At 69.5% G+C, this 66,821-nt stretch overlaps 1 protein-coding gene across 4 annotated transcripts; it reads left to right on the top strand.

Annotated features, from left to right (window-relative positions):
• The first annotated feature begins 20,163 nt into the window (after positions 1–20,163).
• Positions 20,164–59,371, top strand: PTPRS (protein tyrosine phosphatase receptor type S). 4 transcript variants are annotated; one of them, XM_062185277.1, is made up of 33 exons: positions 20,164–20,317; positions 24,782–24,927; positions 25,423–25,564; positions 27,553–27,741; positions 30,817–30,927; positions 40,600–40,869; positions 41,054–41,635; positions 42,212–42,345; positions 42,455–42,599; positions 47,301–47,606; positions 48,180–48,373; positions 49,729–49,846; positions 50,089–50,694; positions 51,042–51,139; positions 51,651–51,904; positions 52,134–52,227; positions 52,310–52,525; positions 52,611–52,768; positions 52,965–52,976; positions 53,071–53,183; positions 54,065–54,112; positions 54,579–54,676; positions 54,880–55,003; positions 55,135–55,310; positions 55,466–55,585; positions 55,756–55,910; positions 56,054–56,339; positions 56,638–56,816; positions 57,036–57,162; positions 57,242–57,367; positions 57,989–58,143; positions 58,237–58,372; positions 58,605–59,371. In XM_062185277.1, exons 1-33 carry the CDS (start codon positions 20,227–20,229, stop codon positions 58,671–58,673), a joined length of 5,778 nt encoding a protein of 1,925 aa, XP_062041261.1. In that variant the 5' UTR covers positions 20,164–20,226; the 3' UTR covers positions 58,674–59,371. The 4 variants fall into 4 exon arrangements, with proteins under 4 accessions (XP_062041261.1, XP_062041264.1, XP_062041263.1 ...); XM_062185280.1 differs by lacking the exon at positions 54,065–54,112 and having other exon boundaries at positions 20,165–20,317; positions 47,301–47,359; positions 47,492–47,606; XM_062185279.1 differs by lacking the exon at positions 54,065–54,112 and having other exon boundaries at positions 20,165–20,317.
• The last annotated feature ends 7,450 nt before the right edge of the window (positions 59,372–66,821 follow it).

The raw sequence follows: 66,821 nt of genomic DNA, 5'->3' as shown, positions 1-66,821 counted from the left end.
CCCCCTCCCCCAATCTGGAGTCGCCTCCTTCGGGGACCCCCTCCCCCAACCTCAGCTGCCCCTCCTCCTCCTGCTGCCCCCTGAGGACCGAACCCACCCCCTGGGTCTCTTGGGGCGCTGCCCCCTCCCCGGCTCAGCTGGGATTCCCCGCCCCCCCACCCCCTGTCTAGGGAAGTCCCGGGTCCGAGTCAGCCCCCTCGGCCGCTAGCGTGGACGCTGCTCTTGGCCACAGGCGGGGGTCCGGGTCCGTCCCGGCTGGGTTGCTGGGGACACCGAGCAGCCAGCAGCCGGGACAAAGCCCCAGGTCCCCACGGGTCCTGAGACTGGGTGCTTGTCGCCGGCGGTGTGCACCCGGACAGCAGCGCGGGCATCCTGGCCTCCTCTCGGGGCTCCCCCGTGGCCGCGTCCCTGGGGCCCGGTGGGGGGGGGGTGGAGACCCCTCTTTGTTCCGGGCCTTCCTTGGCGGCTCCGTGCCGCCTTCTGCCAGCTTGCGCCTCCGCCGTCCCTGCCAGCTGCCGCCGCCGGGGCTCTTATTAATGGCCAAGGGACTGTGGCTGCTGTCATTTGCATAGCTCCCCTCCCCCCCCTGGGTCCCCTGCCTTTGTAGCCCCCTCCCCCTGCCAAGCTCGCCTGCCTCTGCCCCCCCCCCCCAGTCTTTCTCCTTTCTCTGCCAGCTGATACTTTGGCTGCGGGAGGTGGGCAGCTGGGGGCTGGAGGGGGGACTGCTCCTGCCCCGGAATCCCACAGCCCCTGTGGCTCTGGCCGGAGTCTCCCGCCGGCCTGGTGGGGTTGGGGTGTCTCTCCACCTCCTGCCTGGCCAAGCCTCCCCTGTTCCTCTCCAGAAAGCGTTGCTGTGGGGCCCCGGCGGCGGGGGCCTGGGGGGCTGGTTCGCCATGACGGTGCACTTCTGCCCGGCCCCCGGCCCCCTCGGGGCCGCCACCTGCCGCCTGCGGCCCCCTGAGAGTCACTGTAATTGGGCTCGGGCAAACAGAACGTCGCGGGAGACCCGGCCTGCGTGCTGAGCTCATGCAGCTCTGTTCCCGCCAGCCTGGCCGGTGACATCGGCCCTCCAGGGGTGACCGGGCCCCCGCTGGAGTGCGGCCGGGGATGGGGGCTGGCCCCAGGGGAGGGGCTCCTCCTGCCCCCGCGGCTCAGCCCTCTGACCTCTGTGTGTGTGGGGGGCGTGGGAACCCAGCTGCCGGCCCGACGTCGCGGCTAGAGGAGGCTGTTTCTCCTTGGGCGCCCGCCGTGCGATCCTGTCGCCGCTTCCCAGGGTACCTGGGTGTCTTCCGGTGTCCGTGGGCCGCAGCTGCCAATACAAGACCTTCTTTCCAGCCCTGGGGCACGGGGGAGCGACATGGACATGGCAGTATCTGGGAGGGACTGGGCCACTCTGTGCCTTCTACTGCTCTGGCTGGCTCTGTGGCCAGGCCTGGGGGTCCCCACCCAGAGGCCAACACGCCCCCCCCCCTTCCCCAGCGAGGGGCGGGACTTGGTTTCCAGCCCGGGTGGCAGAGCTGTGGCTTCATGGCCATGGCTAATGAGGGCCCCGGCCTCACCTGCGCCCCCTGTACTTCACCACGTGTGAGGTTCGGGCCAGGGGGAGCGCGAGGAGACCCCTAAAAATAAAGATGGAAATTTCTGCGCGGGCGGGTGGTGGCGGCTGAGCCGGGAGCCTGTCCCACCTGGCCCGTCAGACTCGGGCCGGCCAGGGCCGCTCCGCGTCCAGGTTCACGGCTGCCCTTGCCCTGCCCTTCCTGCCCTGCAGCTACCAGGCTGGGGCGGGGACAGAGAGGCGGCTGTGCGCCCCACCTCGGCAGGGCCCCGCCGGGGGACGCGGGCTGGGGGGCCGTGGGCGCTGCCCCTGGCTCTCTCCCGGGTCCCACCTTTTCCTGGCTCTGGGTGTCGCAGGGACCGAGGCTCGGGCGCACCTGTTCCTGCCACCGGCAGGTGGCCCTGGGAGCCACGGCTCCCGGCTCCCGGACGCGCGCCAGGGGTCCAGCCCGGGCTGCTGGGGGTGCTGCCCACCCTCTCCGCTTCTCCCGCGGCGGCCTGTGCCGGTGCCGGGGGCTCATGTGTGCAAAACCTGGGGAAAAAAACACATTCATCAGTCGGCTTACACTTCTGCGGGCGGCGGCAGTGACTCACGCCGGCCCGACCACCACACCACCCCCTCCCAGCCCGGGCTGGGCCTGGCGGCCAGCGGGTTCCAAACCCAAGAAGGAGCCCCGTGTCTGTCCGGTGTCCCCGTCCCCTGCCCGGATCTGGGGCATGGGGACCCCCGGAGCCCCCGGGCCTGAACCACCCGAGTCCTCTCCCCAAAGTGCCCGACTGTCGCTGTCTCTGTCGCCCTGGTGGCCTCTCTGGTTTTGAACGCCGCTGCTTTATTTTGTCCGGAGACCTGGGAACTGAGAATCCCGTTCTCTTCCCTCCCCGCCTCCCGCGGTGACCTCGCCCCTGACCTTTGACCCTTTGACCTTGGTCCGAGCACACGCAGTCCGGTGCACAGCGGCCCCCGAAGGGGCAGGGAGGCGCCTGCGCGTGCGTAATTGAGCGTTGGTGGAAATTCGGGGGTTCCGGGGGCGTGCGGCCGGCGCCTGTGCGTGATTTAATGCCTCCTAATTAACCCCGTGATTAGCAAATGAGGGGGTGTCGGGGTGATAATAGCTACTCTGGCTTATCCGCCGTTGGCGCCCGCGCCGGGCCCCCTGCTCCTGCACCCCCCTCGGCGGCGTCTTTGCCTGTCGATCCCTCCTCCTCTTAGCGGCGTTGCGGTGCCCGGAGAGGGAAACTGAGGCATGGCCGCGTGAGGTCGGGCATGGTCGCTCGGGAGGAGTCCGAACCCCAGTCCCGTTCTCATCCCGTTATTTGAAAGGGGGAGAGTGAGTGACGTGGAGAGGCAAGGCCTCCGGCCGCCCGCTCACTCCCCAGATGCCCGCAGCCGCCGGGGCTGGGCCAGCCTGAAGCCGAGAGCCAGGGACTCCATCCGGGGCTCCACGTGGGCACCAGCAGGAAGCTGGACCGAGGCCCTGCCGTGTGGGGCGTGGGTGTCTGGAGTGGCACTGGTGCCTGCTCTCCACGCCGAGGGGGTCTGGCGGCCGCTGGCCTGCGGGGGGCCCAGGCTGCTCCGGCTGTGTGACCCTGGGTGGAGTGAGCACCCTCTCTGTGCTCTCATTTTTCTCTCCGTGTCGTTCCCGCCTGGGGGCACCGGGGTGGAGGGCTGAGCACGGGCAGGGCACGCCCTCGGGACGCAGCGTGGACGCCACGGGAGATGGGAGCCTCCCTGCAGCCCCCCGCCTCTCACCAGGGTCCTGCCCCCGAGAGAGGCCGGTGTGACTCAGCTCTGCAAACTGGGGCGTTCCCCGCCACTGGCTGGCTAATTGGGGGCGCCCCAGTTCTGCGACACGGACCGGCGAGAGCTGAGCTGTCAGGGGCCAGGAGGGAGGGGGCGGCTGCTGGGAGGCTCGGGGTGCGCCGGGAACCCCAGGGCCACCTGGGGGGCCAGGTGGGCACGCGGCAGGGGTGGGGGAGCCTAAGCCTGCAGGCCGGGCACAAACCTTCATTCGTTCTTCTGTGGTGCCGGCTGAAGCGCGTGGCCCGGGTAGGTCAGGGCCCAGCTCCGTGCCTTGTGTGCTGCTCTGTGCAATGGGCACCAGGCTCTGGTGGAGACGGGGCGAGGCGCATGGGGACTGACACGAGGGCTGGGGGGTGTGTGTTGTGGAAAAGCCGCGCGTGGCTTCCAGTCCTCGTGGGCGTGAGCCTTTCCAGTTGGAGTCGGAATTGAGTTATTAAAATACGCAGGCTGTGGGGGGGCGGCAGGTGCAGCGGTTAAGATGTCGGCATCCCCTGTGGCCCGGCCCGGGCGCACGGCCCTGGGTCCCCGCCGCCCATGCTCTGGGGAGCCAGCCGGTCTCTGGGTCTCCCTGCGCCGTCGGGAGGCTGTGGGAGGAGGAGGTGCCACGCCCCCCCCCCCCCCCCCCCCGTTGTTTTAGAAAACGAGAAATCTGGTCTTTGTCTTCCATCAAGCAGCGGCCCAGCGTCCCCGCCGCTGCCTCGGGCAGCCCCGCGCCCCACAGCCCGCGGGCCCGCAGCCTCCCTCCCGGTTCTAGACGCCCGTGGGGACGTGGAATTCGGAGACGTTTCTTTTGGCGCAAAAACACGAGGCAACCCACGCGCCGTGTTCGCAGCTCCCTGGGATCCGAATCCGTCCCCTCGCTCGCACCTGCTTGGAAAGGCCTTTGCACCAAGAGGAACATCTTTTAGGGGTTCCCCTGAACCTCCCTCCCTCCCTTTCTCTCTGAAAGGCGGAGAGCTCCCCAAATGCCCCCAGCAGCCAGGGCGTCCCAGCCAGGGTCCGCACCCCTGCACACGGCGCGCACCCCACAGCAGGGGGCTGGGAGCCCCTGGTGCCCGGTGACCCCTGCCTTCCTCCTGACACCTGCTGTCACGGCCGAGGTCGTGCTGCTCCGTCGTTGAGCCGCGTGGCTGTGTGCGCCGCTCCCGCCCTGGGGGCATCGGACGCTGGCCCTCCAAGCTGTGCGGGAGCCCCACTGTCCCCCAGCCCCCCCCATCCATGAAGAGCCAGATGCAGGGGAGGGGCTGTAGGACGGTGGCTCTGGAAGGAAGTGACTCACGCAGGTGCCGCCCCACCCCGCCCCCACCGCGGCTGGGCCCAGGCACCCTGGGCGGCAGAGCAAGAGCCCCGTGGGACCACGCACGCACGAGTGCGCGGGGCCGTGCGCAAGTCCTGAGCAGTGGCCGTGTATCGGAGCCGGGAGAGACGGTTCTATCCGCTGGGTCGCTCCCCAGAGGCCTGCGACAGCCAGGGCTGGGCTGGAGGCGGGCGCTCCAGCCGGGGCAGCCCCGTGGGCGGCGGGCACCCGGGCACTTGAGTGATGACCGCTGCTGCCTCCCGGGGTGCACATGTGCAGGGAACTGCCCCCCTCCAGCCGGAGCCGGGGCTCGAACCCGGGCCCGGCGTGTGGGCTGCGGGCGGCCGAGAGCTGGGGCGCTGCTGGCCCCATGTCGGTTCTGGATCTGCGCCTGCTGGGACCCTGCCGTGCGCCCCCTCTCTGCACCCACCCCCGGGCCCCTCGCCTCTGGCGCCGGCTCCCATCACCTCTGCGTGCCGCCCCAGCCCCAGCTGCTGTCCAGCGGGGACGGGGGGGGGGGCTTTGCAGGGCGCCCGCGGGGACGGAGGGGGGGGTGCCGTGTCCGGCCGCCCGCGCTGAGCCGCCGTGGCCAAGGTGTCCGGCAAGAGTGGCTCTGATCCACTGTCTGAGGACGGGTGTCGGGGGGCCAGGGACCCTCAAAGCAGTCTGTGCGCGCTGCTGTGTCTTGGGGTGTTGGTGAGGGGTCCAGAGGGGTTGGAGACCCCTCCCCCCAAAAACAGCGCAGAGCGGCAGAGCCGGGAAGTTCCAGAGTTTTTTTCGCGGTTCCTTCTGAGAGGCAGAGAGAAATCCCCCAGCCGGGGGCTCCATCCGGACTTCGCGTGTGGGCAGCCAGGGCTGAGGGCCTGAGCCCCTGCCCTGCTGCCGCCCAGGGTGCGCATGCGCGGGGGCGGGGCGGGCTGCGGGGGTCTCACTTGCCGCCTGGGGTCGGGCTCAGTGCCCCGGGCTGTGAAATGGGAGAGGGGCGGTCTCTGGGGTGCGGCTCTGGGGGCTGCCCAGCGGGTCTGGGGCAGGGTCCCGCCTCTCTCACAGGACACAGAGCCGCCAGCCACACTCGACGGGGGAGGGGTGGGGAAACTGAGTCACGGCGGCGCGCCAGGGCCCCCAGCTCCCTGCTGGGGTCGCTCTGCAGGCTGCGCCCGGGGCCTGGACTCCCTGTCCAGTGCTCCCCCCCCATCGTCTCTCAGGACCAGAAGCAGGATGAGTCCTGGGCTCGGAACAGGCGTGACGTGACATCCGTCCCGCGGCCACCGTGGGGGCTCCGGACTTCCCAGGGCGGGGCGGGGCGGGGGGCGGGCGCTGGCCGGGCCCCTGTGAGTGGGACGCGGGCACAGCGGCCTGGGGTCCCCCCGCTGCGCCCCGAGCTCCCGGGCCTGTGACGTCACCTCTCCCGATTCCAAGTCGGGTCTGGGGAGCGCAGGCCTCCAGTGGGGCCCTGGCCACCCCCTCCCCCGGCCTCCGGGGCCCACACCGGAGTGGCAGCCGCTGCTTCTGACCTTGTATCCCCGGGAAGGTAGAACCCGGACGAGCAGACGGAGGTCTCCCGCAGCCATGGCTGTGCTGGGGCCTCCCCATGTCCCTTCCACTAACAGTTAAGCTCTGGTCCTCACCTGGGAACCTGGTGCCCCCTGCAGCTGTCTGTGCCATTGTGACCCATGGGACCCGTGAGCAGGGTTTCTCCTGGAAATGCCTTTCCGGGGAGGTGGCCCATGCTCCCTTCCTTTCCTCCACCTGGAGAGGGGAGGTGATGGACGGTGCTCAGGCAGCCACGTTGGGCCATGACGCAGGGGGCATGGAGAAGACTAAGATCAGAGATGGAAAGACCCAGGGCCCTGATGACTCGGGGGTGGGCGCAGTGGTCCTGGGAGGTGAACCTGGGGGCTTCCCTTCTGTGAAGAGCAAATGTGCTCCCCCGGTCCACCTCCCCCGGCTCCGCTCCAGCCGCACCTGCCTCTGCCGGTCCGAGTCCTGCCCCGTCTCAGCGTGAGCGTGGGGGTGCCCCTTGGCCTCGGTTTCCCTGTGTGTGAGATGGAGGCATCTCTGGGGAATGTGAGATGCGGGTGCACGGGGCCGGTCGTGGAGGCTGTGGCGATTCTGGTGAGAGGGAGACCCCGCCCGTGCCTTAGACCCCGCGGGCTCATTCCCCAGAGAAACCATTTTTTTCTGCTTTGCGTTTTCCTGGGGGGGGGGTGGGCTCCGGGGTCTCCCACGCGCTGGTTGGCGCAGCCGCGACCCCTCTCTGCCCCCAGGAGCTGGGCAGCCCCCGCCTGGGGAGCTCGCTGGGCTGAGGGCTCCCCGTCCGGGTCGGCCAGCAGGGGGCGCCCGTGAGGCTTCCCCAGGCGGTTGGGAGCCGTGAGGATCTGGCCAGAGGAGGGCCAGGACCCAGCTCGGATGCCCGCAGCTGCCAGGGCTGGGCCAGCCAGGAGCTCTGTCCGGTGCCCCGTGGGTGCAGGGCCTCGCGCTCGTCCGCCCCGTCAGAGCAGGGAGCAGGGACTCGACCCCCACGCCTGGTCCGGGCTGTGCCAGGAGCTCTGGGTGGGCTGGGCCAGGCCCAGGGTGGGGGGCTTCCGGAAGCTCAGGCGTGCCCAGGGCAGCCACGAGCTTCAACGCCCAGGCCCCCACGGTGGTGCCCAGTGGGCCCATGTCGGTCCATCCCTCCGTGTGTCTCGCCTGACTTATCTCTTTACGACCTCGCGTGTTAAACCCCGTGAGAAACGGGGCTCAGCGGAATCGGGTCGCGGCCCCGGGAGGGAGGCTCCGAGAGGGAGCAGGGAGGTGGAACCCAGGCAGGCTTCCTGGAGGAGGCTCGCTGCTCGGAGCCCCGAGGGTTCCCTGGGCAGCGGGGCTGGCGTGGCTAGGGCTGACTGCCCAGCGCGTAGTCGGTGCTCACGGGATGGACCGGGCTGGGTGTGTGGCCGAGATTCGGATGGTGCCGTGTGGCCTCGTGCTGACCCCGGCTCCGGTGGGCAGCAGGGTCCTCGGGCCCCCGGTTCTGATCCAGGGCCTCGGACCCGGTGCTGGGGAGGGGGCGGGCGCGCAGGGACCCCGGCCGAGCTGCTCTGGGCCCGGGGCCATGGCTCAGCAAGGTGGTCGAGGCCCGAGGGGGCGTGTCCCCATTTCATTGGTGGGTAAACCGAGGTGCATGGAGCGGAGGGGGCGCTGTGGTCGGTGCCACTGCGGCCCAGGTCCGTCCCGCTCAGACCCCTCCCTCTCCTGACCTTGACCTTCCCAGGGACAGGCCGGAGGCCCGGGCCGCTGCCCCACTGAGCCCTCGGCACCTGCAGGGCGCACGCGCAGCGCCGCCCCCTCCCCATCCCCGTGGGCGGGGCACCTGCTCTCCACCCGCTCCCGCGCTCTCTGTGAGATGCACACAGCGCAGGGGGCTCGAGGGCCCCGGCCACCAGGAGGGGCAGCTGTCGGCCATCACCCTGTCCCTGGGTTTTAAAGGTTTATTTATTTGAAGGAGAAACAGGGAATCTTCCAGCTGCTCGTTCACTCCCCCGATGGCTGAACGGTCAGGGCTGGGCCGGGGGCTCCGTCCGGGTCCCCCATGGGCGCCAGGCCCAGCACTCAGCCCTCACCGCTGCCTCCCAGGGGGCCAGGCCGGAAGTGAGCGACCGGGACTCGAACCCGTGCCCACAGGCGATGCCGGCTGCAGGTGAGGCCTCACCCGCCACGCACAGCGCCGGCCCCGCTACTGCTGTCCTTTAACACGCTGTTCTAGGGGTTGAAAGCCACTCCTGCAGCGCTGGCCTCCCCTGTGGCCGCGGGTTCGAGTCCCGGCCACTCCACTTGCGGTCCAGCCCCTGGCAGCTGGAGGTGGCCCAGGTACTGGGGCCCTGGCGCCCATGTGGGAGACCCGGACGGAGCCTCTGGCTTGGGGCTGGCCGAGCTCTGGGCGTTGTGGCCACTTGGGGGGTGACATGGGGGGCTGCAAGGTCTCCCTCTCTCTGACTATGCCTTCCAAATAAATAAAATGCATCTTTGAAAGTGTTTCACTCCTAAGTGCCTGCAGCAACCAGGGCTGGGCCGGGCCGGAGCCAGGGACGCGGAAGTCATGGGGTCTCCGAGTGGGTGGCAGGGGCCCAGGCACTGGTGCCCACCCCACCCCCCGCTGCTTCCCAGGGTGCACATGTGCAGGGACCTGGCGCCAGGCCTGCCCACCCTGCTGTCACTCATCTTTTCCGGATGAAGGGTGGGCGCTGTCCCCCTGTCCCGTGCCCGCTGTGCCCACCAAGTGCGCCTGCGGCTCCTTTTTCAGGGCTGTGTCCTGCTCCGTGCACGCCCACCTCCGTCTTGCTGGGAGCCGCAGCGCTGGTTCCCGCGGGTCCCCGTGCCAGCTCGTGTCTATATTGGGGGGCTGAGTGCACCCTGGACAAGCACGTGCTGGCTGCCCGAGCCCCCCGCCCCTGGTCTGCTGTGAGACCCAGGCCCTGGAGAGCAGGTTTATGCTGGGAATGCAACCCCAGCACCTGGGCGGGTGGTGGCGAGGAAGGCAGGTGGGGGCTCAGGCACACAGGCGCCCCCCAGCTGCAGGGGGAGGCAGGCGGGGGCGGCTCAGGCTCACAGGTGCCCCCGGCTGCAGCGGGCGCCAGGACAGGGGCTTGCTCAGGCTCACTGGCGCCCCCCGGCTGCAGTGGGATGTAGGTGGGGCCTGGCTCAGGCTCACTGGCGCCCCCCGGCTGCAGTGGGCTGTAGGTGGGGCCTGGCTCAGGCTCACTGGCGCCCCCCGGCAGCAGTGGGATGTAGGTGGGGCCTGGCTCAGGCTCACGGGCTCCCCCTGGCTGCAGCAGGAGTTGGGACGGGGCGGACGGCTGTGCCCCTGGGGTTCAAGCACGTGGTTCTTGGGGGGCGGGGCCGCTGGTGTAGCTGCACCTTGTCCTGGGGGCTGGCAGCGTGTAGCTCGGGCTGTGTCCAGGGTCCCCTCGGAGCACCCGCCGCCGCCTCTCGGGGTTCTGGTCCAGCCCCCCTCCCCCCCGCACCATGCTCCCCACGCACAGAGAGGAGGAACTGGAGGAGGGAGCGACATGCTGTACACAGGAGCGTCTGGAAATCAGCGCAGGACCCGGGCCCAGCGCCTCGCTCTCGGCCGGGCGTTGTGGGTGATTCCTGGCTCATTACCATGCAGGCCGGAGCGGCTGGCAGGGCCGCGGGCCTTATGTTTGGGAATCTGAAGAATTCATCATCTCTCCGGCCCTGCCTCCCCCCCCCCCCCAACAGTGCTGGCGTGGCTGGGTCTCCCGGGGTCTGCTCCGGAAGCCGGTGGGCGTAGTTAGGCACCAATAAAGCTTTATTGATAAGAACGCACGCAGGGCCTGATTGTGCGCGTGGACACAGCCGCCACTCCAAGGAGGAACCGGGCCGGACCCTGAGCGCCCGCAGGCGGCCGAGGCCGAGGCCTTTGTCTCGGCGTCTTTTCAAGGCCGTTCTGCACCTCCGTGCTTTATTTATTTTTTGTCTTCATTTAAAAATACAGCGGCTTAAACAGCAACTCTGTAATTCTGCGGCCGGCTCCCCGTGCCTTTTCAAAGCGGCGCCGCTAATCTCCAACACGACTGCGAGGCGCGGGCGCCCAGCCGGCGGGGCCTGAGCCGCTCCCCGGGGGAGCGTGGGCCGGGCCTCCGGGGGCCTGAGCCGCTCCGCGTGGGGCTCCGGGGGCCGGGGTCTCCGTGGGCCTGAGCCGCTCCCCGGGGGCGCGGTGGGCCGGGGTTTCCGTGGGCTTGAGCCGCTCCGCGTGGGGCTCCGTGGGCCGGGGTCTTCGTGGGCCAGGGCCTCCATGGGCCAGGGGCTCCGTGGGCCGGGGGCTCAGTGGGCGGGGGCTCCGTGGGCCGGGGCCTCCGGGGCTGCCCAGGGGTCCCGCAGGCTGCATTTTGAGTTATCTGTCTGGGAGCGAGCGAGCGCCCCCTGCTGGTCTGGTCCCTGTGCTCGCGGGGCTCGCACGCGGGCCCCCGCTGCCGCCCCCCAGCGGCCGTACCAGCTGGGTCCGGAGCCTGAGCCGGGACTCGAACCCGGAGACTCAACTGGGATGTGGGGGTCTCAGCCGCCCGCTGGGATTCCCAGCTTGCCCGTGTGTCACGGTGTGGGAAGGGGCTTGCCCGTGCGGGATTGAATCTGAGCAGACCCTGGGCGTCTGCTTGTGGCACCGGCCGCTCCCTGCGGATGGCCTGGGACAGCAGCGGTGACGGCCCAGTGCCCGGGGCCCTGCACCCACGGGGAGACCGGGATGGAGCTCCTGGCTTCCCTGGGCGGCAGCTGCTTGGGGGCTGAACCGGAGGTTGGAAGACCCCACCCCCTCCCCCGTCACTCTAAGAAATGCGTTTCTAGAAGACACTCCCCCCCCACAGGGAGCTGCGGGGCTCCCGGGACAGGTGTGGGGCTGCGCCCCCGCTCCCACCTGCTCCTTGCTTCCTCCCGTGCACCTGCTGGGGCTTGGACGGCACCTGCCGGCCCCTTTGTAAGAGAATGCTGTCACCGGCGATGGCGACAGGGGTGGGGGACACGGGCTCACGCGGCCCCATGGTCACCCTGCTGGCCGTGACCTTCAAGGCTCCCCCGAGCCGACTAGGTCTCTGCTGGGGGGCCGTCCAAGATGAGAGGGGGGAGGGTAGTAGGTGGGTGGGTGACGGTGAGGCCAGGGATAGTGGAGAGTGGGGGCTGGGCACGGGTCCGAGTCCCCACACAGGCAGCAGCCACCACGGAGGGTCCAGAGCCTAGGGGGAGGAGGGGCCTGGCCCTGTGGAATCGGGCAGCCCCCCCGTGTGGCCGCTGAGCTGGGCCTGAGGGCACCCCCCTCTGCCAGGCCCGGCTGTCTTACCTGGGACAGGCGGGTGAGGACCGAGACACAGGGGTCTCCCGTCGCTGGGCCACCCCCAGGTGCCCTGGACAGCTGGGGCTGGCTGCGCCCCAGCCGGGAGCCCAGAGCTGCAGCCGGGGCACCCACGGGTTCTGGGGGCTCCCCGGCTGCCTCAGCGGGCCGTTGTAATTCAAAGCCGAGGCGAGGCTGGCACCCCGGCCACCCCCACCCAGCCGCCACTTCTCCACTCCTGCACGGAGGTAGCACTGATTATGCACCTGCTGTGTACCAGCCCTGGGACCTGCCCTCCGCCAAACTGGCCAGTGATGAAGTGCGCCATGTGGCTGCTGCAGCGCCGTGGGTTAAGCCGCCTGCAGCGTGGGTGTCACCTGCGGGCACCGGTTCGAGTCCCAGCTGCTCCTCTATCCATCCAGCTCCCTGCTCATGGCCTGGAGGGCAGTGGACGGTGGTCCCACGTGGGAGCCCCGGCTGTCGCGGCCACCTGAGGAGTGAACCAGCGATGGGAGACCTCTCCCTCTCTCTGTGTCTCTCTCCTCTCTGCAACTCTGGCTTCAAACAGGAACGTGCCGGGTCTGTGGCCGTGTGCCGCGCATGCTCCGTGCAGAGCGAGCCAGGCAGGTGGGAGGGACCTGGCGGGGAGGGGTGGAGCCTGACGCAGGTGCCGCCCCTGGTGGTAGGGGGCGGGAGTAGGGCGGGAGGGTCCCTGGGGAGCAGATGGCCAGGTTCACCGGGCACTGCGGAGGGAAGTGCGGGTGTTCCCAGACCCGCAGCGTGGGGTGAGCGGAGGATGGAGCCACGGCTCGCGGGAACCTTGGCGCCTCCTTGCTGGATGCAGCCGCGCCTGAAGGCCTCGGGCGAGTGTGGGAGAGGAAGTCGCCGTGTCGGGGCGCGTGGAGGCCGGAGGCTGCCGGGGGTGCGCGCTAACGAGGGCTGGGTGTGCCAGGCGTGGGCGAGGCGGCCGGGGTTGGCACACGCCGCTGCCGCGGGGCAGGGCCGCTCAGCTGGTTCCTCTCTCGTCCCGGGAGCCAGGGCCGGGCGAGTTGGCGGCGCTGGGCTTGGAATGAAACCTCGAGAGATTTTCTTCCAAATGTGAGGCGGCCGGGCTGGCGCTCCGTGCTCAGGCGTGTGCCGAGTACCGGGCAGGTCGGGACGGGCTTCAGAGGCTGGAGGACTGCCCAGGGCCGCAGGGCTGCTGGAGGCGCCAGGGGGCGAGCAGGGGTCCCGGCCGCTCGGCGGGCCTTGTGGCCGCTGTCCCGTTCACCCGCAGAGGGTTGGGAGGGAGCCGGGGTGCAGGGCCTTTGCACCTGCTATGCGGCCGGTGGCTGCCGCCCGCTGGCTCCCTCGGTCAGGTCCAGACCCCGGGGGCTCCTCTTCCGTGAGGCCCCACGCTCGCCGGCCCTGCGAGGTGACCACAGCTCCGGGCCCACTCAGCCCTGGGAAGAAGAGAGGCTTTGACTTTGACTCTTGCTCTGCCCGCTTGAGGTCAAAGGTCATAGTTGGGGATGAGCTGCTGGCTGGCAGGGTCACGCGGGGGGTGGAGGGCGTGGCCGGGGAGAGAGAGGGAGAGCGCGTGTGTGCGTGTATATGTGTGTGCATGTGCGTGCGTGTTCCGGCCTCGAAGCCACCAGGAGGGGCAGGCGTCACAGCCCTGCGGTTAAACCGCTGCTTCCGGCCCCGCCCCATCTCAGCCCCTGAGTTCAAAACCCAGCTGCCCGGCGGCGCCTGCGCATGCGCACAGCGCGGTGCCCCGAGGCGCTCCTGGCTGGGCCGCGAACCCCGGGGCGGAAGAGGTCTCTCTCTCTCTCGCTCGCTCTGCCTTTCAGACCCAACCCAGCCATCAACCCGAGTGCACAGCCCCTGGGGCGCCGGCCGCCAGGTCCTCCCTGGCCAGCGCGCGCACGGCCCCTGCAGGCGGCCGGTGGATGATGGGTAATTTTTATTTTCTCCTTTTTGCTGATTTCCCCTCATTTTCTGCGGCACGCGCCTATTTTATAATTAGAAGAGAAGTTATTTTGAAAAAAAAAAAAAATTACCCCCGAACGTCCCAGCTGCGGGAACTGACGTGAGCTGGCCGAGTCGCATCCCCCAAGGGCAGCGGCCGCCGGGGGTGCGGCAGCCAAAGCTTCCTTGGGCAAGGTAACCAGGCAGGCTTCGTGGAGGCGGCGGCTCTGACCTTCCAGGTGCTCAGGTCCAAAGCCCTGGTCATCCTTACCTCCCACACCAGCCCTTGTCAGTGTGAAACACACCAGTGCCTTCCCTGTGCCCCCCTGGGACCGGCCCCAGCCACCCCACCCCCAACACCTGAGTCAGGCCCCGCCCCTCCCCTGCCCACAGCCCCCCATGGCTCCCCCCTCCTTCGGGGCCAAGTTCAAGTCCTCCCCACAGCCACAAGACCTTGCCCTGTGCCTCCCTCCTCCCACTCGCTCTGCTCCAGCCACACTTGTTCCTCCAGCACCCCAGGACCTTGGCACGCGCTGTGCCCGCTTTTTGTTTTAAAAGAAGATGTATTTATTTTATTTGGAAGGCAGAGTTACAGAGAGCGGGAGAGACAGAGACCTCCCATTTGCTGGCTCGTTCCCCAGATGCCCACAGTGTCCGAGACTGGGCCAAGCTGAAGCCAGGAGCTTCATCCGGGTCTCCCACATGGGTGCAGGGCTCCAGACACTTGGGCCATCACCTGCTGCTTTCCCAGGCACAGTAGCAGGGAGCTGGGTTGGAAGCGGAGCAACCAGGACTCAAACCGGTGCCCATGTGGGATGCTGGGGCCACAGCGCCGGCCCCTTCGCCACCGTCTGCCTCGGTTGCTCTTCCCCGGACACTGGCGCCTCCTCGCGCGTCCCTGACCTTCCCGGGGTCTGCGCTCCGACCTGGCGTGGGGTGCAGCTCTTCCCTGCCTGCCAGCTCCCCGCAGTCGCTTGGAGCCTGGAGCCAGGCCTTGGCAGGTGCTCGGGCCATGGCTGAGGTCACTGTTTGCCGAGAGGCCCCTGGGGGCCCAGGACCTGGCGGGAACAGAGGCGGCCCCGGTACCGGCTGCTGAAGCCGCCGTCAGGAGGGAGAGGTCGGCCCGGGCCTGGACTCCACAGACGGGGCCGCGAGACCCGGCCCAGGCCCCGGGGCTCTCCCCCGCCTGCACGGTGGCCCGGTTCCCAGCATCCAGGGGGCGGGAGGTCGTCTCCATGGCGACGTGGGAGGGGCTGCCTGGGGGAGGGGGCGGGCCTGGCTGCTGTCGCCTGGGGGGTCCCGAGCAGCTCCCAGCCAGGCACTGGTCCTAGCCCTGTGCATTTATTGAGCTCCTGCTGTGTGCGGCGCTTTTTTTTTTTTTTTTTTGAAAGGCAGAGTTAGAGAGAGGGAGAGAGAGGTCTTCCATCCCCTGGTCCATTTTCTAAATGGCCGCGATGGCCGGGGCTGGGTGAAGCCAGGAGCCAGGAGCTCCATCTGGGTCTCCCACGCAGGTGCAGGGGCCCAGGGACTTGGGCCGTCCTCTGCTGCTCTCCCAGGCCACAGCAGGGAGCTGGGTCGGAAGTGGAGCAGCCGGGACTGGAACCAGCCGGTGGCCGCTCAACCCCAAGTCTTTGATTACAGGCGCGACAACTGAGGTCAGGGACCCCGGGTCAGAGGGGGCAGTGCCCGGGCTCCGGGGGGCCCTGTCTGCTGGCAGGTGCAGGCTCCCCCACCCCCGTCCCTGGGCCCCTTCCTGCCCCCCCTAACCTCCGCCCGGTCCCTTCTCTCTCCTCCACTTTGCTTTGGCCGAAGGAGCTGATGGTCGCGCCTGCCCCCTAGGGCCGCCTGAGCGGGCGCACAGCTGGTATACACGCGGCGCTTAATTAATGTCGGCTAGGGGCGCCTCGCGTCCTGAGGCCCTCCCGCCGGGAGTGGGAGCCGAGCGGGGAACCGGCCTCGCCGAGGCGGCCCGTGGGTCTCCATCGGGGTCCGCGCGCCCGTCGCCTGCATCGCGGCCTCCCCGTGGACCCCAGGACCCGCCCTGTCTCCGCATTCCGTGCCTTTGCGTGGAGTTTTCAAACCCGCATCCGCACCCCCGGGCGGCAGAGCGCGCCGGGATTGGCCGCCGGGCCGCGCCGCCCCTCCCCTCCCCTCCCCCGGCCCCCTCCGGTCCGCTCGGATCGGGTGTCACGGGCCTGGCACCGCCGCCCATCTGTTTCCAATCCGGCCCTGCGCTCTCCGCCCCCTCCCGGGGCTCGTGGCGAAGGCGGGGGGCCTCTGCCGCCGCGGCCCCCTCCCCTTCATTCCCGGGGACCCCCAGCCGCCCCTTCTCCCACCTCCTGAGTCTGGGCCGCCCCCCGCCGAGGCCCTCCTCCGCCCGGGGCAAGGGGGCACCGGGCAGGGGCTCCCTCCCTGCCCTGCGCCCCACCGAGGGGCCCCCGCCCCGCTTCCGCCCGGGGCCCCGCCCCCGCCCCGCCCCGCCCCGCCCCCGCCCCCAGGCCGAGCTCGCTCGCACGCGCCGCGGCCTCTCCCGAGCGCTCCCCGCTCCGGGCGCCCAGGGACGCGCTGAGGCTGGGACGGCGCGGCCCCATCGCCGAGCGGCGGGTGAGTGCGCCCGGGACCCCCTTCTGGCCCGAGGCCCGCAGTCCGTGTCGGGCTCGCTCCCCTGCGGCTGGGCGCGGGGGACCCCCGCGTCCTCGCCCCCGGCCCGGCACCCCGGCCGGGTCCGGGCCCGCTGCCCGCCCTCCCGCTGCCTGGCGCCGCCACCCCCACCGCAGCCCGGCGGCTCGCACTTGGGAGAAGTCGGGACCGTTAGGCTCCGCGGCTCCGTTCCCTGCCTGGCCCGGGGCCCGCCTCCCCCCACCTCGCGGGGGCGGAGCCAGGCGGGGGCGGAGGGGCTCGGGGCGCCCTTCCCGGCGACCCCGGCGGCGGCGGAGGCCGCAGGACCTGGAGGGTCAGGTCCGGAGGTGGGCTGGGGGGGGGGGGGGCTTGCTGTGCTGCCGCTGCCCCTCCCCCCCCATCACGGGAAAGTTTCCCTCCCCGCGCGCCCTGGACCTGTGGGTCCGACTCGGCCGCCGAACCTTGAAGAACAGGGTGGTGCAGGGCGGGGGGCGGCTTAAGCAGACCCCCATCTTCCCGGTCTCCAGGCCCGGCCCTGCACCGCGGTCCACACCGCCTCGGCCTCCCGCTGGCTTTGCGGCCTGGGCCCGTGGACTTCCCAGTCCTCCCAGGGGTCCGGCTGGCCCCGCCTCCAACCCCTCCCCCGGGATGATGGGCGGAAATTGCTGGAGATCACCCAGTATCTCCCGACCACCCCCGCCAAGCAGAGGGGGCCCAGGAGTGATGCAGAGAAAGTGCTGGGCATACAGCAGGCACCGGTTATGTGCAGCGGGGTGGGGACAGAGGTGTGCAGGGAGTGCTTCCTGGAGGAGGGGACCCTCAGCTGAGCCCCGGCAGGAGGGCTGAGGTGAGACAGGGAGCCGGGGGTGGGGGCGAGGGGCCACACGGGCAGCTCTGGGAGCAGGGGACGGGCAGGGCTGGGGCAGCACTCCAAGGGAGAGTTGATGGCAGCCAGCTGGGGGGCCCTGCCCCCGGCGAGGCCCGGTCACCCAAGGCGGCTGTCCAGGGTCCCTGGCTGAGGGGCCCAGGAGCTGGGAGCCCCGGTGGGGGGTGTGAGCCACACAGGGCACCCAGGCCGCGGCCTCCTCAGCTGGTGGCCGGAGCCGGGAACGCGGACGCCACAGACACAGCCCAGCCCTGGTCCACGCGTGGCTCTCGGTGCTGTGTTGGCAGCTGTCAAGCAGGAGGGAGCTCGGGCCTGGCCCCGCTGCCGCCTGTCCACTGCTGGCCGCGGGGACCGCTGGGGATGGGGCCCTGACCCTTGGCGGCGTCGTGGTGCACGTGGGCGGTCCGTTAGAGCCAGATCTCAATTCCCGAGGGGTGCCCCGCCAGGAGCCCGCATCCTGCAGTGGGGGGGGGGGAGGACAGCAGGCGCCCCCAAGGGGAGGGGCTTGGCTGGGGCCACCTGACCACCCTGCCCCTCTCCCCCTGCGGCACACCCTGAGTGACAGGGGTCATGGGTAGGGGGCTGGGGCACTCGGACAAGATTCTGGACAGCTGGAGCCCCGAGGGAGGTGCCTTGGGGGTGGGGGTGGGGGCAGCAGGGTCATGGGGGTCCCCGTCTGTTCCTCAAGGGTGGGAGTTGGGCAGCTGAGCCCCCCCAGACTCCCTGGGGCTGGGGCTGGGCGCAGGTCCCGAGCTCAGGCCCCAGGAGACCCCGCCTCGCGCGGGCGACACCAGCCCTGGGGTATAATCGCCCCTTTATGCTCGCTGGGCCGCGTGGGCACACAAAGCCGGCCCCGGGATCGCGTGACCTGGGCTGGGACGGCTGCCCGTCACCTGTCGGCTGGTGCCGCGTGGGGGCCCTGGGCTGGGTCTCGGTGGGCCTGTTTCCGTGCACAGGGCCCTGCGCTCCGGGAGCTCGGAGCCAGCGGGACCCGGTGGGGACCCGGGTTCCAGGTCCAGCCGCCGCTCCCTTTCTCCACTCTACAGTGTGTTTCTCTGGGAGCCCCGGTGGGGGTGTGAGCCACACAGGGCACCCAGGCCACTTGATAGTGCCGTGGGCACGTCTCACCGGCCAGGCTGGTGGCCCGGCTGCCTTTGCCGCAGGAGCGGCGACGTGGCCATGTTGGCCCAGCACCAACCCAGCCACGTCCCTCCCTGCCCGGGGCTGCCCTGTGGGTCCCGCCCACACCCACTCTCTCCCTTCCTCTCTCCTAGGACCTCTGGGTCCCCTCTCTTGTCTGTCCTCAACGCTGCTCCTTGTGCAGAAGTGTCCTCAACCTCTGTCCGCTCGGTGCTCAGCCAGTGCACACAGTGTGTGCAAAGGCCCTGAGGCAGCCCAGGGGCTGGGACAGAGTGACCGATGGCCAGAGAGGGATGAGGGGACAGGGCACAGGAAGGAGGGGGCTCTGACCCCGAGGGGCTGGGAGCCGGTAGGGACCCCACTCGGGGGTTCCCAGGTGTCCTTGCTACAGGGAGCACAGGCGAGGGTGGGGGCCGAGGTGACAGAGCGGGTCCCGGTGGGCGGTGATGGCGCTGGACCAGGTGGAGGCCAAAAATAGGGCTGGCGAGTGGGCAGCTTCTGGGTGGACTGTGAAACCCAGGAGGCTTGTGATGTCCCCCCATGCCGGGGCTTCCGGCGGGGGCGGACGCCGGCTCTGCGGGGTCCCACCCGGGCCCCCTGCTGCACCTGGGGCAGGGGTGCCCCGCAGCGGGTACGGCCAACCTGGGGCGTCGCCAGGGGCTGCCTGGCTCCCCCAGGCCCTCTGTCTCTGTGCCCCAGGCAGACTCTCAGAGCTGCGGGACTGGGGGCGCTGCCTCAGTCTCCCCGGAGGCCGACCCTTGCCCAGCCTCTGCCCCCAGATGACCACGGGCTTCCTGGTGGCCACTTTGCCTCTTAGGGGCCCAGGAACGCACCCAGCCCTGGCTGCTGCACCCTCGTGGGTCTCTGCGCATGGGGCCAGGCTGTGTGGGCGGGGGTGGCCCCTGTGCACCTGCCCGGACACCTGTGGCTGCACGTGTGGCCCCACTGTGCGCCCGGGGTCTTGTCTGTTTCCCTGTGGTCTGACTGTGGTCTGCCCGTGTAGGTGTCACTTGTCTGATGCACTCCGTGGTCTGACTGCGTGTCCGCGTGCACCCGTGGGCTGACTGTGCGCCAGTTCTGCCTGCGTGGCCTCACTGCGCGTGCTGAGCCGCTCCGCCTGCGCTGGCCGCCCCTGGAGAGTGACCCGGCCACGGCCCAGCCTTGCCCTGAGGCCGCCCGGGCTGGGCGAGGCGACCGCAGACCACAGCCAGCTAATTTGGGACCCAGATCACAGAGGCAGTCCCGCGCTATGGCCATGGCCAGGACCCACCCAGGGCACGGCCGGGGTGGGTGCTGGGTGGCTCAGGTTCCGCCCCGCTCTGGCTGTGGCCCCGGCAGGTGTCCGGGCAGTGGGGAGAGGCCGGTGCCCCAGGGGAGCGGTGCTGGGTGCTCGGCCTTGGGGGCTGCCGAGTGGGGTCCGTGTCAGCTCTGCTCTGGCCATGGACTGGGAAGGGGGCCTCCTTGGGGGTGACGGCCCCTGGGAGCTGTGGGAGCCGGCGGGAGGGGCCGTGGGGTGGGGAGAGAGTCCCCCCAAAGGGCTCGGGTCTGGGGCTGGGGTCCGGGGACTGCCTTGGTCCTGGGGGCTGCTCCCGCCACATTCCACAGGGACGCCCATCGCTGGAGAACGGGGGGGCGTGAGGCCCTGTGGGTCAGTGGGGGAGGGGAGCTCCAGACCTCTTTATTTTTTTAAGTTTACGTGAAAGGCGGAGAAAGAGAGCTGTCCCGTGCGCTGGCCTCCTCCCCAGATGCCCGCGCTGGCTGGGGCTGGGCCAGGCACTAGCCAGGAGCTCCATCCGGGTCTCCCCGAGGGTGGCAGGGCCCCCGAGGTCTGCATCAGCAGGGGGCTGGGACTTGAACCCAGGCTCAGAACTGCGGGGCGGGGGTGTCCGGGGCCCACCCTGGGGCCTCCCTGCTAAGGGCGCTGACCCCAGGCACGAGGAGGCCTCCGTCCCCAGGAGGTGGCACCCGCCCCTCCCCCAGCCCTCGCCTGTGCCTCTGGGGCCCCCAGCTGCCGCCTCCCTGCAGCACCCCCGCCGTGCCCCCCGCCGTCTCACAGCCCCTCGCTGTCTCCACAGACGCCGCCCCGTCCGACGCCCGGCGCGAGGCCTGTCTGTGAGGGCCCCGGGGGGCCGCCCCCTCCAGGTCGGAGGTCCAGCATGGCGGCCGCGGGGGGCCCTGGCGTGGCGGCCGTGCTGGGTCCCCTGGGCCTGCTCTTGTTCCTGCTGCTCGGAGGCTGTGCTGCGGAAGGTAAGACGGCTGGGGCCGCCCACGGCTGGGTTGCGTGTCACTCGCGGGTCAGTCGCATGTCCCTGGGGCGTGTGGGACCGGGCACCCGCCTCCTGGGGTTTAGAGGAGAGAGCTACGATGACGGCGACAGTGCGGGGAAGCCGAGGGGCCCACATCCATGGGGTCACTCCTGAGCGAGCCCGGGGGTCCTCCACCTGCCCTGCGGGTGGGCAGAAGCGCCAGAGGGAAGCTTCTCGGGCAAGAAGGGCGCTGTGGCTGGGGTTTTGTTGGTGTGTAGGAGTTTGGCAGCAAGGAGGTGAGGGCATTGGTGTCATTTGGAGGTGGGCAAGGCTGCTCCTGGATGCAGCTTAACGAGAGTGTGGGTCCTCGCCTGGGGCCAGGGAGGCAGCGCAGGGGTGGGAGTCCGGCTGTGGCCGTGTCAGGCGAGGTTCTGGGTCCCAGGAGTGCAGGCGGCAGGCAGAGCCGTGCAGTGGCCCTGGGGCAGGCCTGAGCCTGTGTGGCGCCTGCAGCTGGGGCAGAGCGAGGGGGGGGGCTGGGCGGGCCATGGGCTCTGGGCCCAGGAGCGGCTGGGACCTGGCTCAGGGCTCACTGGCGCCCTCTGGTGGCTGCTAGGGGAGCGCCGGCCCCCCCGGAGTCCCCCATGAGGGTCACCATCCTGTCACTGTCCAATCCCGTGTTTCAAGGCCCCTGGGACCCGCAGGTCCACTGTGTGGGAGTCCCTGGCAGGGTTTGGGGTTGGGGAGGGAGTCCCTCAGGGGCAGGGCTGGGGCTCCCAGTCCAGGGCGGCCAGCTGTGTCCTCCTCTGGCCATGACCTCTGCTCCAGAGACGCCCAGTCCAGTGGGACCTTCCCAGGATGCCGTGGGCCGGGCTGTCGCTGCGGGAGGAGGAGTGAGGCAGGGCCGTGGGGCTCCAGTGTGCGCTGGGGGTGCGGCCCTGTGCCTGCAGGGGGCGGCTCTCCCTCCCCTGGTGGGGCTCGTGTGGGCTCCCCGTGCTGAGCTCACCATGGGGTCCCGGCCGCGACATGTGCTTCCTGCCTCCCTGAGCGACACAGACCCCACTCATCCCCATGGGGGTCTCGGGGGGGGGTGCAGTGGGCAGGGACGGCTCCCCTGGGACCTGGGGCTGGTGGGGTCGCGTCTGGTGGGCACAGGGGCCCCTGGAACCGCTCTGAGCCCAGCCAGCAGCCAGCACCGAGGTCTGGGGACAGAAAGCCAGTGTGGCGTGCCCCGGAACCGGGCTGCCCGCTGCACACACCCAGGGGCATCCGCGGGGACCCAGCCTGTGGATCCAGGAACACTGCCCGGAGGAGGTGCCGGCTGCCCCAGGGAGGGAGGAGGGGCTTTGCGGGTGGGGGCGGGGAGTGTGTTCTGCCCACGCTGGCCTCTGCCTTCCCTCTTGGCAGCCGGCGAGGCGAGCGGCAGGGCTTGGCCTGGCTGCTCTCTTTCTCCGGGGCGGCTCTGCCCAGGTCCCTGTTCCCCAGGCAGCCTGGGTGTGGGACCCAGCTTCCCGAACCGGGCTGGCGTCCGGGCTCCTGGGTGTCCTGCCAGGGAGTGTGCGGGGGCGGGACCCCACACCGCTCCAGGCGCGGCTGAGGCCTGGGTGGGAGAAACCGAGGTCCATGGGGACCCAGGCTTGGAACCTGACGCCTTCCAGGAGTTTCCGGTAGCGTCCGCGCCCTGTGCCGTGCCAGTCTGTAGCTGAGAGCTGGCAAGGGCCGAGTTCCCTTGGTCGGGCTCTGCCTCCCCGCAGGCCCCAGGCTTCTGTTGAAAGAGGAGTGGGCATTGCTGCTGCCTCGACCCCAGCCCCGGCCCCTACCCTGACCCCCAGCTCCTACCCTGACCCTGGACCCCCAACCCCAACCCGGACCCTCAACCCCAGCCCCGGCCCCGGCCCCTACCCTGACCCCCAGCTCCTACCCTGACCCTGGACCCCCAACCCCAACCCGGACCCTCAACCCCGGCCCCTACCCTGACCCCAACCCTGACCCCGACCCCAGACCCCCAACCCCAACCCGGACCCTCAACCCCGGCCCCTACCCTGACCCCAACCCTGGCCCCTACCCTGACCCCGACCCCAGACCCCCAACCCCAACCTGGACCCTCAACCCCCGCCCCGACCCCCAGCCCCGGCCCCTACCCTGACCCTGACCCCAGACCCCCAACCCCAACCCGGACCCTCAACCCCAGCCCCGACCCCCAGCCCCCAACCCTGGCTCCCGGCCCCTACCCTGACCCCGACCCCAGACCCCCAACCCAGACCCTCAACCCTGGCCCCGACCCCAGCCCCCAACCCTGGCTCCCGGCCCCTACCCCGAACCCGGCCCCCTGCTGACGCCCACCCCCGGGTCCCCTGTGGAGGAGCTGGGTGGAGTCCCTGTGCCTGGCTTCCGCCTGGCCTCCTGGGGTTTGGGGAGTGAACCAGCAGGTGGGAGAGTCCCCTCTCCCCTCCCCTCTCCTTCTCTCTCTCTCTGCCTCTCAAATAAGGAAATCGTTTTTTAAAACTTGCTTAAAAAAAAAAAAACACAATTTTCTGTTTAAAAAAGGAAAAACACGGATGGTTTTTAAACGCCCCAGCTGTGCACCTGCTCTCGGCACAGCTCCGCAGAGGCAGCCGCGGCCCCACGCACACCCATCCACGCTGCACACGTGCACGCACGACACACCTGCCAGACATGCACACGTGTGCACACGCATGCCACACCCCACACACCTGCCAGACGTGCACACACACGCACGCACCCCACACACCTGCCAGACGTGCACACACACACGCACAACACGCATGCCAGACGTGCAGACACACGCAAGCCACACACACACACCTGCCAGACGTGCACACACACGCATACACACCACACACCTGCCAGACGTGCACACACACACGCACGACACGCATGCCAGACGTGCAGACTTGCACACACATGCCGGGCATGCACACGTGTGCACACATGCATGCCGCACACGCACACACCACACACATGCACACATGACACGCCTGCCAGACGTGCACACACACACGTCCACACAGCGGCAGTGTTGGGTGCTTCTGCCCCCTTGTTCCCTGCCTTGCGCTGATCCAGCTCCATCGCTGGATGCCATGGCGCAGTGTTTAGGCCCTGGCCTTTGGTGCTGGCGTCCCACATGGGCGCAGGTTCGAGTCCCAGCTGCCCCACTTCCGATCCAGCTCCCTGCTGTGGCTGGGGAGGCAGTGGAGGGTGGCTCGGGTGTCTGGGCCTCTCTCTTTCTCTAATTCTGACTTTCAAACAAGCAAATCTTGGGGGGAAAAACTGCCGTGGTTGGGCCGGTCTGGGGTTCACTAATCCCCTCCTGTTGGATGTATAGGTTACTTTTTTTTTCTGAAAGATTTATGTATTCATCTGAAAGTCGGAGTTACAAAGTTACAGAGAGAGTTACAGAGTTACCAGAATGGAGAGGGAGGTCTTCCGTCCTCCGGTGCATCGCAGTGGCCCCACCAGGCAGGAGCCAGGAGCTTCCTCCAGGTCTCCCACGTGGTACAGGGGCCCCAGGACTTGGGCCATCCTCTGCTGCTTTCCCAGGCCACAGCAGAGAGCTGGATCGGAAGTGGAGCAGCCGGGACTCGAACCAGCTCCCATACAGAATGCCAGTGTCGCAGGCGGCGGCTTTACCCGCTGCGCCACAGCGCCAGCCCCTTTAGGCTACTGCCCGGAGGGCTCGCCACGGCTCCTTTTGCGGGACGCGTTGTGGCGACCTGGCCGGCGGAACCCCGGTGTCCTTGGGCGACTCAGAAATCGCTCCTGAATGTTCGCTTCTGGACATTCTTCAGTCGTTTGAGGGGCAGCGACGCTCCCCGCCTCGGCCACCGCAGGGCCGCCATCTGGGCCCCCAGGGGCGGGGGTTGTCACGGGGGCTGGGGGCGGGGCCTGAGCGGGGGGGGGGGGCGAAGGGCGGGGCTGAGTCGATTGGGAGCTGGGGGGGCGGAGCCGGGCAGAGCCAGGGGCGGAGCTGGGGCGGACCCAGGCGCTCGGCACTGGGCCGTGGCTGTGGCTCAGCACCTGGTGCAGTGGCCGGTCCCGTGCTGGGCTTGGGTTAGGCGGCCGCCGTGGGAATGTGCGGGCCGCGGTGCCGTCTGCGTGGGGCTCAGGGAGCCTGAGCCCGTCGGGTGCCCGTGGGCCTGGGGGAGTGGGCACAGGGCCCCTTCCTGGTCTCGGGCAGAGTGGGGTTACGAATTTGGGGGCCCCAGAGTTCCGGGGGTCTCTCTCGTTGTCCCCAGCGGCACTGGGAGTGAGTAGGTTCACCCAGGTGGGGGGCTTGGACTGGGTTGGGCCGGGGGTGCCCCAAGGGGCGGTGCAGGGGGCTGGGGAGGGCTCTGTCTCCTGCTCGTGGGCCTCCATGGCTGCGGAGGGCGAGCTTGTGTGGCCCCGTGGGGTCCTGGCCCCGTGCCCGGACCCAGGCGAGCACCCATTCTCCCTTCCATGTCCCCAGAGCCACCCAGGTTTATTAAGGAGCCCAAGGACCAGATCGGCGTGTCCGGGGGCGTGGCCTCCTTCGTGTGTCAGGCCACGGGCGACCCCAAGCCACGAGTGACCTGGAACAAGAAAGGCAAGAAGGTCAACTCGCAGCGCTTCGAGGTGAGTTGGGGTTAGGGGGGCAGCCTCGGCCCCCTCCCCGCCGGCTCCCTGGTCGCGGCCCCTCCCTGCTCTGCACCACCCCCCACCCCCCCCCCCCGGGAGCCCCAGCCCCGTTCCCTGGCTCTGCCACCCGAGCTGTGCAGCCCAAGGCCGGGCCCTTGCCCTCTCCACCGGGAAAGCGGCTCCACTGCGCACTGAAGTGCACACGGCCACCGCTGGCGTGCCAGTCCGAGTAGACGGGGCACTCACCCACGTGCACACGGCCCCTGCCCACGGGCACTCGGCACCCGCCCACGGGCGCTCAGCTTGCTCCGCCTGTCGCCCGCGCTCTGGCTTGGGTCTCCGGTCCCCGGGCATTTCGCGGGGACGCCCCACGCCCCGCGCACACCCTCCCCAGCGCTGCTCCCAGACGCCCCTGGGCCGTGGGGGTGGGCGTGGCCGGAAGCCCCGAGACTGCGGCTGGCTCACTCCTGCGCTCCGCCCCCGCGCCCGCAGACGATCGAGTTTGACGAGAGCGCGGGCGCCGTGCTGAGGATCCAGCCGCTGCGCACGCCGCGCGACGAGAACGTGTACGAGTGCGTGGCGCAGAACGCGGCCGGCGAGATCACCGTGCACGCCAAGCTCACCGTCCTCCGAGGTTCGGGACCCCCGGGCGGGTGGGGGGGGCCCAGGGGCTTCGCGGAGGCCCCGCCCTCTGAAGAGGTTTCCTTACCTAAGAGTGACACAGAGCCGGGGGGCGGAGGGAGAGGACGCCCATCCGCGGGTTCGCTCCGCAAACGCCCACCTCGGCTGGGCACGGCCAGGTGGGAGCCAGGAGCCTCATCCGGGTCTCCCACGGGGGTGCAGGGGCCCCAGCACTTGGGCCACCACTGCCACCTGCCAGGCCATTAGCTGGGAGCTGGATCAGAAGTGGAGAGCGGCCGGGACTCGAACCCGCGCCCACGTGGCACTCCCGCCGGCCTCTCCGTTATTAATCCTGCTCTGTGACCCCAGGCGGCTGCCCAGCAGGAGAGAGGCAATGGGGCCCTGTAGTTAGTGTAGGGGTGCAGCCTCGGGCTTCAGATGCCGGACACCGCAGGGTCCCCTCCCCCACTCGCTCTGGGCCCCCTTGCGTTGCACCCCTGCTGCCCACCCCAGCTGCCCAGGGTCCCGCACCCGGAGCACGGCCGGGGCACCAGACCGTGGCATCGTGGGGCCGGCTGGCTGCTGGCGCGTGGCCTCAGCGCTGAGCTGCGCCCCCCAAGTGCTGACCGCGGAGCAGGGCGACCCCCCGGCGGGCTCGGGAACCTCGCGGGGCATGCCCATAGCACGCAGTGGACTTAGGGACGCGGGCGTGCGGGGCAGGGCTTCCTCCCTGTCCGGCGTCCGAGGGCCTGGGTTCCAGTCCCGCCTCGGCTGCCGACTCCAGCTCTGGCAGCACCGGCCCCAGCGCTCAGGCCCCTGCAGCCACGCAGGAGACCGGATGGGGCTCCCGGCTCGGCTCGGCTCGGCCCAGCTTTGGTCATGTGGCCATTTGGGGAGGGGGAAGGGGGGGGAGCGAGCTGTGTCCTGGAGCTTGGTTTGATGCACCGCTGTTTCGGTCTAGAGGTTACCTTTTAAATTTTTGTTTATGTATTTGGAAGGGTGGGGGAGACAGAGAGAGGAAAGAGAGAGAGAGAGGGAGGGAGAGAGAGAGGCTCCCACCACTGTTCCCTCCCGAGGCCTTCAGTGCCCAAGCCAGGAGTGGGGAACTCAGTCCAGGGCCCCGGATGGGGCCGGGGCCTTGAACCCAGGCGCCAGGCAGGTGCCCCGGGGGCCCTCCCCCGCCCTCGGATTTTGGGGCTGCAGCCCCCATCCCCTGGCGGAGCTCACAGGCTGAATCCCTTAACCACTGGGTCTCTGGGACTTGGGGGATTCTGGCGCCCCCTCCAGGGCCCCCACCCCCCAGGCCGGCTGTGGGGCCGCTGTGCTGCCTCCCGCCGCCCGGCCTCCGCCATCTGATTGTGGGCCCCGCGCACGCCTCCCGCGCTGCTGTTTTAATTAAACTCCGAGGACTCGCGCGGAGCTCCGCGGTGAACATCTTTGTTTAATTAGGAGTTCTGCTAACGCGGCGGCCGCGGCCTGCCCCCCACGCGGGCAGCTGCCGCCCACCCGCGTTCTCGGGGCCCCTCCCCCGCCCGGCTGGGCATGCGCGCACCCACTCAGCCTGGGCCTCCAAGGCCAGCGCGGCACAGCTGCCCCGCGGGACGCTCCTGGCTCTGAGTCCTAGCTCCACGTCCAGTCCCGGCTTCCTGGAGCCATCTGCTGGGTCACTCCCCATACGCCCAGCAGCCAGGGCTCGGCCAGGCCACAGCCGGGGCTCCCCGTGGGCGTCCGCAGGGAGCCCAGCGCCCCCGTGCGGGGTGCGGGCGTAGTAGCCACCAGGCTGTTCCCGTGGGGCCCGGGACGAGGGAGGCCGGCTGGGGCTGGAGGGTCATGAGGACCAGGACGGGACAGCTGGGGGGGAGGGGCTGTCGTGTGCGCCCCTGGCCGCTGCGCCCCCTCCCCGGCCGTGAAGTCCACAGGTGTCCGCCGCGTGCGTGGGGGTGGCCCGGTCCGGCCCGCGGCCGCCGGCTGGGGGTGACGCCTCTGCCGTGTCTCTCTCAGAGGACCAGCTGCCCCCCGGCTTCCCCAACATCGACATGGGCCCGCAGCTGAAGGTGGTGGAGCGCACGCGGACGGCCACCATGCTGTGCGCCGCCAGCGGCAACCCCGACCCCGAGATCACTTGGTTCAAGGACTTCCTGCCCGTGGACCCCAGCGCCAGCAACGGGCGCATCAAGCAGCTGCGATCAGGTGGGCGGGGCGGCCGCGGGGGGGGGGGGGCGGGGCCGGTGAGACGCCGCCGTCGCGGGGAGTGCGCAGCGAGGGGCAGGCGGACCAGCCGCGCAGGGTATGGGCGAGGGGAGCAGACCGCACCGCGGACAGCATAGGGAGCCATGGGAGCTGCAGGGGAGTGTCTCCGAGGACCTGCCGGGCAGGGAGGGGTCTGGCTGTGCGCCGGGCAGCTGGGCCGTCCGGCCCGGCGTGGCTCCCACGTGCCCCATCTGTGTGTGTGAGTGTGTCAGTCGTCCTGCCCATCTCCTCCATGTGTGGACGTTCCCATGCCTCCCACGCACCCGCGCTCATGCCTCGTGCGGGCCCTACGCGTGTGCCACGCTCACAGCTCCTCTGCTTCCTGGCTCCCCTGCGCCCGAGGGACCTCACCCCTGCCCACGCAGCCTCACAGAGCCCTCCGCCCAGCCTCGCCTCCAGGCTGTCAGAAGTGATGGGGGCGTGGCTCCCGCCCGCAGAGCTGGGCGAGGGGCTGAGACCCCGGATCCTGACCGGATCCTGACGCCCAGCCCAGCGCTGAGTCCCGGCGGCCGGCCGGTCCCTAGTGCTCCGTGGGCGGAGCCGCCGCCGACCCCGCCCTCCCCGGCGGGGCCCTGGGCTCTGCTCCGCGCCGTCCCTAACCGCCCTGTTCTCTCTCCTTGTCCCTCTCTTGTAACCACTCAGAGACCTTTGGTAAGTCTGACCCCGCGCCACGCCCAGCACTAACGCCCCTCCCCCACACTAACAGCCACCGCGACGGCGACCTGACCCCTCCGTGTGGCATGTTCACTAACGCCGCCGGCCGTGCGCCGGGGAGAGGAGCCCCAGAGGAAAAGAGGAAGGGGGCGGGCCGCCCCCCACCCCCACCCCCAGCTGCCGGCAGGCCACCTCCTACCTGCCCGAATCCCACCGCAGGGGGAGTTCTTCCTGGGTCCGGAGTGCCTCTTCGGGCTGGGGTGCGGTCCCTTGGGCCGGTGCGGGAGCTGCTGGGGCCGCCCTGCCACTCAGCCCTGGAGTGAGTGTAGGGAAACGTTGGCCTCCTTTACAAAGCAGGCCAGCAGCTCCCGGCGAGTTGAGGCCTCAGTGCCTGGGGGCCACAGCACGTCCGGACTGGGGGGGGCCGCTCCCCACTACCTGGGAGAGCTGCCTCTGGCTCCTGGTGTGATGCTGGCCCCGCCCGGGCCTCTGTGTGTCCATCCGTGCAATGGGCCTGGGCCACAGAGAGCTGGAACCCCGGCTTGGGCAGACGCGCTGAGGGCGCCCGGCCCAGGGCGCCCACCAAACCCCTTTCCTCTTTTCCCTTGGGGAGTCGAAGGCCTCGTGTCCTTGCCCTGCCCCGAGTCCCCTCTGCGTCCCCTTACTCAGCCTGTGTGTGACACCCGTGCTTCCTGACTGCCCGGCCCTGGGCACTAACCCCTCCTGCCCCTCCCCCGTCTCTAACAAGACTCCCGAGACCCCCCCCCATGCTTCCTGCCCCTCCCCCCATGTGCACTTGAGAGCAGCCCCGTGCTGGGCCCAGAGAGGAGGAGGGAGCTCCTGAGCCTTCCCGCCCTGGTCCAGAGGCAGGCCAGCCCCGCGGCTGCCACCTCCTCCAGGCGGGCCTCCTGCCTGCTGAGCCCTCAGACCCCAGCCCCCCTCCCCAGAGGCGAAGCCCGCAGGGCCGCCCGGCCTGCCCCCGCCTGGGGCAGAGCCCCTGGAGTCCCCAGCGCCCACGACTGCTGTGTGACACTCACGTGCCTGTCTCTGTTTCCCTTACAGAAAGCACTCCAATCCGAGGTAAGAGGCGCTGGCTCACCGCCCTCACACCCTCTCGCTGCCCCCAGGCCCCCGTCCTGTCCAGCGTCCCTCTGGTCTCTGTGTCTCTGTCTGTCCGTGGCCAGGGGCCACCTGGCCCTGGGGGAGGGGCCGGCTCTTCCCCAGGAAGGCGCCAGGAGCCAGGTGCCCGCAAAGCCCCGATCTGTCTGCAGCCTTGGCCTTGCCAACTGTGAAATGGGTGTCCCAAGGCCTTGTCCCCGTGGACCCTGGGAGCCAGGGCACTGGCAGGTGTCGCTGGGCAAGCTGGCTGGCATCCGAGGGCTTTGGTCCTGGCTTCTTTCAGAAGTCTTGGGGGAGCTCGGGTCCTGCTTCCGTGGACTCCCGGGCGCGGCGGCGCGGAGGCCTCTGGCTGTGCGGGTTCTGGGGCGGAAGCCGGGTCTTGCATCCGCCCCAGGATTGGTCCCGTCCCTGGAGACTCAGGGTCCCAGGCCCGGTGTTGATTTTATTAATGAGATGCAGATAGAGCCGCCGCCTGCTGGCCAGGCTGGGCCCCAGGAGCCCTGTGCGCCCCTGCCCCCAGTGGGGGGTGGCAGGGTCCGGAGGACCTGAGCCGCCGTCGCCGCCTCCCAGGGTGCGCGTGCGCAGGGAGCCGGGACTCGGCCGGGACTTTAAATCCAGCAAATCTCGGGCACGGGAGGTTTCCACCTCGGCCTTTAACTGGCGACCTGCGTGGCACGTCAGCCCCGGCCCCAGCGCTCAGGTCCCGGACGAGTGCGGGCACGGAGAGCCGCCCCGCCTGGGCGCCCCAGCCCAGGCCGCAGCCACCAACCCCGAGGGTCCTGGGGCCAGGGGGTCGGAAGTCCCGCCCCACGTTTGGACCGAAGTCTGCTCGACGCCGCTTCTAGGCGCGCACAGCCCCTGTTTGCTTGTTTTGTTTTGTAATTGTTTATTTGAGAGAGAGAGAGAGAGAGGTCTAATGTCTGCTGGTTCACTCCCCAAATGGCCGCAACGGCCGGAGCTGGGCCGATCTGAAAGGAGCCAGGAGCTTCCTCCGGGTCTCCCACGTGGGTGCCGCGGCCCAGGCACGTGGGCCGTCACTGCTGCTTCCCCAGGCCGTCAGCGGGCCGCCGGATCAGAAGTGGAGCGGCCGGGACCGGCCCGGGCTGGGATGCGTGCGGTTGAACCCCCGGCCCCTCGCCGTGCGGCTCACGGGGAGCCCGGAAGATCGGCTGTCGGCTGGGGCTCCCTGGCCAGGCCGGGCGGGCCGGCGGCGCTGACGGCCGCGCGTCCTGTCTCCCGCAGGGGCGCTACAGATCGAGAGCAGCGAGGAGACGGACCAGGGCAAGTACGAGTGCGTGGCCAGCAACAGCGCCGGCGTGCGCTACTCGGCACCCGCCAACCTCTACGTGCGAGGTAGGGGGCGCCGCAGCCAGGCCGAGGCAGGGCCCGCCCCGCCCCCACCCTCCCGGGGCCCCAGCCTCTGGGCTCCCCCGCCCCCTGCAGACCCCAGCAGCAAGGCCCCGGGTCCTTAGAATGGGCACAGCTCAAGGTCTGTGCCCCCGGCGGTGCGGGAGGGTGGGGGTGGGGCGGGGAGGGCGTGCGGCAGGGGCCTGGCGGGGTGGGGGGGGGTCAGTCCTGGGCCGACAGGGCCGGGGGAGCCTGCAGGCTTCGGCCCCGCCCCGCCCCCACCCCAGTCAGCTTCTGTGGTGTTCCGTGCCTTTCCCGTGTCGTGTGCTGGCTTTGCTGTTCCAAACTGTGGCCTCGTAGCTCCCCGCTTCACCGCCCACCCCAACAGGGCCCTGGACCTGAGAGTTGGGGAGGGGTCTTCCAGGCTGGCCCCTAGCCCATGGCCCTTACCCCCCACGCACTTCTGCGTCCTCCTAAGGGCGCCCTGGGAAAGGCAGCGTGGGGCCCGCGGGAGGCTGGGGCGCGTGCACGCTGGCGGGGAGCCGGCGCCCTGGGCCGGGGTCGCTGCTCCCGGCTTCCCCTCGTGGCTGGACGCTCAGGCCCTCGCCCCGGCCCCTCCCCAGGCCTGGCCCTAAGCTCGGATCCGTGCTGGGCCGAGCGGCTTCTCCCGCGGCTGCCGCGCCGGCTCTGTGTGGCCAACTCTGGTCGCCACGGCGCACTAAGCCCTGGGCGGCCCCCTCCTGCCCCGGCCCCCACTCAGCCTCAGAGTGGCTCCGGGCTCCAGACTTCGGACCCGGCCCCCAAAGGCCACGTGCAGGGGGGAGGGAGGGCCCAGGAGAAGGGCGTGAGGGCGGTGGGTGGGGGTGGGGGGCTGGGCTGGCGCTGCACCCCCGTGGGTGGTCGCGTGGCCCCGACTCAGTGGCGTCTGTGGAACTCGCTTGTTTCTCTGCTGGGCCGCAGAGAGCGTGGTCGGCAGGCGTGGGGCCAGGAGGGGGCGGGGCCGCTAGCGGGGGAGGGGGCCTCTGGGGTCCGCGCCCCGCCCCTGGCCCCTTCCTCCTGAGCACCATGAAGGGGCTCGTCGCGGCCCTCCCGGTCTGGATTTAATAGAGAAAAGAGACGAGAGAGGCCGAGGTCGCTTGTGGGTGCGTGTGCGTGCGTGCGTGTGTGTGCGTGCGTGTGCACGCGTGTGTCCAGGGCGGAGCGGAGGTTAAAAAAGAAAAAGGTCGTTGATGTTCTTTTTATTCTTTAATTTGAATTTCTGTTTTTTTGGTTTAAAGAAAAAAACGGTCGGTTGCAGCTGCGGGCTTGGGAAGTCCTCTTTTTACTCTCTGTATCTCCCCTATTTTTTCTCTTTTCCCCATGTCATTGTGTTCCGCATCCAACCCCCTTTTACATCCCTCAGAGCTTCGAGAAGGTTGGTGTGTTTTTTTCTTTTTTACTTTCTTTACCCACATTTTTACACCCTGAGCGATGACACGCACACACACGAAGCACACTGGACGCCGCACACACACACGCACACAGGAGCACACACACACGGACCAACGCAGAAAAAGCCATTGTATACACACCTACACACACGTGCACACGTGTGAGACCGGCGTGTGAGTAATCACAAAACCAAAAACTAGATAAATAAAACGCCACGCGAGAGCAAAACCCAGAAAGACACGCGAGTCAGCCGCGCCCAGCCCGGCCCGGGCGCCGCACACGCGATGCTTGCATTGTGGTCTCCTCTGCATCTGTTGGTAACGTTGTTGCTAAGGTCTTGCACTCGTCGTCATGGTAACGGGCCTGATGCATGCTGGGAGAATGTGAGGTTTCTCTGCATGCCGGTTTGGTTTGGTTTGGTTTTCCCAGCACCTTCTGTGGGAGTGTTCTCTCGTCTTCCGTTGTTCTCGTTCGGTTTTCTTTTTTTTTTTTTTCTTCCTTTTTCTTCCCCCCTCCTTTTTTTTTTAGTTTCGTTTTTTGAGGGGGGGAATGGATTGGTTTTCTTTTCCCCCCACCCCGCCCCTCCACCTGCTCCCCGCCTCCCCCAGAGCCACCGGTCCTCGGTTTCTGTCTCGTTTCCGTGCTGTTGGGTTTCTGTTCCTTGGGCTGAGCTGTCCCGTGGATGCTTCCCCAGCGCGTTGTGACCTACAAGCCAGTGTTCCTGTCTCCACTGCGGTCCAGCAGGGCCCAGGGGGTCCCACAGCTGGGATGCCGGGGCAGAAAGTGACCGCTGGCCTCCGAGGCACCAGGGGGCGCGGGCGGACGGCAGGGGCCGGGGCCCCGGGGAGCTGTGTGTGGACCGAGCCTCTGTGTCCCCCCGCCCCGGTGCCCATGTTGGCAGGGAACGAAGTGGGTGCGTCCCCGCCCGGGGCCTCCCAGGGTCCAGGGCTCGGCTCAGTTCTCGTCCGTGCCGCGCTGGGTCTGGGTAAGGGGTCGGAGCAGCGTGGGGGCCGTAGCAGCGTGGGGGCCATGACGGTGCTGCCCTCCCGGGACGCCGCATGCCAGGCACCCAAGGGGGCGGTGACAGCTGGCGTGATGACTTACGCATCCCAGCCGGGCACACAGCCGGAAGCTCCCATCCAGAAACGTAGCGTGGCAGGTTGTGGGAGTGACTTGGGCGAGTACTACGCCTCCGCCTCCCGGGCGATGCTGGCTGCTTCTCCCGTCCCCAGCACAACTTGTCCAGCGGCACAGCATGGTCACTTTCTGGGTACTTGAGCATCCGAGCTGTGGAATTCTGGAAAGAAAAAACAAGGGAGACCTTGGACACAGCCTCTCCCCCTCTGCCTCTCCCGACTCTCCCTTGTTCCTCCCCTCTCGCCTCTTCTCTCCCCCTCTCTCCCCCCTCTCTCTCTCCCCCCTCTCTCTCTCCCCCCTCTCTCTCTCTCCCCTCTTTCCTTAGCCTTTCACTCCTGCAAATGGTCAGATACACCCCCATCCCGTACCCCTCCCCAAGAAAAGGCAAGCTCTGAGAGTCCAGCTCCACCCCGAGGGAGAGCCAGCCCCCAGTTGAATACGGGTCTTTTCATTCCAGGCCCAGCCCCCGGCTCCCCCCAGCCTGTTTGGGCTGCCCCTCCCCTCCTTGCCCTCTGAGCTCGTCAACCATGCAGGAGCTGTCAGGTTGACCTTGGCGACCCCTCAAGAGCCCCCACCCCCAGCTCTAGGTCCTGGTGGGGGGGGCCCGGACTGCCGGGCGCTGAGCCCCCAGGCTCTGGACCGTGCCCTGCCCGGCTGTGTGATGCCGTTGTCCCTGGGCCCTCAGTGAGAGAGCAGGGGGCCCTGCTTCGGAAGGACTCCAGGAGAGGCGTGGATGCCACAGCCCCGGCTATGTCTCCTGGCTCCACAGCCCACCCAGCCTCTCATCAGTGGGGTCCCCAGAACCACAGCTCTTGGTGCCCCCCCCCCCGCGGTTGCCCCCCCCCAAGGTTCAGGGACTGAGAAGGGGGCAGTAACAGCCCCAGGCAGGGCGCTAGGCTGGCTTCGCAGACAGGAGCCGCCCACCCCTCTAACAGACCTCCCCGCAGGTCCGGGCTGGTATCAGACTTGCCCTTCGGAGATGAACCCCTGGGACCCACAGAACCACACTTGGCCCCGGGGGACCTCCCCGACTGTTCATTTTCCTTCCTGTCTCTTTAAAATCGCAGGCCCGGCAGGCAGGCGTGGGCTGGTGGCTCCAGGCGGGCTGCCCTCTGGTGGCAGCGGGGGCTCAGAGCAGGGTGGGGCCGGGGGCGGAGCCCTGCACCGGCAGGCTTAGGAAGGCGGAGTCTCCAGGGCTGAGCTAGGGCGCGGGGTCCCGGGTCCCCAGCCCCCCGGGGCTGCTGGTTTACTTGTGACCCCAGACCTCTGCAGGGCACGCAGCGTCACGCAGCGTCACTCAGGCCCCAGTCGGCGCTGTGCCCTCCAGGTGCTCCCACGGAGGCGGGGCCCAGGCCACCCTGCCCCTCCCGTACCTGGGATGTCCTGGGGTGCGTTGCTGGGGAGGTGCCCACTTCCTGCCCTGACGCCCCTCCCCCCAGCACTCACAGCCGAGGCCCCCCGCCTGCCTTGACCTTGGTGTAGGCAGAGCTAGGCAGAGCCAGCCTTTCTCACCTTGGCCCTGGGGGGGAGAGGGCTCCGGGGTGGGGTGGGTGGGGGAGACCGCTCCGCAGGAACACTGAGCTCCCCTGTCCACTGGCCTGCTGCCTGCCTGCCCTGCATCGCTGTCTCCTCTGCTGGGGGTGGGGTGGGGGGTTGGATTACACCTTGCGGCGGGGAGGGGCAGCGAGGGCGCTTTGGAAACCGCGGCAGCGCTCACAGATGCCAGCAGCTTGCGGAGGCTGCCGGCCGGGGGCTCCAGGCGCCCCTGGGCCTCCCGCGCCAGCTTGATGGCGGAGGGAGCTGGCCGTGGGGAAGGGGAGGCAGGCAGGAGGGGGCGGGGCGAGAAAGGGCAGGTGCAGGGGTTGGGCTCCAGGCAGGGGCGGAGCCCTCCCTTGCTGACAGGTGTAATCTAAGCTTGAGCGACCCCAGGGAGGCTGCGCCACTTCTTGGCTTCACCCCTCCCCGCACCCGCATTTCCAATTTGGGGTTTGGAGGAGCCTCCACGGCTTCTCACCCCAAAATGCCCAGCAGAGCCCCCCACCCTGGAGCTGCGGCTTGCTGGACCGTGCGATGACAGACACTGTGGCGCTCTGCCTAGCTTCACCCAGATCACCTCACTTTTTGAGTATCCCCCCTCCCTCCCCTACCCCCACCCCTCTTTTTTTTTATTTTTATTTTTTTGAGTTTGTGCCTTTTCCAGCTTGGGGGAGGGGTTGTCTCCTGGTTGCTTTGACGGCTTTTGAGTTGTTTTTTTCCCATGTGAATCGGGGTTTGAAGCCACCCACCCCTCCCCACCGCCACCCCCACTCCCGCCCCCTGGCCCATGCGGGGCCCCGCCCCCGGCTATTCGGTGAGCAGAGGAGAGCCCAGAGCCAGCTGGAACGTGCTGAGGATCGAGGCTGGTTGGTGTGGCCCCTTACAACCCGCCTGGACCCTCCATTCAGGTCGGTAATTGGGGGCGGGGGTCCCGCGGGCTCTGCGCCCACCTGACTTCCTCACCTGCGCCTGGAGCTCGCAACCAGGGTGGAGACAGGAGGCAGGCGGGGCCCAGCGTCCACACTCGGCTGCCTACAAGGCTCCGGGGAGGGGGTGGGGGGTGGTCGCAGCCCCTCCCTCCTGGAGGGATCCTCCTGGAACTCGTGGCAAGCCAGCCCTCTTCCCGCAGCAGGGCCCAGAAACAGAGGGTGGGTGAGGGGGGCCGGCAGGTCTGTGACACTGATGGCTGCTGGCCACGTGGGGCTCGGAGCGCTGCCCTCCCCGGTTTAGCTCGGCGTGGACAGCCTTGACGTACTCAACACACACACACTTTGCTTAGAGAGAGGTCAGAGGTGCTCTGGGTTAGGGCATTACCGCCGAGAGCGTTTGAGGGTGTACACGGGGTCTTTGGGGTAAAACGCCCATTGTTATAAAGAGGCAAATGATGGGCGTGCCCTTTAACCTTTAGATCCTAAAGCTGGGTCTCACGCCTCCGCTGTTCCAACCCCGTGTGGGCAACAGCCTTTGACTGATGCCTTCTGGACGTCTATCGTGAGGGCGGCTGGTCATTACTCATGTGATGGGTGTGGGATTTTGTCTTCTGTCTTGGGGCCCCCCGTGGGTACCAGTGCACAAACTGGAAAGAGCGAGGGCGGGAAGGGACCCCTGGCTGCGTTCTTGTGGCCTCGCCGGGAAAGGGCTCACGGTGGAGGGCAGGGGCCCGTGGGCGGCCGGAGCTCTGGCCGCGCCTCCTCCCCAGTGACCCCCTCTCTCCTGGGCGGAATGGGGTGAGGGCCGGGTGCCCCCCAAGAGATGGTGGAGGGCAGGGGCCCATGGGCGGCCGGAGCTCTGGCCGCGCCTCCTCCCGGTGACCCCCTCTCTCCTGGGCGGAATGGGGCGAGGGCCGGGTGCCCCCCAAGAGGCGCCGGGGGGAGCAAGCCCAGGGTGCAGCAGACTACCATTTCCTGTGTCCTTAAACTGGGGTTCACCCCAGACCCAGCCCTGTGCCCGGGCACGCGCCTACTGTATACCAGCTGTGCCAGCTCTGTGCCCGGGCATCTGCCTACTGTATACCAGCTGCCAGCCCTGTGCCCGGGCACGTGCCTACTATATACCAGCTGCCAGCCCTGTGCCTGGGCCATGCACCTACTGTATACCAGCTGCCAGCCCTGTGCCTGGGCTACATGCCTACTGTATACCAGTGCCAGCCCTGTGCCTGGGCCATGTACCTACTGTATACCAGCTGCCAGCCCTGTGCCCGGGCATCTGCCTACTGTATACCAGTGCCAGCTCTGTGCCCGGGCACGCGCCTACTGTATACCAGCTGCTAGCCCTGTGCCCGGGCATGCGCCTACTGTATACCAGCTGCCAGCCCTGTGCCCGGGCCATGCGCCTACTGTATACCAGCTGCCAGCCCTGTGCCTGGGCTACATGCCTACTGTATACCAGTGCCAGCCCTGTGCCCGGGCACGCGCCTACTGTATACCAGCTGCCAGCCCTGTGCCCGGGCATGCGCCTACTGTATACCAGCTGCCAGCCCTGTGCCTGGGCCATGCACCTACTGTATACCAGCTGTGCCAGCTCTGTGCCCGGGCATCTGCCTACTGTATACCAGCTGCCAGCCCTGTGCCCGGGCACGTGCCTACTATATACCAGCTGCCAGCCCTGTGCCTGGGCCATGCGCCTACTGTATACCAGCTGCCAGCCCTGTGCCCGGGCACGTGCCTACTGTATACCAGCTGTGCCAGCTCTGTGCCCGGGCATCTGCCTACTGTATACCAGCTGCCAGCCTTGTGCCCGGGCATGTGCCTACTATATACCAGCTGCCAGCCCTGTGCCCGGGCACGTGCCTACTGTATACCAGCTGCCAGCCCTGTGCCTGGACCATGTACCTACTGTATACCAACTGCCAGCCCTGTGCCTGGGCCATGTACCTACTGTATACCAACTGCCAGCCCTGTGCCTGGGCCATGTACCTACTGTATACCAGCTGCCAGCCCTGTGCCTGGGCCATGTACCTACTGTATACCAACTGTGCCAGCCCTGTGCCTGGGCCATGTACCTACTGTATACCAACTGTGCCAGCCCTGTGCCTGGGCCATGTACCTACTGTATACCAACTGCCAGCCCTGTGCCTGGGCCATGTACCTACTGTGTACCAACTGTGCCAGCCCTGTGCCTGGGCCATGCGCCTACTGTGTACCAATGTTGCCAGCCCTGTGCCTGGGCCACGCACCTACTGTATACCAGCTGTGCCAGCCCTGGGCCACGCGCCTACTGTGTACCCGGCCCTGCTCCAGCCAGCTCCGTGTCACCTGACAGCTCTGCAGTGGGGACACAGGTGCAGGGAGGGCAGGTGGGGTGCAGCCACCTCCACCCGGAGTCCCGACCTCCCTGCCCCTGGGGTGGGGGGCACTGAGGAGGGCTGGGCTGGTTTGCCCCGAGGGCTCTTTCTCCACGAGGATCCCGCGGCGCACGCCTGCGTTCTGCCGTGGCCAGGGGCGGGGGGCTCCGGGGAAGCCACGGCCTGGCCTCTCAGACCCCGATTTCCAGCCCCGCACCCATCCCATGTGTGTTTTTGGTTTGTGATTTCCGTTTGGCTTTGTTGGGCATCGCGTTTCCTTTCCGATGGGGTTTCTGTTTGATTTTTATTATTATTATTTTCATGATTCTTGTGTTCTGGTCGTTTTTGGTTTGATTTCCCCCTTTGTCCCCCTGCTTTGGTTTCGGACGTCGGCGGCGGCGTCTTCTGTCGCGGATCAATTCGCTCCCCCACGCTCACTCCCATCGTGTTCCGTTTCCATGACAACACTGCGTGGGTGCCCCCCACCCCCACCCCAGCCACACCGCTGGCCTGCACCGCGTCCGCCTGCCCCGGCCTGGCCGGACCGGGCTCCCCAGCCCCAGCGCCGCGCGCCCCTCCCCCGTGTGCATGGCCCCGCCCCTCCATCCTGGCTCCGCCTCGGCCCCCACGTCCCAGGGGCTCCATTTTCTGAAGGGCCCTAGCTCGCACCTCCCGCTCGGACCCAGGAAGCCAGCATGGAGGAGAGGGCGTCAGGGCGATCTCACCCACCTCGCGGAGCCCCAGCCCCACCCCGCGAAGCCCCGGTGCCTGTGCTCGGCTTCGCCGGGTTTCCAGGCCGTCACCTGTGCAGGTGGCACGCGAGCCCCCCCCCCCTTCCGAAAATGGAGCCTGCCCCCCCCCGGCGTGCAACATCCGCACGCGCCTCCCGCCGGGAGACGCAGGGAGCGCGTCCTGTCTCCCGCGTCCCTTGTGACGATATTAAACCCCCACGTGCCACTGCCAGGGCTGGGATGTGACCACGCGACGCCGTCCCATGGCCACATCCGCTAGAGTCGGAGCGCACCACAGCGGGCCCGCCCCTGTCCCCGGCCCCCCTCGCTCTCTCACCGCCCTCTTCCTCCTCCTCCCCCTCCCTCCTCCCTCCCTCCCCACACAAACTAACACCAAGGCCCCTGGAATCAGGCCTTTCATTCTCTCTCTCCCTCTCTCTCTCTCCCTCTCTCTCTCCCTCTCTCTCTCTCTCTCTCTCTCTCTCTCTCAACCTACTTTGCATGATGTTTGTGACTCTTGAGAGCTGCATCTACCGATGGAAACTTGTCAGATCCGACAGAAGCTTCTAGAAGAGTTTCTATACGCAAAAACCACAAAAATTTCATTAACGTTTCTCATCTTTCCCCTAAAGCCTCTGGGGGAGGTGGGGTGGGACCCCGACTCCCCCCAGGGCATGAGGGCCAGGGACTGGGCTTCCAGGCCTGGCGTGTCCCTGGGGCTCAACCCTCCCATGGCCCGTGTCCGGCGCCCGGTGTCCCCCTGGGAAGCCAGGCTCCAGAGGACCCGCCCACAGCCTGGCCCCGCCTGCAGCACGGCCAGGCCCCGCCCATGCCCACCTGTGCCCCACCCATGACCAGGCCCCGCCCACACCAGCGCTCAGCAAAGATGAGAAACCGCTGATAAATTTTTGTGTTGGTTCCCGGCAGAGCCCGTCGCTATAGGATGATGCTTCTTGTCTCGGTCTCTATCGACCTCTATTGTTTGTGAAGTGCCTTCCTTTGACGTTTCCGTTCCCTTGTGTTGGAATTTGGTTTTTTCATTTAGTTTCCGTTATCTTTTTCCTTTCTTTTTGTTTGGGGGGGGAGTGTTCGCCGTGGGGGAAGGAGCGAGCCCTGCTTAAGTCGTTCTCCACTCTCTCCCTTGTCTCTCTCTCTCTCTCTCTCTCTCCCCTTCTCCCCCCCCCCCGCCTCCACCTCTCTCCCACTCCCTCCCTCTTCCTCCCCTCTCTCCCCCTCCCCTCCCTATCTCCCCCCTCTTTCCCCCTCCCTGTCCTTCCATCTCCCCCCCTTCTCTCCCCCTCCCTCTCCCCCCTCCCACTGTCTCCCCCTCCCTCTCTTCCACTCTCTCTCCCCCCTCCTTGGTCTCCCCCCTCCCTCTCTCTCCCTCCCTCTCTCCCCCTCCTCTGTCTCCCCCCTCCCTCCCTCCCTCTCTCTCCCTCCCTCCCTCCCTCCTTGTTCTCCCTCTCTCCCTCCCCCTTTCCCCCTCTCCCTGCCCCTCTCCCTTTCTCCCTACTCCCCCTCTCTTCTCCCTCTCCCACTCTCCCCCCCACCCCGCCCCAGTGCGCCGCGTGGCCCCCCGCTTCTCCATCCTGCCCATGAGCCACGAGATCATGCCGGGCGGGAGTGTGAACATCACGTGCGTGGCTGTGGGCTCGCCCATGCCCTACGTGAAGTGGATGCAGGGCGCCGAGGACCTGACGCCCGAGGACGACATGCCCGTGGGCCGCAACGTGCTGGAGCTCACCGACGTCAAGGACTCGGCCAACTACACGTGCGTGGCCATGTCCAGCCTGGGCGTCATCGAGGCCGTGGCGCAAATCACCGTCAAGTGTGAGCCGCCCCACCAGCTGGGGAAACCCGTGGGTGGGCGGGGACCCTCGCGCCCCCCGACCGAACCCCTGGGAGGTCCCCTGCACGTGCCAGCCCGGGGGCCGGGTGCTGCGCGGAGCGGCGGGGCTCAGCAAGGGCGGTTTTGGGCGTCGGGGGAGTCACCCTGCCCTCCCCCCCCCCGCAGCCCTGCCCCGAGCCCCCGGGACCCCCGTGGTGACGGAGAACACGGCCACCAGCATCACCATCACCTGGGACTCGGGCAACCCGGACCCCGTGTCCTACTACGTCATCGAGTACAAGTCCAAGAGCCAGGACGGCCCGTACCAGATCAAGGAGGACGTCACGACCACGCGCTACAGCATCGGCGGCCTGAGCCCCAACTCCGAGTACGAGGTCTGGGTGTCGGCCGTCAACTCCATCGGCCAGGGCCCGCCCAGCGAGCCGGTGGTCACGCGCACTGGCGAGCAGGCCCCGGCCAGCGCGCCCCGCAACGTGCAGGCGCGCATGCTCAGTGCCACCACCATGATCGTGCAATGGGAGGAGCCCGTGGAGCCCAACGGGCTGATCCGGGGCTACCGCGTCTACTACACCATGGAGCCCGAGCACCCCGTGGGCAACTGGCAGAAGCACCACGTGGACGACAGCCTGCTCACCACCGTGGGCAGCCTGCTGGAGGACGAGACCTACACCGTGCGCGTGCTGGCCTTCACGTCGGTGGGCGACGGGCCGCTGTCCGACCCGGTGCAGGTCAAGACACAGCAGGGAGGTGAGGCCCGCGGGGCGGGGCTGGAGCGGGTGTGGGGCAAGGCTGGGGTGTGGCCAGGCCAATGAGGGGCGGGGCCAAGGCGGGATGGCAGGAGGCGGGGCAAGGGTGGGGTCAAGGCGGGGCGGGGCTCCTGTGTGCAGGGCCCTGCGGCCCCCCTCCAGGCCGACGCTGGCCTTTGTGGGACGATGAATGCCCGTGGCCAGGGCCTCTCCCTGGGGCAGCTGCGGGCCGGGGTGGGGGTGCGCTCTCTGCGGTTTGACCTTTTCTTTGGGGGCGCACATCTTCAGAACTCGAATTCTGGCCAGGCGGGGCGCCCACCCGAGTCGGGGAAGCAGATGGCTCCTGCTCTGGCGCCGCGGGCGGGTACAGGAGGGAGATCCGTGCAATGCGCCCCCTCTCTAGTCACCTAATTCGCACCTAGCGCACTAGGGTGGTTGGAGATGGAGATCGTTTTGTTTTCTGAGGGACGAGGAGCAGGTCGGGGAGTTGGAATGGACAGGAGGTGACGGGGTGGGGGGCGGGGGTGTTCGGAAGCGCTGGGAGCCGCCCCGCATCTGCTCCCTCGCCGCCCCCCAGTGCCCGGCCAGCCCATGAACCTGCGGGCCGAGGCCAGGTCGGAGACGAGCATCGGGCTGTCCTGGAGCCCGCCGCGCCAGGAGAGCATCATCAAATACGAGCTGCTCTTCCGGGAAGGCGACCGCGGCCGAGAGGTAGCGGCGGGCGCGGGGCGGGCGGGCGGGGCCTGGGTGCGCCCGCCCCGCCCCGTGCCTGCCTGACGCCGGCTCCCGCCCCTGTCTGCCCCCGCGCGCCCGCCCGCAGGTGGGCCGCACGTTCGAGCCGACCACGGCCTTCGTGGTGGAGGACCTGAAGCCGGACACCGAGTACGCCTTCCGCCTGGCGGCGCGCTCGCCGCAGGGCCTGGGCGCCTTCACTTCTGCCGTGCGCCAGCGCACGCTGCAGTCCAGTACGTGTCTCCCGGCGCCCGGCCCCGCCCGGCCCCGCCCCCACCCCTGCTGTGCCCGGCCCGGGGCTGGGGGCTCGCGGCGCCCCAGGGTGAGGTCCCGATCCGGCCGGCTGGGGACAGGGCGGAGTCAGAGCAGACGCCAGGTTTGGGGGGGCGTGCAGGCTCCCCCCCCCCGCTGCCCCGAGTTCCTCGCCGTGCCCGCCCGGCCTCTCTGTCGCACACCCCGCCGGCTCCCCGCCGCGCCGGCGCCTCCCCCCCGCCTCCCCGCCCCTCCGCAGTCAGTCACGGCTCGGCCACCCCAGGCCTGTTCTGGAAGCTTCCACGAGCGCCTGGGCGCGTGCGCGCTGAGCCGGGTCGGGTCAGTCTCGGGCAATGCCGCCGGGGAGCCCCTGCCCGCAGCCCGGCGGGGCGTGTGCGTGCGTGCGTGCGTGCGAGCGAGCGAGGTGGAGGTCAGTGAGGGGGGCCTGTGGCCCACGAGGCCGGCAGAGGCGCCCAAGGTGAGTACGCGCTGGTCTCAGCTCACCAACTCGGCCCGGCCAGGCAGTGGGGCGAGCCCGGCAGGTGCTCAGGGCCAGGCGTGTCCCGGGGGCTGACGGCCCCTGGGCCGGGCGCAAGGGTAGGTGGAGGCCAGGCCCGCGGGCGGAGCGCGGAAGGTAGGTACCCGGCCGGCACGTGCAGCGTCTGTCTCTCTTGGTTTCCGTTTCTGTTTTGTTCTTTTTATGGTTTCCTCCTCATCACCGCCATCGCCATTGTTGATTTTGGTTCCACTCCCCCCGCCCGCCCCTCTCCGCGCCCTGCCCCGGGGTGGCTGGTCAAGAAATGGGGGCGGGGACCCCGGCGGGGCCGCTGGTGCGCGCAGGGCAGGGGCCCCTTCCGGAGGCACCGGCGGGGCGGCTCCGCGTCCCTGGGGGCCCAGGGACCGGCGGACTGACGGGCGTGCGCCCGAGACTGGCAGGGCCCGGGGAGCCGCCGTGGGCATGTCCGGCGCCGTACGGTGGGCGTGCCCTATGTCCAGCGATGGGCGTGGCCAGAGCCTTATGGTGGGCATGTATGGCGCCGGCGGTGGGCATGTCTGGTGCCCCATGGTAGGCGTGCCCTATGTCCTGCAGTGGGCGTGCCCGGCGCCCTTGAGCCGCTGCAGCCTGGACCGGGTGCAGACCGGGTCCTGGCTCTGCCCCCCAGCCCGCTCTTAGGCAACTTCCTGTTTCTGAGCCTCAGTTTCCCCACTTGCTGGGTTTGAGGGGGTTTAGAGGGGTGCCCGCGGAGCAGCCAGGGTGGTGCTGGGCTGCAGGCGGGGTCGGTTCTCTCCGCACCGGGGCGGCGAGCGGTAAATGAGAAAGCACTCAGCGGGTGGGCGCATGGAGACCTGTCTGGAAAGCACGTGAGGCGCTGGGCGCGCAGTAGGTGTGCAGGATGTGGAGTGGGCGTCAGGCACTCCAGTGCAGCTGCTCGGCACAGGCTGCGACTGCTGCCCCTGGAGCCCCCCGCACACAGTAGGCACTTCATGACAGTCTGCTGTCTTTTGGCAAAGCCCTGGCATGCTGCCTTGCACACAGTAGGTGTGCAGTCTACAGGAGCCATTGCTGTTCCTCACTGTGGCCCCCAGGGCACTGTGCCTGGCACACAGTAGGTGCTCAGCACACGGGGGTCAGTGCTGTTCCTGTCTCGGCCCTGAGCACTGTGCCCGGCACACAGTAGGTGCTTAGCACACGGGGGTCGGGGCTGTTCCTGTCTCGGCCCTGAGCACTGTGCCCGGCACACAGTAGGTGCTTAGCACACGGGGGTCGGGGCTGTTCCTGTCTCGGCCCTGAGCACTGTGCCCGGCACACAGTAGGTGCTTAACACCTGTTCTGTAAGCCCCTTAGTATAGCACCCAGCTATGGAGGGTAGGAACTTCCTGTTTCTCAAAGGCCCCAGCACACAGTAGGTGCCTGAGCTGCGGGGCTGTCCCCTGGCTGAGTGACAGCTGCCGTGTATGGTCCGCGGGCTTCCACGCGGCACCCGGCACACAGTAGGGACTTGAGGTAGACTGTGGTCTGCAGAGTTTGGGCAGGAGGAGCTGGGACGCGCTGAGCCCGGTGCATGGTGCAGGGGTTGGGTAACAGGCACTTGTGTTACGCGTGGGCTGGCGCATAGTAGGGCTGTGTGGAACCCACCATTAGGCTGGCATCAGCCCCAGGCAGCACAACTGATGAACAGGTGGAAACAACAGCTTCACCGTGGCCCCCGCCCTCGGCACCACGCCTGGCACACAGTGGGTGTTTACCAACCAGCGCTCTTGCTGTGACTCTTCGGAGTTGACATAGTGCCTGGCACACAGTAGGTGCCTAATAGGCATGGCTTCTTTGCCGGACCCCTTGCCATGGGGCCCGGCACACAGTAGGTGTTCAGGGCTTTTACAAGCCTATGAAGCCCTTGGCAATGCCTGGCACACAGTAGGTACCTAATAAATGCTGCATCTATTGCTGTTCCTCTTTGTGATGCCCGGCACACAGTAGGTGCTCAATAGAGCTTTTACAGCTCCTTCCCTTTGGCACACAGTGGGTGTTCACTCAGTAGAGGTTTTCCCGTTTTTGAAGCCCCTGGAAAGTGTCTGGCGTGCAGTAGGTGCCTAATACACAGTGCTTCTGTTAGTCCTCTGTGATTGCTGGCACACAGTAGGTGCTCAGTAGAGCTTTTATTGCTATTCCTTTTGGCATGGTGTCTGGCACATAGTAGGTGTTCACATGTAGGGCTTTTACTGTTCTCTGAAGCCCCTGGGAAGTGCCTGGCACACAGTAGGTGCCTAGCAAGTGCTGCCCCCTTAATGTGCCTGGCACACAGTAGGTGCCTAGCAAGTGCTACCCCCTTAATGTGGTGCCTGGTACATAGTAGGTGCCTAGCAAGTGCTGCCCCCTTAATGTGGTGCCTGGTACACAGTAGGTGCCTAGCAAGTGCTGCCCCCTTAATGTGGTGCCTGGTACACAGTAGGTGCCTAGCAAGTGCTGCCCCCTTAATGTGGTGCCTGGTACATAGTAGGTGCCTAGCAAGTGCTGCACCCCTTAATGTGGTGCCTGGTACATAGTAGGTGCCTAGCAAGTGCTGCACCCCTTAATGTGGTGCCTGGTACATAGTAGGTGCCTAGCAAGTGCTGCCCCCTTAATGTGCCTGGCACACAGTAGGTGCCTAGCAAGTGCTGCACCCCTTAATGTGGTGCCTGGTACATAGTAGGTGCCTAGCAAGTGCTGCACCCCTTAATGTGGTGCCTGGTACATAGTAGGTGCCTAGCAAGTGCTGCCCCCTTAATGTGCCTGGCACACAGTAGGTGCCTAGCAAGTGCTGCCCCCTTAATGTGCCTGGTACACAGTAGGTGCCTAGCAAGTGCTGCCCCCTTAATGTGCCTGGCACACAGCAGGTGCCTAGCAAGTGCTGCCCCCTTAATGTGCCTGGCACACAGTAGGTGCCTAGCAAGTGCTGCCCCCTTAATGTGCCTGGCACACAGTAGGTGCCTAGCAAGTGCTGCCCCCTTAATGTGGTGCCTGGCACACAGCAGGTGTTCGGTCCGCTGTGCCCCTGGGAAGTGCCTGGTACACAGCAGGTGCCGAGTAAGTGGGCCTTCTATTGCTGTAGCGCTCGGCATGGTGGCTGGCACACAGTAGGTGTCCACTCAGGACTTTCACTATTCTGGGAAGCCCTTGGGAAGCGTCTGGCACATAGTAGGTGCCTAGCGGTGCATCTGTTGCTGTTCTGTGTGATGTTTGGCATACAGCAGGTGCCTAGTACGTGGGCTTCTGCTGCACCCCTTAATGTGGTGCCTCGCACACAGTAGGTGTTCAGTAGGCTGTTACTATGGGAAGTGCCTGGCACACAGTAGGTGCTCAGTAGGCTGTCACTCTTCTGGGAAGTGCCTGGCACACAGTAGGGACCTAACGATGAGGTCTCTGGTTAGCCCTTGGCATGGTGGCTGGCACACAGTAGGTGCTCATGTGGTGTGGCTTTTATCTTCTGGGCAACCCCTGGAAGCGCGCGCCTGACACGTGGTGCGAGGATCACGCATCCTTACGATTGCGGGCACGCAGCAGGTGCTCAGTAGGTGGGGCTTTCATTGCGATTCCCTTTGGCACACAGTAGGTGTTCGCTCAGTAGGGCTTTTCCTGTTCTGTGAAGCCCTGGAAAGTGGCACACAGTAGGTGCTCTGTAAACAGACGCTTTTACAACTTCCCTGTGAGGCCTTGGACAAGTGCCAGGCGCACCGTGGGTGCTCAGTGGATGGGGCCGATACTGCTGCGCCCCCGTGCCAGGCACACAGTAGGTGCTCAGTGGACACGCACACACGAGGTGCTCCCTAGGCAAGTGCCATGCGCACAGTAGGTGCTCAGTAGCCTGGCGCTGGGCACACAGGGGTGCCCGGGAGGACCGCCCCGCTCCCCCGGCCCAGGCGCACGGCAGGTGCTCGGTAGGCCGGCGCGCTGGACAAGCGCCCCCGCCGCGGCCCGCCGTGCGCCCCGCCCCGCAGGTGCGCCCCCGGGCCCGCGCGCTCTTGGCCAGCCCTCCCGGCCCCATCCCGCCTGCCCATCCCACCTTCGGTTGACACCCGCTTCTTTTGGGTCCGACTTCTCTTTGGTTCGGTTCTGTTTTGTTTGTTATCATCTCCTTTTTTATTTTCTCTCTCCCATCTTTTGTTTCCCCGCCCTCCCCTCCCCCACGCCCCTCCCCCCGTAGAACCGTCCGCCCCCCCCCAGGACGTTAAATGCGTCAGCATGCGCTCCACCGCCATTTTGGTAAGTTGGCGCCCGCCGCCGCCGGACACGCACAACGGGGCCCTGGTGGGCTACAGCGTCCGCTACCGCCCGCTGGGCTCGGAGGACCCGGAAGCCAAGGAGGTGAACGGCATCCCCCCAACCACCACCCAGATCCTGCTGGAGGCCTTGCAGAAGTGGACGGAGTACCGCATCACCACGGTGGCGCACACAGAGGTGGGACCCGGGCCCGAGAGCTCGCCCGTGGTCGTCCGCACCGACGAGGACGGTGAGCACCGCGGGGCCCAGGGAGCCGCGGAGCCAGGGCCCGCACAGGGAGCCGGTCCGGCCTGCACTGGGGCCACGGAGCTAGAGCCCACAGAGGGAGCCAGCGCGTCCCGCACCGGGGCCGCGGAGCCAGGGCCCCTCCGAGGCCGGCGGCCCGTGGGCAGATCGTGAGCGGGGAAGTGGGGCGGTGGCGGCCCTTTGGACCTGGCCAGCCACGGCAGGGCATCTGTGGGCCGGGGGCGGACTGAGAAAGAGCTCTGTGCCCGGTGAACTGGAGTTGCCGCCCGCGGGCGCGTGGGCCGGCTCTGCCTCTGGGTGGCCGCCCCCGCCCCCGGGGCCTCGGTGTCCCGATCTGGGAGCAGAGACCGCCAGGCGGGGCGCCCCCGCGGCGGCACAGGCGTACACCATGCCGGGAAGGCCATCTCAGCGGTGGTTCAGGGGCTGGGGGCTCCTGGCGGGCCTGCGGGAGGGCCGAGCGCGCCCAGCGGCCACTCGCGGCCCCGCCAGCCCCGGGGCAGAGCGGAGCCTCCTCCCGTAACGGCCCCGCCGCCTCCCCTCCCCTCCCGCCCGCCAGTGCCCAGCGCGCCGCCGCGGAAGGTGGAGGCGGAGGCGCTCAATGCCACGGCCATCCGCGTGCTGTGGCGCTCGCCCGCGCCCGGCCGGCAGCACGGCCAGATCCGTGGTTACCAAGTGCACTATGTACGCATGGACGGCGCCGAGGCCCGCGGGCCGCCCCGCATCAAGGACGTGATGCTGGCCGACGCGCAGGTGCGTCCCGCGGGGTGGGGCGGGCGGGCGGGGCGGCTCCTCCCCTCCCTGCTCACCTGCCGCCTCTCTCCCCCGCCGCCGCCTCCCGCGCTCAGTGGGAGATGGACGACACGGCCGAATACGTAAGTAGCGCCCGGGAGCCGTGCGTTCCCGCGGGCCGTGCCGTGCTGTGCCTCCTGCACGCCCCCCGGGAAAGGGTCTCCTCCACGGGGCCCCCACGGGGCCCCAGCCACCAGGCTTGCACGGGACAAAAGGGCAGCCCAGAGCACGGACCCGAGTGGGGACCTGCTGAGCTCCTGGGAGGGGACCCAGCCTCACCCCCAGGCGCTCTGCGGTGCGTCCCAGGCTGCCTGTGGGCCCTGGCCTGGTAAGGCACCGCCCACCCGGTCGCTGGCTCTGGGTCGGGAACCGTGCACTCCCCGTGGGTCTGGGGGTGGCCCTGAGTGGGCCGCGGCTCCGGAGGGCCGAGTGGGAGCCTCGGGGCAGGAGACCCTGGTTTCGTGCAACCCCGTCCCCTCGCATGCCGGCCAGTGTTGGGTGTGCATGCTGCCACCCCGGGCGCACGTGGCGGCAGGAGGTGCGCGCAGGTGCGCAGGTGTGAGCTCCTACTGTGTGCGTTTCTCCGCCGGGGGCTTGGAGGGCTCCGAGCCACCTCCCTGTGGTGGGGCACAGGCCAGGGCAAAGGAGGGGCGTTGGTCCGGGCCAGGCACACGTGCACGGGGTTGGGGGGACTCCTGCCTGGCAGGGGCTGGGCTGAGACCCGGGTGCACACACTTAGCTCTGGTGAGTGGTGCTGCGCGCTTCCGGGGTGTAGTGAACCCCAGTGAGCGTCCCTTGCACGAACAGGCTGACACAGAACCCAGGAGGAACTAGAGAAGCCTCGACTGGGAGCACCTTGGTTTTGTCGTTGCCGTGATGTGTCTGAGTGGCCTACATGGCTTGGCATAGCTGTGCGCCCTCAGCGCTGGCGCCCAGAACTCCTGCAGCCAGAGCTCTGGCTCCCATGAGTCGGTGCAAAGCAGTTCTAGCAACCCTGCGGGTGGAGAGACACAGGGCAGCCCGTGCAAGGGTCCTGGGGCCAGGAGACACACAGAGCAGGGGTCCCGAGGCTGGACCGCGCCTGCCTGTGGCAGGAACAGCGAGGAAGCCCACGTGGCTGGAGCAGAGCGGGCCTTGCGTGCCCCCCACCTCGCCTTTCTGGGCACCTGAGGGTGGCTGCGGGGGGGCGGCGTGGGGCAGAGCAAGGTCTGGAGGCCCCCGGGCGCGAGCTGCATGTGCGTGCTCTCTGCATGAACTCGCGTGCACGCGTGCGCCCCGGGCCCTGCGCTGACGCCGCCGCACCTGCCCGCCCGCAGGAGATGGTCATCACCGACCTGCAGCCCGAGACCGCCTACTCGGTCACCGTGGCCGCCTACACCATGAAAGGCGACGGCGCTCGTAGCAAACCCAAGGTGGTGACGACCAAGGGAGCAGGTGCGAGCCCCGGGCGTGTGGGCGGTCCCCTCATCCTTCACGCCCCGCCCTGCGCCCTTCCGACCCAGCCCTTGGCTGGCGTCTCTGCCCCTCAGCCAGGGCTGCCCTCGTCCCGCTCCCGCTGCCTGGAACCTCCAGGAAGCCTCCCGGGGAGGGCCCCTGTGTCGGAGCTCCAGGAGCCCTGGGGCGGGGTCCCTGACCCTTGTGCTGACCCCGCACCCCCCCATTCCCCCCCCCCGCAGTGCTGGGCCGCCCCACCCTGTCGGTGCAGCAGACCCCCGAGGGCAGCCTGGAAGCCCGCTGGGCGCCCCCGGCCGCCGGCGCGGACGACACAGTGCTGGGCTACCGCCTGCAGTTCGGCCGCGAGGACTCGCCGCTGGCCACGGTGGACTTGCCGGCGTCGCAAGAGCGCTACGCGGCGCCGGGCGCGCACGGCGGCGCCACCTATGTGTTCCGACTGGCGGCGCGCGGCCGCGGGGGCCTGGGCCAGGAGGCGGCGGCGGCGCTGCACGTGCCCGAGGGCGCGCCCCGCGGGCCCCCGCGCATCCTGGAGGCGGCGGGCAACGCGTCGGCCGGCACCGTCCTGCTGCGCTGGCTGCCGCCCGTGCCCGCAGAGCGCAATGGCGCCATCATCAAGTACACGCTGGCCGTGCGGGAGGCCGGCGCCGCGGGCCCCGCGCGGGAGACGGAGCTGCCGGCGGCGGCCGAGCCGGGGGCCGAGACGGCGTTCACGCTGCACGGCCTGCAGCCAGACACGGCCTACGACCTCCAAGTGCGCGCGCACACACGCCGGGGCCCCGGCCCCTACAGCCCCCCTGTCCGCTACCGCACGTTCCTGCGGGACCAAGGTAGGCGCGGCGACGCCCGCACCACGGCCGGACCGGGCCTCGCGCCCACCCCCGCCCCAGCCCCTCCCCGCACCCCCCCGCCCAGGTAAGTGGCCGCTCGTGCTCGATCACGCTCGCTCCAGGCCAGTCCGACCGAGGCTCCGGCATTGGCACAGGTGGGACGCCGCCCCCACCCCCTCCCGTCTCTCTCTGCAGCCGCGCAGGGCGCTGGGCCAGGGCAGGCAGGGCCAGGCAGGAAGGCCACGGGCACGGGCACGGGCACGCGCCGGCAGGGAGCACGTGGGCCGCCCGCGCGCCCCCGCTCACTGCGCCTCTCCTGTGCTCTCTCCCCTGCCCGCGCGGCGCAGTCTCGCCCAAGAACTTCAAGGTGAAGATGGTCACCAAGACGTCGGTGCTGCTGAGCTGGGAGTTCCCGGAGGACTACGCCTCGCCCTCGCCCTACAAGGTGCCTGGCCGGGGGCGGGGCGGGGGCGGGGCTCCGCTGCGCTTCGGGCCCTGTCTGGATGCCGGGCCTGCGCGGAGCTGGCTGGGGTCAACTGGGATCAATACTCAGTCTAGGTTCAGTTTAGTTTTGTTGCTGTTGATTAGAAGGGTGGAGGGAAGGAGAGAGCGCTTCCATCCGCTGGTTCACTCCCCGAATGGCCACAGTGGCCAGCGCTGGGCCAGGCAGGAGCCAGGATCTCCTTCCGGGTCTCCCACGCGGGTGCAGGGCCCCACACGTGGGCCGTCCTCCGCTGCCCTCAGGCCGTCAGCAGGGAGCTGGATCGGAAGTGGAGCAGCGGGGACGCGGCCTGGGGTTTCGGTGGCGTCTGGGAAGGCTTGGCCCTCCGCCCCCCAGCTTGGGGTCGCGGCTCAGCGTTGAATCGCGGAATAGCCGGGGTTTGGCGCTCAGTGTGGCTGAGCTGGGCCCGAGGCCGGGCGCAGAGGCCGGCTGATCGCGCCCGCCCCGCCCCCAGATCCAGTACAACGGGCTGACGCTCGACGTGGACGGCCGCAGCAGCAAGAAGCTGATCACGCGCCTGCGGCCGCACACCTTCTACAACTTCGTGCTGACCAACCGCGCGGGCGGCCTGGGCGGCCTGCAGCAGACGGTCACGGCCTGGACCGCCTTCAACCTGCTCAGCGGCAAGCCCAGCGTGGCCCCCAAGCCCGACCCCGAGGGCCACATCACCGTGCACCTGCCCGACGGCCAGAGCCCCGTGCCCGTGCAGTACGCGCGCCCGCCCAGGGCACCCTGGGGAGCGGGTGGGAGACGGGGGCCCAAGACCTGGCGGGCCCCGCGGGCGCTGCAGCTGGGGCGCTGCGGGACGCACGGGAATCCGTGCTTGCATTGCGCGGGTCGGGCCTGGGCTCAGGGGTCCGGCGGCGTGGGCGGGGCCGGCCTGCGTTGGGGTGCAGTGGCCTTGGCGCTCCCCGCCCACGCCCCCGTCTCTGGGCAGGAGCTACTTCGTCGTGATGGTCCCGCTCCGCAAGTCTCGCGGCGGCCAGTTCCTGACCCCGCTGGGCAGCCCCGAGGACATGGACCTGGAGGAGGTGAGGCCCGGCACCCCGGCTCTGGGGGGCGCCCCCGCCCCCACCGCCGCCCGCGGGCTCTGAGCACCCCCTCCGCCCGCAGCTGCTCCAAGACGTGGCCCGGCTGCAGCGGCGCAGCCTGCGCCACTCGCGCCAGCTGGAGGCGCCCCGGCCCTACGTGGCCGCCCGCTTTGCCGTGCTGCCGGCCGCCTTCCACCCCGGCGACCAGAAGCAGTACGGCGGCTTCGACAACCGCGGCCTGGAGCCCGGCCACCGCTACGTGCTGTTCGTGCTGGCCGTGCTGCAGAAGAGCGAGCCCGTGAGTGCTGGCCGCGGGGGGGGGGGGGGGCCGCGGGGCGGGGGGAGGGAGCCGCCCAGGCGCTGACGCGCGCCCCGCCCCGCAGACCTTCGCGGCCAGCCCCTTCTCAGACCCCTTCCAGCTGGATAACCCCGACCCCCAGCCCATCGTGGACGGCGAGGAGGGGCTGATCTGGGTCATCGGGCCCGTGCTCGCCGTCGTCTTCATCATCTGCATCGTGATCGCCATCCTGCTCTACAAGAAGTGAGCGCCCCCCAGCACGGAGGGCTCCCTGGAGGAGGAGGTGCAGGGGGGCGCGGGTGGCGTGGCCTTCCTGGTGGGGGAGGCGGGCAGTATAGGCCCCCTGGAGGAGAGGAGGCGAGGGTGGGGGTGGAAGCTGCCCGCCCCTCACCTCTCCCCTGCTCTCTCCCCTCACCTGTGCCTGCACCGCCGGGAGCAGCAAGCCCGACAGGTGAGCGCCATGCCTGCGTCGGGGGCGGGGCCTGCGGGGGGCGGGCCCTGCCCTGGTGCGCCCCGCCCACCGCCTCCCGTCTGCGCCCGCACAGCAAGCGCAAGGACTCGGAGCCCCGCACCAAATGCCTCCTCAACAACGCGGAGCTCGCCCCGCACCACCCCAAGGACCCTGTGGAGCTGAGGCGCATGAACTTCCAGACGCCCGGTACGAGCGGGCCGCGCCGCCCGCGCCCCGTGCGGGTGGTTCTGAAACCGGGGAGGCCGCGACCTGGGACTGGGCCAGGCGGCAGCCGGCAGCCAGGGGCTCCGTCCGGGTCTCCGCGTGGGCGCAGGGCCCAGCACCGGGGCCGGCACCGCTGCCTTCCCAGGCCATTAGCAGGGCGCGGGGTTGGACGTGGAGCAGCCGGGGCTCGAACCCGCGCCCACGCGGGCTGGCGGCACCGCAGGCCGAGGCTTTACCTGCTACGCCACAGCGCCGCGCCCGAATTACGTTTAACTGATGGCTGCTGTCTCCTCCACCGTCCTGGCTTTGGCGTGCAGCTCTGAGTTTTGTGGCCTTGCCCAGGCCCCGCCCACGCGCCCCTCCCTACGGGGCTGCAGCCCCCTCCCCCACCGTGGGCCACGCCAGCTGCCCTGAGCTGGTTAAGGGAATTTCATTTAACGGGCGGCTGCTGTTTCTCTGGGGCTCGCGGCCCGAGTCCGTCCCACCCGTGCTGTCTCCACTCTTGCCAGCCGATTCCCTCCAACCAGAGATTTTCAGCGTTGGCCTTTAACCGATGGCTGCGGTCAGGGCTCAGGCCCCGCCCCTCAAATGCCCGCGTCTGTCGGTAACTGCTGGCTGCAGCCCTCTGTAGCGATTGGGCAGGGCCCCGTGTCCCTCCCTGGGTGTGATCCCATGGCGCCTCGGGTTTCGTCCCGATGGGGGTTTCACACACGTGTATTTAACTGATGGCTGCCGGCCGCAAAACCCGTGGCATGGGCCCCGTGTCCTTCCGCCCCCCGGGCTGCTGGGGGTGGCGGGCGCAGGGCGCGGTCCGAGGCGGGGCCGTGGCCGTGGCCCTGACGCGCGGTTTGCTGTCTCTGCAGATGCGGGCCTCAGCAGCCCCCTCAGGGAGCCGGGGGTTCACGCGCAAAGTTAGTCCTGAGTCTCTGTTCTCCCCCAGCCTCTCCATCCGGCCTCCTGCCCCGCGTGCCCGCCCGGCCCGGCTCCCGGAGGGCAGGCTCTGGCCCCGCGCGCCGCCGGGCAGGCCCCAGTGCCCCATGGCCAGGGCTCCTGGGGGCCCTCGGGGGTGCTCCTGCGCCCGGGGCCCCTTTGGCCCACCCGGATCTCGGGAGGGAGAGCCAGGCTCGACCCCCACATCCGCCTTGGGGGAGCAGGCGGGGCCAACCGGGACACGCCCCCCACGCACATACTGTGGTCCCGTGACCCTAAACAGACAGGAAGGCAGGGTTTGCCCTGACACCCCCCCCGCCCCCACCACCACTGTGTGCCCTCCCCTGCGGGTGGGGCGGGGAGGGGCCTCCCTGGCGATCGGACCCTTGAGGCCACCGCAGCCCCGCCCCCGCCGCCCATGACGCCGCTGGCTGCTCTCCCCCGCAGGCATGCTCAGCCACCCGCCCATCCCCCTCGCCGACATGGCGGAGCACACCGAGCGCCTCCGGGCCAACGACAGCCTGAAGCTCTCGCAGGAGTACGAGGTGAGCGGGCCGGGCGCGCGTCCCCGGCCTGCGCCTGCGTCTGCCCCGCACACGGTGCCCGCGCCTGCCTCCCGGCACCTGTGCCCTGACCCCGCCCTGTGCCCTGACCCCGCCCCGCCTCCCTGCACCTGTGCCCTGACCCCGCCCTGTGCCCTGACCCCGCCCCCCGCCCCGCTCTTACCCTGACCCCGCCCCTCCCGCAGTCCATCGACCCCGGGCAGCAGTTCACCTGGGAGCACTCCAACCTGGAGGTGAACAAGCCCAAGAACCGCTACGCCAACGTCATCGCCTACGACCACTCCCGCGTCATCCTGCAGCCCATCGAAGGTAGCGGCCGCCCCGCGGGAGGGTCCACTGCTGGCCGCTGTCCCCACGCGACCCCTCCCCCCTCCCTGTGCCCCCGCCGCCCCCGCGGGCACCGAGCCGGCCTCGACCCAGGGCCTCTGCCCTGGCCGCAGGCATCGCGGGCAGCGACTACATCAACGCCAACTACGTGGACGGCTACCGGCGGCAGAACGCCTACATCGCCACGCAGGGGCCGCTGCCCGAGACCTTCGGCGACTTCTGGCGCATGGTGTGGGAGCAGCGCTCGGCCACCATCGTCATGATGACGCGGCTGGAGGAGAAGTCGCGGGTGAGGGCCCGCCGCCGCCCCCGGACAGCCCTGCCCCCGGCTGATCCCAGCTCTGGCCAGCCCTGGTTCCCGGCCCTGGACAGGCCCCGCCCCTGGCCGCCCCCACCCCCGGCCAGCCCCCCGCCGCTCACCCCGCTCTCCCCCACCCTGGGCAGATCAAGTGTGACCAGTACTGGCCCAACCGCGGCACGGAGACCTACGGCTTCATCCAGGTCACGCTGCTGGACACCATTGAGCTGGCCACGTTCTGCGTGCGGACCTTCTCCCTGCACAAGGTGGGCGGGGCCGCCGGAGCGAGGAGGGGAGGGGTCGGGGTGCCCCCGAGTCTAGGCCCGAGGGCCTTGGAAGCGGGAGCAGGTGCGGCCCGGCCTCGCCCTCTGGGGGGGACCCTCGGGACCCGCGCCCATGAGAGGCTCAGGGCCACCTCCGTGCCCCCGCCCCCCAGAACGGCTCGAGTGAGAAGCGCGAGGTGCGCCAGTTCCAGTTCACGGCGTGGCCCGACCACGGCGTGCCCGAGTACCCCACGCCCTTCCTGGCCTTCCTGCGGCGCGTGAAGACCTGCAACCCGCCCGACGCAGGCCCAGTGGTGGTGCACTGCAGGTGCGCGGTGCGCGGTGCGCGCCCCCGGCCCCGCTGCCCCGCGCCCGCTCCTACTGCCCCGCACGCGCCCCCGGCCCCGCCGCCCAGAGCCCTTGTCCCCGCCACCTCGCGCGCGCCCACCCTCGGCCTGGCTGTCCCCGCAGCGCGGGCGTGGGCCGCACGGGCTGCTTCATCGTCATCGACGCCATGCTGGAGCGGATGAAGCCCGAGAAGACGGTGGACGTGTACGGGCACGTGACGCTGATGCGCGCGCAGCGCAACTACATGGTGCAGACGGAGGACCAGTACAGCTTCATCCACGAGGCGCTGCTGGAGGCCGTGGGTTGCGGCAGCACCGAGGTGCCGGCGCGCAGCCTCTACGCCTACATCCAGAAGCTGGCGCAGGTGGCGCCGGGCGAGCACGTCACGGGCATGGAGCTCGAGTTCAAGGTGGGCAGGCGCAGGGCGCCCACGCTATGCCGCCCCCCAGCCCACGGCGCCTGGCAGGGGCCGGGCTGGGGGCCGCGGGGGCGGGGTGGAGAGCGCAGGGCGCCCACGTTGACGCTGACGCCGCCCGCTCGCAGCACCTGGCAGGGGCCGGGCTGGGGGCCGCGGGGCGGGGTGGAGTGCGCAGGGCGCCCACGTTGACGCTGACGCCGCCGGCTCGCAGCACCTGGCAGGGGCGGGGCTGGGGGGCCGCGGGGCGGGTGCCCACGCTGACGCCGCCCGCCCGCCCGCCCGCCCGCAGCGCCTGGCCAGCTCCAAGGCGCACACGTCCCGCTTCTTGAGCGCCAACCTGCCGTGCAACAAGTTCAAGAACCGCCTGGTGAACATCATGCCCTACGAGACCACGCGCGTCTGCCTGCAGCCCATCCGCGGCGTGGAGGGCTCCGACTACATCAACGCCAGCTTCATCGACGGCTACAGGTGCCGGCCCGGCCCGGCCAGGAGGGGCTGCGCCTTCCGCTGGCGGCCGCTGTCCCCGCGGGGACCCCAGCAGGAGCCCGGGGGGGGGGGGCGCCGAGGCTCAGAGGCGCAGGGGCCAGCAGCGCCGTCCCAAGGGCGTGTCCACCCTGGGGCTGGCGCTGTGCCGGGCGGGGCGGGGCGGGGCGGCTCTCCCCCGACCCCGCGCCTGCTCTCCCGCAGGCAGCAGAGAGCCTACATGGCCACGCAGGGGCCGCTGGCCGAGACCACCGAGGACTTCTGGCGCATGCTGTGGGAGAACAACTCCACCATCGTGGTGATGCTGAGCAAGCTGCGGGAGATGGGCCGGGTGAGCGGGCGGGGCGGGGCGGGGCGGCCGGGGCCGTGGGGGCGGGGACGCGGGGCTGACCGCGCCCCCCCCCCCGCAGGAGAAGTGCCACCAGTACTGGCCGGCCGAGCGCTCCGCCCGCTACCAGTACTTCGTGGTGGACCCCATGGCCGAGTACAACATGCCGCAGTACATCCTGCGGGAGTTCAAGGTCACGGACGCCAGGGTGAGCGCGCGGGGCGGGAGGAGGGGGCCGCGGCCGTGTGGGGGGGCCGTGTGCGGGACCGGGCGTGGGGGTAGGTGGGGGGGCCTTGTGCGGGACCGGGCATGGAGGGAGGCGGGAGCCGTGTGCGGCCCGGGCGTGGAGAGGCTGGGGGGGGGCGTGTGCGGAGCCTGGCGTAGGGGTAGGTGGGGGGAGCCGTGTGCGGCCCAGGCGTGGAGGGAGGCGGGGGGCCGTGTGTGGAGCCCGGCGTGGGGGTAGGTGGGGGCCGGTATGTGGCCCGGGCGTGGGGGTAGGTGGGGGCCGGTATGCGGCCCGGGCGTGGGGGTAGGTGGGGGGCCGTGTGCGGCCCGGGTGTGGGGGTAGGTGGGGGGCCGTGTGCGGCCCGGGTGTGGGGGTAGGTGGGGGGCCGTGTGCAGGACCGGGCGTGGGGGTAGGTGGGGGGGCCGTGTGCGGAGCCCGGCGTGGGGATAGGTGGGGGCCCATATGCGGCCCGGGTGTGGGGGTAGGTTGGGGGGGCCGTGTGCGGCCCGGGCGTGGAGAGGCGGGGGGGGGGCATGTGCGGCCCGGGCGTGGAGGGAGGCGGGGGGCCCCGTCCGTGTCCACACAGCGCCGCGCCCCCCCCAGGACGGCCAGTCGCGCACGGTGCGGCAGTTCCAGTTCACGGACTGGCCGGAGCAGGGCGTGCCCAAGTCGGGCGAGGGCTTCATCGACTTCATCGGCCAAGTGCACAAGACCAAGGAGCAGTTCGGGCAGGACGGGCCCATCTCGGTCCACTGCAGGTGGGCGGCCGGGCGGGGGGTGGGGTGGGGTTGGGGGGGTGGGCGGGGCGGGGGGGGCCGGCGCTCACCGCAGGGCTCGCTCCACTCCCGCAGCGCCGGCGTGGGCAGGACGGGCGTCTTCATCACGCTCAGCATCGTGCTGGAGCGAATGCGGTACGAGGGCGTCGTGGACATCTTCCAGACGGTGAAGATGCTGCGCACGCAGCGGCCCGCCATGGTGCAGACGGAGGTGCGGGGCGGGGCCGGGGCGGGGCCTGGGGCGGGACCTGGGCGGGGAGTCCGCTGACTCCACCCCAGCCCTGCTCCCGCCATGGTGCAGATGGAGGTGTGGGGCGGGGCCGGGGCGGGGTGGGTGGCTGCTGACTGTGCCCCAGCCCGTACTCCCGCCTTGGTGCAGGGGCCTGGGCGGGACCGGGGCGGGGCATCACCTGACTCCGCCCCGCTCCGCCCCGCCCCCGCAGGACGAGTACCAGTTCTGCTACCAGGCGGCGCTCGAGTACCTCGGCAGCTTTGACCACTATGCAACCTAAGCCATGGTCCCGCCCCGGCCCCGGCCCAGCAGGCAGGCGGGCGGGCGGGCGGCGTGGCGGGGCAGAGCCCGGGGACAGTGCCGCCCGGCCCGGCCGCGCCCTCGGATACTTGGCACATTCCTCACTTCCTGGATTCCAGAACCAACGGCCCCGGGGTGGGGGGCGGGGGGTGGACACGGGCGCCCCCGGGGCGGGGCGCGGGGCGGACGCCCCTCCCCCAGGCAGCCGCGGGGGGGCGCTGGCCCGCGTGGTCCCGTTTTTGTAATCGTGTATTTTTTTTTAACTTTTTTTTTTAAGAACAAGAGACCGCATTCGATGAGTTTTTGGAGGACGCCGCTTGTCCCCGTGCGGGTCCGCGGCCGTGCCTCCCGGGGACCCCCTCTGGGTCCCCAATTTTCTTTTTTCTTTCTTTGCCCCCCCCCATTCATTTTTATAGATTTTCAGACATATCGAGGGCAGTCCCGCAGGGGGCCCCGCCCCGCCCCAGTGTCAAGTTCGAGTTCCCGGCAGGGGGCGGGGTCCCTGCCCCGGCCCCCTCCTCCCCTGGGTGGGGGGCGCCGTCTGGGGCCGAGGCGGGAGTTTTTCTCTTTGTACGAGAGCGGGGCCGCCGCGCCCTGGCTGTCCGTCCACACGGAGGCCCGGCCCCTGCGGGTGTAGATAATACCGACTTTGTATTAAAGGAAGCGCGTCCAACCCCGGCCGCGTGCAGTCTGTGAATCCCGGGGCGGAGGGCGCGGGGGGCGGCCCGGGCCTGCGGCGGGGGGGGGGGGACTTCGGGGCCCGCGGGGGTCGGGCCGGGCCGGGCTCAGCGCAGCCGCGCGTCCTCGCGGGGGTCCAGAGACCCCGGTTCTCCCGGTCCAGCTCCCGCCGACGGCCGTGGTGCGGGGCCCCCGATGGACCCCTGGCCCGACCCTGGCCGTCGCGGCCATTTGCGGGGTGACCCTCGCATGGGGGGTGGGCGACTTCTCTGCAGCAAATCTGTTTTTAAAAACCAAGTAGTCGAAGACACGGGGGTTATGACGGAGGGACAGGTTTATCAAAGGCGCCCCCTCCCCAAGTCCCGGGACACCCAGGGAAAGCGTCAGGAGGGCGGGGGCGTGAGTGACAGGCGCGCCGCAGAGGCCCAGGGAGCTTGGCTCCGGCCAGGAGCCCCGCGGGCGGGAGGAGAGGTCGGTCGGTCTTCCATCCACCAGTTCACCCCAGATGGGTGCAGTGGCCAGGGCCGGGCCAGACTGAAGCCAGGAGCTCCATCCGGGCCTCCCACGGGTGCAGGGGCCCAGGCACGGGGCCGTCCTACGGTGCCTTCCCGGGCTATAGCAGGGAGCTGGGTCAGAAGCGGAGCCGCCGGGACTCGAACCGCGCCCACAGGGGATGTCGGTGTTACAGATGGCCGCCTAGCACGCGCCACGCTTGCCCCAAGTGGGGACTTTTAGAACGTATTTACAAGTGAGGCTTGGGTTAAAGGAGTCCGCGTCTGGGATGCAGCCAAAGGCATATCTAGAGGTAAATTCACAGCCTAGAACACTTAAAAGACAGTTCAGAAGCAGAGGCGCAGCTGTGTTGCCGCGGTCCAGCTGCTCCTGGGCGCCTGGCTCGAGTCCAGGGCGCGGCACGGGAGCGGACCCTGGCGCTGGTTCCTGCTCCCTGGCTGTGGCTCGGGCTGGGCCTAACGACCGTGAGCGTCTGAGTGGTGGCCCAGCAGGCGGCGGGGTTTGCGGGCTCTGCCTTCCCAAGCAGTCAGTCAATGAGGGGAGGCAGCTCTGTGCCCAGTGGGTAGAGCCGCCCCCGGCAGCGCCATGCTCGACGGGCAGCGGCCCCAGGCCCGGCTCCTGCGCTCCGAGCCAGCTCGCTGCGGACACGCCCGGGAGAGCAGCCGGGGACGGGCCAGGTGCTGGGCCCCGCACCCACTGGGAGGCCCGCACGAGGGCCCTACACCCGCCCGGGAGGCCCGCATGGGGCCCCGCACCCGCCCGGGAGGCCCGGAAGGGACCCCTGCACCCACTGAGGGACCTGGACGGCGCCTCTGCACCTGCCTGGGAGAGCCGGATGGGGCCCCTGGCCCCTGGCTTTGGCCTGGCCCGGCCCTGGCCGCTGTGGCCATGCGGGGAGTGACCCAGCGGACGGAAGATTCAGTCTCTCTCCCGCATACTCTGTAACTCTGTTTAAAATAAACCTTTTTTATTAAAAATAAAAATGGAATAAACTCAAAGGGTAAACGGTGACTCGCTGGGCGCAGGCGAGGGCTTTCATGTTGCCATGGAAACCTGAGACCGCTGAGAACCGGTCTCGGGGAGCGCGAGCGGGGGTGGGGGGCGGAGGCCCAGGGTGGGGAAGGGGCGCGCGCGGGCACAGGCGGGAAGGGGGGCGCGCGCCGGTGGCCGGGCCAGCAGGGAGCCGGGACCCGGGGACCCCGGGAGAACAAGGACCCGAGCCGGCCCCGCCTGCCCCTGGCTCCTGCTCCGAAGGCCCCCACGGCCTCCCGGCCAGGCCCAGGCCCAGTGCCCCCGCAGGTGCCCCCGCAGGCAGGCCCAGGAGCGCCCCCAGTGCAGGGGCGGGGCCTGCGCTGGGCTCAGGTCTGGGCGCCTCCCGCCCTCCAGAGGGAGATGCAGCCCGGTCTGGGGGACAGAACCTGCCACAAGGCTCCACCCCCTTACCAATGACTGACACGCAAGAGGCCAATGGCGTCCCAGAGACCAATGACTGACGGATCGGAGGCCAATGGCGGCCCAGAAGCCGATGACTGACGGATCGGAGGCCAATGGCGGCCCAGAAGCCGATGACTGACGGATCGGAGGCCAATGGCGGCCCAGAAGCCGATGACTGACGGATCGGAGGCCAATGGCGTCCCGGAGAGCGATGATGCCGCACTAGAGCCAGCCGCATCCATCTGGGGAGCGAACCCGCGGATGGACGCTGCCCCCCCCACGTTGCTGCCTTTTAGATAAATAAATAAATAAACAAAGGTGGGCGAAGGCACGAGGGGAGACACTGGGGGGCAGTGAGCGCGGCTGGCGGAACCGGTCCACGCGCTGCTCCATGTCCACTCGAAGGGCGGCAGAGCGCCCGCCCCGCCCCGGCCGCGGCACTGACCCCTGGGGGCCGCCTGGATGCACCTGCGGGGCCGACGCGGGCAGCGCCCGGTGAAGCGCGGCCGGGGACTGTGGACTCCACAGCTCCGCGTGGCTGCCGGGGCGGCGACCCCCACCCGGGGACGCCCCCTCCCGTGCGTGGGGAGCGGCGGAGGGCAGCCCGGAGTGTGGGGGCCCGAGGACGCTCCTGGCTTCGGCCCGGCGCAGCTCCAGCCTTTGCGGCCATCGGGAGCGACCCAGCGGATGGACGACGTCCCTGTCCCTGTCCCTCCCCCTGTCCCTGTCCCTCCCCCGTCCCTGTCCCTGACCCTCCCCCTGTCCCTCCCCCCGTCCCTGTCCCTGTCCCTCCCCCCGTCCCTGTCCCTGTCCCTGTCCCTCCCCCTGTCCCTCCCCCTGTCCCTGTCCCTCCCCCTGTCCCTCCCCCTGTCCCTCCCCCTGTCCCTGTCCCTCCCCCTGTCCCCCATCTCTGTCCCTGTCTCTCCCCCTGTCCCTCCCCCTGTCCCTGTCCCTCCCCCTGTCCCTCCCCCATCTCTGTCCCTGTCTCTCCCCCTGTCCCTCCCCCTGTCCCTGTCCCTCCCCCTGTCCCTCCCCCATCTCTGTCCCTGTCTCTCCCTGTGTCCCTGTCTCTCTGTCCCTGTCCCTGAGCGGGCGGGCGGGGAGTGGGAGCAGAGGGGAGGCGGGGCGCGCTGGCGGCGGGGGGGGGGGGCGCAGGCCCACGCCCACTCCAGGAGACGCTGGGCCCCGGCTGAGCCAGCTGGGGGGGTCCGCCCTCTCCGCACCCCCACCGGCAGCACAGCTCCCGCAGTCAGTGCGTCCCCGCCCCCCCCCGGGGACCCCGCCCTGGCCCCCTGGAATTCCAGCCTGGCGACCCCGAGCTGGAGACAGGGACCCTGAAGCCAAGTGGGGGCTCCGGCTGGGCCCTGACCCCGCCCACGGTCCCCAAAGGGGCGGCTCGGGTCAGACACACACAGGGGCGGCCGGGCCGGAGGGACCCCGCCTGCCCACGCCCTGGCCGCGGACTCACGCGGCCTGGGGCCGGTTCCGGTCCCGCCTCTGCCTCCGACCCAGCCACCTGCTAACGCGCCTCTGCCTTTCAAATAAATAAACCTTAAAACAGGAATCCGGGCCGGCGCTGCAGCCCCGCGACACCGGCCTCCCCTGTGCGCGCCGGTTCGAGGCCCGGCTGCTCCACTCCCGACCCAGCTCCCTGCTGTGGCCTGGGAGAGCAGTGGACGATGGCCCGAGTGCCTGGGCCCTGCACCTGCGTGGGAGACCCGGATGGAGCTCCCGGCTCCTGGCTCCAGCCTGGCCCAGCCCGGCCCAGCCCTGGCTGGTGAGGCCATCTGGGGAGTGACCCAGCAGACGGAAGACCCCGCCCACCCTGACGTTGAAACAAATACGATTTTTTTTAAAAGGAGACTTTATTTACTAGGAGAGCAAGCGCCCACCCACTGGTTCACCCCCAGCAGCTGCGGCCAGGGCTGGGCCGGGGGCGGGGACCCCACCTGCGTCTCCCAGGTGGGCGGCCGGGTCCCACGCGCGCTGGAGGGGCCCCTGCAGCCTCCCAGGGCGCACACGCAGGGAGTCGGACCAAGCCCAGCCCCCGCCCCATGGGACAAGGGCACCGACGGCGACGCCCACCGCCCGCACAGAGCCACCCTGAGCGCGCAGCTGGGTGCGGTTCCGCCCCGCCCCCCGGTCACGCACACGCAGGTCACGCACACGCGGACGCTCCCGCCTCGCCCACTCGGGTCACGCCCACGCAGGCGCTCCCCACCTGCCGCCACGGATGAGGGCGTTGGAGACTCAGGACGACGCCTTCCCGGGCGGGGTCGCTCACGGCCGCCAGGGCTGGACCAGGCCAAAGTCGGCGCCCCCCTGGGCAGGGCCCGAGCACCCGCGCCTACCGCCCCCCACCCCTGCCCGCCCTGGCAGGTGCATTCGGGGCCGGACAGGAAGTGGAGGGGGCAGCGGGGCGGAGCCAGCCGCCAGGTGATGGGGGGAGGGGCAGAGCCAGGGCACCACGGGGTAACTGGGGGAGGAGCCAGACACTGCCACGTGGGTGGTGGGGGCGGAGCCAGGGCCCTCCACGTGATGCTGGGGGCGGAGCCAGGCACTGCCACGTGGTACAGAGGGGCGGAGCCGGACCACCACGTGGTACAGCAGGGGCGGAGCCAGCCTACCACATGATTATGCTGGGGGCGGAGCCAGCCCACCACGTGGTACAGCAGGGGGCGGAGCCAACCCAGCACGTGGTACGCAGGGGTGGGGCCTCCCTGCTGCTGAGCCCACGCGGATGCTGCTGGTGGGGGGGGCAGGGGGCGGGGTCAGGGGCGGGGCCGCGTGGCGAACTCGGGGTTCTCAGGTCCTTCCTGCCCCGCCCCTGGCTCCACGTACCAGGCCGGGCCCAGGAACTGGCTCAGACCAGCGGGATCCAGGTCGCGCGTGACCCGGGGAGCTCCTGCGGGGGGAGGAAGGAGGGGACCCTGAGGCCTGGTCCACGCGCGTTCCTGCCCCGCGCGCCGCCCTCCACAGAGTGGGCCCCGCTGCCCGCACCCGTGCGTTTCCCCTCACGCTAGTCCCGCCGGCGGACTTCTGAGGTCAGAGGTCAGGGGGCTCCCGGGGTCGCGGGGGGGGGGGCTCGGCGCAGGTGCACGCGGAGACCCGGATGGAGCCCTGGCGCGGGGCCGAGCCGCTGCGGGCCCTGGGGCAGCCCGCATCGCGCGCACTGGCGCGGAGGCGCGGGAGCCGCACGGCCCCTCCCGGGCTCCCTGGGTCACCGCAGGTCTCGCCTGCGGGGGGGGGGGGGGGGGGCGCCCGCTGCAGGGGGAACAATTCTAGAAATCCTTTCTTTTCAAAAAGCCGCTCCTCGCCGCTCGTGGCGTTGAACCCGGCGGGAGGCGGCCGCTCCCGCACCACAGGGGCGCGGGGCTTTGTCCTGACCGCCGCCTGCCGGGCCTGGGCCCCCCGCCCGCCCCACGTGGGCCGGGGCTCGGCTGGAGGCCGAGGTGAGCACCTGCCGCCGTGGATCGCGCACGCCCACCGGCTCAGGCCCCTGCCCTGCGGCGGTCCCCGGGGCTCTGCCCGAAGGTCACGGCAGAGGCCAGCGCCGCCGGCGGGGACAGAGCCAGGTGCCCGCGTCCGGAACAGGCGAGCGCACAGACAGGACGCGGTGGCGGTGGCCAGGGCTGGGGGGCCCCAGCGGCTGCCTTTCGGGGCGATGGAATGTTCTGGAATTCGTGGTAGCAGACCGCTCTGGAAGACACGCAGACCGCGCACGCGGGGTTCCTGCTGTGGAAATGACCTCAATTTAACAACTTGGCAAAAAAAAAAAAAAAAAAAAATTGAGGCGTTTGTGGCCGGGCAGCCCGTGGCGCCCCCTACGGCGGGACCCCGCGGTGCGCGCCGGCTCCCTGCACCTGCGCCCGGGAGGCAGCGGTGGCGACCCCCGCGCTCGGCCCCTGCACCTGCGACGGAGCCCCGGATGGAGTCCCTGGCCCCCCGCTTCTGCCTGCCCAGCCCTGGGTGCTGTAGCCATTGGGGGAGTGACCCAGCGGATGGAGGACCTCTCTCTCCCTCTCTCTGTCTCTCTCTCTCCCTCCCTCTCTCCCTCTCTCCCTCTCTCTCTCCCTCTCTCTCTCTCTTTTTGCCTTTCAAACACATCTTTAAAAGAAAAATCTCATGGTCCCAGCCCCAGGGCCTTTGCCCAGGCCTCACCCCGGTCACCCGTGGACGTGGGCTCCCTCCACACAGCGGGGCCCGGGGCTGCCGTGCCAGAGCTGACCCCAGCCTCTTCCCCTGAACTCAGCGCAGGGGGAGGGGCTCTGGTCGCTTCCCCACTGTGAAATCCCAAGACACACAAGCCGCCCCCACCCCAGGACGCAGGGGTCGCCCAAGGAGACCCCGGGTGTCGCTGTGCACCTGCCGCAGTGCCAGGGCGCCCCCACACTGCGCGGAGACGACATGGAAGGGTCTTCAAAAATTCTTTTCTAAGAAGCAGCGAGAGGCCTCTGGGTCCCTCCCCGACGTCCTGCAGTGACCAGGGCCTGAGCCAGTGGCCGGAGCGCCGCTGGGGGCGCAGGGACCCGGCGCCTCCCCCGCTCGGGTCCACAGGAAGCCTCGGTCAGAACACAGAGCTGGGACTGACGCCAGGCCCTGGGACGCGGGTGCGGGCGTGGGCGGCCCGGGCCAGATGCCCGCTCCAGTTAGGTTCATTTTGGGAAAAAAAAAATTCAAATCCCGTGCACGCCCCTCCCCCGGCGCTCGCCCTCACCCGTCCTCTGACGTCTAAAGCAGAGCTGTGGAGAGACGGGACAGGGACAGGTCTCCCCAGAGCCTGCAGCGGCCTGGGCTGGGCCGGGCTGAAGCCGGGAGCCCGGGTCTGCATCGGGGCTCCCCCGTGGGTGCGGGCCCGAGCACCCGAGCCGCCCTCGGCTGCTCTCCCAGGCCATCAATAAGGAGCAGGATTCGAAGTGGGGCAGCTGCTCGGGGCTCAACCCGCGGTGCGGCAGGGCTTGGAGCCACGCGGGGGCCCCAGCACAACCTCCTGGGCAGTGTCGCCCCACAGGTGCGGGGCAGGTGCACGGTGGGGGCGGGGGCGGGGCCAGGAGGCGCTGAGGCCCTGCCCTCCGTGCCCAGGCCTGCAGCTCACTTCGCATCAGGAACATACAGCGACCCCGGACGGCCGCCCGGCGCTGTGTGCCCCTGGAGTCTCGGGGTGTTCGGGTCAGCAGGGCAGAGGGCAGAGAACCAACCCCGCGCCCGCGGAGCCAGCGGCCATCAGCCCTCGTGGGCGAGGGTCCCCGGGGCTGGCAGACCCAGGCTGAGCAACGCCTGCCCCCTGCGCGCACCTAGTGGGCACCTGCTGTTTACCGGGCCCTGGGTGCCGGTGGACACGCCCAGCCCAGGTCACCTCCACACCACGGCCTACCCTGGCTGCTGAGGCGCCGCATGTATTCCAGGCGGCAGGACGGGCGCCTGTGCCCACGGCTGTAAGGGTGGCTCCCCCGGAGCCCACCGCGGGCAGGGTCGTGGCCACGGGGACCCAGCAGCCCCGCAG

The sequence above is a fragment of the Lepus europaeus genome, unplaced genomic scaffold, assembly GCF_033115175.1.
Source record: "Lepus europaeus isolate LE1 unplaced genomic scaffold, mLepTim1.pri SCAFFOLD_334, whole genome shotgun sequence".
NCBI lineage: Eukaryota > Metazoa > Chordata > Mammalia > Lagomorpha > Leporidae > Lepus > Lepus europaeus.
This window is presented reverse-complemented; position numbering and strand designations above follow the sequence as displayed.

Excerpts from the sequence above, each read along its gene's own strand:
- PTPRS (XM_062185277.1), top strand. The coding sequence starts at position 20,227 with ATGGCGGCCGCGGGGGGCCCTGGCGTGGCGGCCGTGCTGGGTCCCCTG. Across the intron at positions 51,905-52,133 it reads CAGAGCCCCGTGCCCGTGCA|GAGCTACTTCGTCGTGATGG; the intron begins GTACGCGCGCCC and ends GTCTCTGGGCAG. Across the intron at positions 53,184-54,064 it reads CATGAACTTCCAGACGCCCG|ATGCGGGCCTCAGCAGCCCC; the intron begins GTACGAGCGGGC and ends CTGTCTCTGCAG.